We start from the raw sequence: 72089 nt of genomic DNA, 5'->3' as shown, positions 1-72089 counted from the left end.
ATCAGAACATATATGTACAAGAATTTAAAGTGCTATGAGATCAGGTATGAACCACCTGAAAGATAAAAGGGGGAAATAAAGGAGGTAAATATTATATATGTGTGTGCATATATATATATGTATATATATATGTACACACACTGTACACATACGTATATGTGTATGTGTGTGTATGTGTATGTACAGTTGGTAAGCTGATATACATTAATAGGGGGATGGAAAAAACACTTTCACATCACCTACTATGTGCCAGGCACTGTACTAGATGCTTTTTACAAATATTATCTTACTTTATCCTCACAATAACCCTGAGATAGGTACTACTATTATCCCCATTTTTACACTTGAGGAAACTGAGGCAGGCAGAGATTAAGTGACTTGCCCTGGGATCCCACAACCAGTTAAGTGTCTGAGGCAGAATTCAAACTCAAATCTTCCTGACTCAAGGCTTGGCACATTATCCACTGTACCATTGGCTGCAATCATGTCAGAACAAGAAAGAACAATTAGGAAGTTCATTAATTATGTTTCCATTTAATCTCCTAAAGTAAATTTTTTGGATCAAATAAGGTCATGTCCCTGATTTATAGGTGCTAGAATTTGAAAATCTGCCTTGACCCTGGGTGACTGGTATAAAATATTATAAGTGAACAACTCAAACATATTTCCATTTATTTGTCATCACTGAGGATCGTAATAAAGGCAAACACCCTCTACTTAGATCAAAACAATTAAATGCTATGTCATATACTGGTTTCCAAATCATTCTGCCCTGCTGAGTGTGTTAGCCAGTGTTCCATCTTTAACTGTGACAAATACGCATTAGAGTTAAAGACCAAACTCTGGATAATGTTCCCACTAGCAAGTTACTCTTTAAATGAACCAGAGTTCAGTTATTAGCCATGACTCACACATGCATGTGCACACGTGCACACAATCCGCATTTAAGCAAAGGTCATCCCATGATTTAATCAATAGCAATGTTGCTGGAATTAATTTAGGATGGACAGTATTTGGCTGATCCAGTGAAATTCCTAAGGGTTTGCCTATTTCATATCAGATTTCAGCTTTATTCAATACAACTGTTTTTACGTTGCATTTTTTTGATTAATAATGCTAAAAGGATTTCAGTGTTTCAAATTTTGTACACAAACCTAATGGGTAAAATCTTCTGTAAACGTCTTCTAAGCTCTTGGCAAACTTTCCTCAGGAGCAAATATTAACTCCAGATAGTGTTTATTAGCTTTTATAAAATAATCACTGTAATAGCGGCATGTAATTGCTGGAGGTAAAAGCATATCTAGGCCAAGAATTAATCAAGCTTGAGTTCCCTAATAAAAGCAGGTCGGGAACAATTTATTTCTTGCCCAACTTATATTTAAAATAATAACATGATTTTATTGTGATTTTGCTTCATATTCCAACAGTGATTTCATGCACAATCTCTTAGCTTATGCTATTGGCCTATGGGGGATGGGTAACTGAATACTGAGTTAGGAGAGAGATAAGGTTACAGTAATTCAGCTTCTGAGAATAATTTCTGCAATCATGAACAATTGCATTCATAACTAAAAAGGGGATAATGACTATAGATAGAAGACAGTCAGTCATAAAGAATTGTGTGCTACTTGCCCAACCAAATAATAATAGTAGTAAAAATAATACATTAAAAAGGCAAGTCTTTAGGTAGCAATAGGGCAACAGAGGAGAGCAAGAGATATCCTATGGAAGTCTGAAAGATGTGCCTTCTAACATTGTTCAATGGCAATGGGCCTTGGATATTGAAAGGAACACGAGACAATGTCAGGAAGTAGAGAACAATAGGTCTAATATCATTCGAGTTCAAGTCCCGGTTCTTCCAGTTCTTCCTGGTTATCTGACTGTGGGAACACAATTTTAATGTTATAGGCCTCAGTTTATCTATCTGTAAAATGAGAAATTTGGATTGACTGAATTTTTAGACTCCTCTCAGTTCTAAGTCTATAATCTTATAATTTAGGAAACAGATCTAAAATAGTATTATCTTTCTGGGACTTGGTTTCCTTATTTATAAAATTAGGTATTTATATGAAATAACTTCTAAGTCTCTTCTAACAGTAAGTCCTATGAAATCAAAACAAATTGGTATGAAAGGTGCATTACTAAGGAAAGGCTTGAAACTTCTGAAGCAAAAGCTTTGGAGTCTAAGAGGCCTAGGGACAAATAACCTTGCAAGCAGAACTGGAGTTGAAAGAAGAGTACTTTTTTTACCATGAAGGCAAAATCTACCCCCTTTTAAATGCCATCCTCTTAGATTTGGACAAGTATTCTTGCCTCTAAGATCTTTGGATCTAATATAATATAATATATATAATATAAAATAGATTTTTCTTTATATAATCCAGTTTATTTCTGTATAAAATCATTACTTTACACAAAGAGAATCCATCCTCTTACATCTTCCCCCCAAGGAATGGTTCCATTGTGCCTCCCCCCTCCCCATCCAGGGCAGACTAATGTCCCATTCCAGAAGAGGTCCTTCCTTTGTGCCCTGTGGGGTATAGCTCAATCCTAGGACAGTAGTATCTGGCAGGTAGAGTTCTGAGTATCTTAGCCCATTAGGCTGAAAAAGGCTAGGGGCTAAGGGAAGGGGAGGGAGGTCTGGTCGCCTCACACTGGGCAGGAGTGAATTTTGCATAGTCCCATTGGGGCAATAGGGAATACATGATTTCACTGTGACCAGCAGAAGCCTGGGAGCCCAAGGATATAGGAAGGGCCAGGACATTCAAGCTAGAGGATTTCTTCTTTTATACAATGTAGTAGCCAAACCTACCAGCTTTTTGTCATCTACGAATCTAACATCAATGACCTCATCCAAATCATCAATAAAAATGTCAACTATCCTAAGTCTAGAGACTCTCCATTATGCTTCCATCTCTGGTTGCTGAATTTCCCCTCCTAAAATTATCTTCTCAAAATACAATACTACTCACACCACACTTCTACTGTTGTGCATTACAACTTCTGTATGGTAAAAGTAATTTTCGCCTTCCCCTTCCTATTCGGTTTAAAACTCTTTGGATTACATTTACAAGATAACAAACAATACATTTCTGTCAATCATTGCTAAACATATTCCTTCCCTGCATGGAAGTTCATATGTATGAACTCCATCACACCTATGTTTTAAACTATGATTCAGAAATACAAATCCCATTCTCAGATACTGCTTTCTTAACCTGAGGTTCATGTCCCATTATCAGTCTTCCTGTTTTAGCTCTTACCTTTAATGAAGTCATAATGAAATTACTGTCTGTACCCCTAAGTTCTCCAGGTTCTTGCCTAAAATATAATTATCTTTCATAATTCCTAAATTTCTTCTAGCAAGGAACTGGCCAAATGGAAAAGGAGATAGGAAAATCCACTGAAGAAAACAATTCCTTTAAAAAAAAAGCACAATTGACCAAATGGAAAAGGAAGTACAAAATCTGAAGAAAACAACTCCTTAAAAGTTAGAATTGGGCAGTGGAAGCTAATGACCCTATGGCTATATGAATAACCATGTAGATGTAGGTAGTGGTCATCTGGTTTGATATGTCTTGGGTTCTCCATCACCTCCTAGAGGCATGCCCTGGAAAGGTAGGCAAGCTCCTTGTTCTTGATGTTAAACCAAGACAGGACTGGCTCACCACCTTTCTCCCTTTACCAATAACCCACTTCTGTCTGCCTCCTTGAGGACCACCTACAATTAGTGGGTGTGACCTGGATGAGGATCTAGGGAACTGAAAAGCAGTCTAATAATTAGAAAGAGCACCAGGAGAGAGTGGTGTCGCAAAAACCTGGGGAGAAAAGGATAATAAATAGTGTCAAAGGCAGCAGAGACAACAAGAAGAATGAAGACTGAGAAGATGACATTGTATCTGACAATTATGAGATCATTGGTAACTTTGGAGAGAATAAGTTTTGATGGAATGAATTCAGAAGTCAGATTGTAGGAAGTTAAGAAGAGAGTGAGAGGAAAGGAACTGTAGACATCTATAGAAGACGGATTTCTCAAGAAAATACAAAGAGCAGAAGAGACATATGAAGTTATTGGATATAGAAGGATCAGGAAAGGGATTTTTGAGGATGGGGAGACATCAGTATGTTTGTAGGCAGTAGGGAAGGGGGTAGAAAGTAGGGAGGGAGAGATTGAAGAAAAGTGAGAGATGACAAAAAGGACAATCTGTTAGAGATCAGATGGAATAATATTCCTTGTGCAGGTAAAAGGGTTAACCTTGGTGAGGAGGAGGTCCATTTTTTCTCATAAGACTGGGAAGAAGGAGATAGTGGCAGAAGGCATCTGAGTGATAGAAGAAAAGAAAGAGGGGAGAAGAGGAAGTTTAGGTCAAATATCTTCAATTTTTTAAAATAAAATGTGAGGCAAGGTCTTTAGTTTAGAGGGTGGGATGATGGGAGTCATGGAAAGTTTGAGGAAGGATGAAATTTTTTTTTTAATTTTTAAATTTTTATTTTTTATTTTTAATGTTTTACAATCACTACCATAAAACTTAGATTTTCCCCCCCTACCTACTTCCAACTATCCCCCTCCCTCCCCAAGACGGCATACAATTCTGTATAGGATCTACACATATGTTCTTATTGAATACATATTCACTATAGTCATGCTGTGCAGACGAACTAAAATAAATGGGAGAAATCATATAACAAACCAAAACATAATACACACACACACACACACACACACACACACACACACACACACATGCACACACACAAACATGATCTGCTACATTCTGCAATTGAATTCCATAGTTCTTTCTCTGAGTGTGGAAGGCATTTTGCCTTAGACCTGTGGGAATTTTTTTTTTATGTCCTTGCATTGCTATGAAGATCCAAGTCTACCAAAAAAACTCTCGCACACTGTGGTCATTGCTGTGCACAAAGTTCTCCTGGTTCTGCTCCTTTCACTGAGCATCAGATCATCTAAGTCTTTCCAGGAAACTCTGAAGTCTTCTGGTTCATCATTTCTTATGGTGCAATAGTACTCCATTACATTCATATACCATAATTTATTCAGCCATTCTCCAATTGATGGGCATCCCCTTGATTTCCAGTTTGGGGCAACTACAAAGGATGAAAAGTTTGAAAGAGCCAGGGTGAAGAGTGGGATAGTGAGCTGCTATGTGCGAGAGTGAGGGGCTTGTTGTCTTCCTCATTATTATGTAACCTCCTTGAGAGTAGATATTTTATTTTTGTATTTGTATGCCCAGAACCTAGCAGAGTGACAGGCACACAGAAGGTGCTTAATATATTATTGTTTATTTATTAACTGATTGTCATGGCATTATTTGAGATCTGGTATTGCAAAGCCTTTGTATTTTTTAACATTAGTTCCCTTGAGATTCTTGACCTTTTCTTTCTCCAGATCTATGATTTTTGTCTAGGTGTATAAAGTAAATTTCTTTTATTGTTTTATTGTTATGCTAAAATATCTCTCTTTAACTTAGGTGGTATTGTAATTTTCTTATATTAGCATGTAATCTGTCAAAAGCTTTTTAAACAAATTTATATGATTATGTGATTTTTATTGTTTGGTTATTAATATGGCACATTATTTTTATAGTCTTTGTGAAATTGAAGCAACCCTGCATTGCTGATATAAATGCAACTTAGTCATAGTACACAATATTTTGATTATTGTATTAGCTACTTTCTGTTATATTTAATATTTTTGACTTGATATTCATTAGAGACATTAGTCTACATGTCTGTTTCTCTTCTCTCTCTTTGGGGTTTTGGTATAAGGACCAGATTTATCTCATATCATTTGTTGGTATCACTATGTTTTTGCAAAATATTTCGTAAAATTTAAGTTAATTATTCTTTGAATATTTGAGAGAATTCACTTGTAAATCAACCTCATTCCAAGGCTTTTCTATGGGAGTTCCTTCATAATTTGTTCATTTTTTTTCAGAAATTTTATGCTTTAAATTCTTTCTGTTTTGATAATATGGTCATTTTTTATTTTTATAATTATTCTTCCATTTAATTTATCATTTTGCTGGCATTTTGTGGTTCATTCATTACAGTTGTTTCTGACTCTTTGTGATCCCATTCAGGGTTTTCTTGGCAAAGATATAGAGTGGTTTGCCATTTCTTCTGCAACTCATTTTACACATAAGGAAACTGTGCCTTGCTCAAGGTCATAGAGCTAGTAAGTATCTGAGTCCAGATTTGAACTCAGGAAGATGAGTCTTCCTGACTCCAGGATGGGCACTCTACTTTACTACCTAGTTACCAGCATGCAATTAGAAAATATGGAATGATTCCATTTGTTTTCTCTTCATTTGTTGCAAATTCTTTTTCAAATGTCATATGGATTTTTTTTCTGTTTTTACATCTGATTTACATTTATTCTACTTCATTACTTTAAAAAATTATCCTAATTTCATTTATCCCTTCAATAGTTTTTTTGTTTGTTTATTTTCAATTTTATCTTTTCTTTCACTTTCAGACTTTCTACTTTTGTGTTGCATTGGGTATTTTTAATTTGTTACTCTCATAGTTATTTTGTTATTGTTTTTCACATCTAATTTATTGATGTTTTTTTCTCTCTTTTAATGAAAATGTTTAGAAATATAATCCATTTTCAATGTAGTAAACTGGGAAAGAATTTTTAGGGATAATCTCAGGGATAAAGGCCTTGTTTATAGAATATATAGAGAACCGAGTCAAATATACAACAACCCAAGTCATTCCTCAATTGATAAATGGTCAAAGGATATGAACAGGCAGAAGAAATTAAAGATACCTATAAGCATATGAAAAAATGCTCTAAATCACTTTTGATTAGAGAGATGCAAATCAAAACAACTCTGAGGTACCACATCACACCTATCAGATTGGCAAACATGACAAAACGGGAAGATGATAAATGTTGGAGAGGATGTGGAAGAGTTGGAACACTAATTCATTGTTGGTGGAACTGTGACAAATCTGAAGATCAATTTGGAACTATGACCAAAGGGCTACAAAAAATGTGCATACCCTTTGACCTAGCAATACCGCTTCTAGGACTGTATCCCCAAGAGATCATAAAAATGGGAAAGGGTCCCACATGCACAAAAATATTTATAGGAGCACTCTTTGTAGTTGCCAAAAACTGGAAATGAAAGGGATGCCCATCAATTGGGGAATAGCTGAATAAATTATGGTATATGAATGTAATGGAATACTATTGTGCCATAAGAAATGATGAACAGGAAGACTTCAGAGAGGCCTAGAAGGATTTATATGATCTGATGCTCAGTGAAAGGAGCAGAACCAGGAGAACTTTGTGCACAGCAATGACCACATTGTGAGAGAGTTTTTTCTGGTAGACTTGGAACTTCATAACAATGCAAGAACTTAAAAAAAAATTCCCACTGGTGTTGTAAGGCAAAATGCCTTCCACACTCAGAGAAAGAACTATGGAATTCAATTGCAGAATGTAGCAGATCATGTGTGTGTGTGTGTGTGTGTGTGTGTGTGTGTATGTATGTATGTGTGTGTGGTGTGTGTGTGTGCGTGTATTATGTTTTGATTTGTTATATGATTTCTTCCATTTATTTTAGTTCATCTACACAGCATGACTATAGTGAAAATGTATTGAATTGGAAAGTATATGTGGATCCTATATAGAATTGTATGCCATGTGGAGGAGGGAGAGGGGTGCTGGGAGGTAGGTAGGGGGGAAAAATCTAAGTTTTGTGGTAGTGATTGTAGAACATTAAAAATTTAAAAAATAAAAAATAAATTAAAAAAGGAATCAACATGAATTTAAATTAAATAAAATTAGTTTAAAAACAAAACAAACAAACAAACAAAAAAAGAAATATAATCCATTTTCCTAAGGATTGCTTTGGCTGCATCCCAAAAGTTTTGATATGATTCATTATATTCATTTTTTCATGAAATTATGTATTTTTGCTGTGACTTTCCTTTGACACACTAATTCTTTCATATTAAATTATTTAGTATCCACTTAAGTTTTCAGCATTTAAAAAAGTTTCCTTTAATGATTAGAATTTTTATTGCATTTGATTAGTAAAGGATGAATTTTATAAATTTACTTCTCTGAATATTTATGATTTTTTAAATGCTCCAGCAATATGGCTAACTTCTGTAAACATTCCATGCACTGCAGAGAAATATGTATATCCCTTTCTATTCCCATTCAGTAATTTCCAAAGATCTGTTATATCTGAAATTTTCTAAAATTTAATTTAGGCATTCTATTCTCTTTTTACCATGCTCAGAACCCAACCTTTTGTTCTTATGTTTCATTTATCTTTTTTTTTTAAATCACCCATTACGTTTTGTTCTTGTCAACTGAACTTTATTTCGCTTGTGATTTCCCCTCTCATATTCTTCTCTCCCTTTTATAACATTCAACTCTCCCTGTTCCTACTTGCATTCCTGTAAAGTTTCTAAACTAAGCTCTTTGTGTGTTAAATTCTCCTTTATCTGTTTCAGATAAATGTGATATCATAAGATGTCAACTCTCCAACCCTTCGTTCATGTTTACAGACTTCTTATCCATTTCATGGATATGAAAGTTCCTTTTCCCTCATTTTTCTCTAATGTATTCCTTTCCCTCTCCATTTCCTTTTCTCTCTTAAAACCAATAAAACATACATATACACACATGTCCTGTATTTCTTTTCTGTTTTTTATATATTTATATTTTATTTTTCCCCAATTATATGTAAAAACAAGTTTTAACATTCATTTTTTGAAATTTTGAATTTTCCCTATATTTATCTCAGCTCTCTCCATGACACTTGAAAACATCATAATTCCCAAAGGGCATTTATTTCTTCTCCCCTCTAAGAATATAAGCATTTTGTCATAATTTAACCATTTCCAAATGCTCGTATGTGTTTACCATTCTAGGTTTCTCTTGACTCCTTTGTTTTCATTTCAAATGTTCTTCACACTTTTGGAATTTCATAAAAGAATGTTTGAAATTCCTCACTCAAATTAAATGCCCATTAGCTTTCCTCCTCCTTTAGGATTATATTCAGTTTTGTAAGATAAGTAATTCTGATTTACAAGGCTTTTTCCTCTTGCCTTTTCCAATATTATGTTCCAATATTTTCTCTCATTATAAGTAGTTGCTTCCAAGTTTTGTCTAATCTTGATTGTAGTTCCTTAGTATTTCAAATCTTTATTTCTGGCTTCTTGCAATATTTTTACTTTTATGTGGAAGTTGTGGAATTTGGGCTATCATTTTTCCTGGGTGTTTTCAGCTGGAGCTTTCATTCAGGAAAGGATCATGGGATATATTCTATTTTCACTTTGCCTTCTGCTTTCTACTAAGTATTTGAATTGTCTGAATGGTGCCTGCATGTAAGTGCTAAATCAATGCTTTTTCACAATTTTTTTGAAATATGGCGTTCAGACATCTTTGGTCATACTTTTCAGGGAATTTAATGATTCTTATAATCTATCTCTCTAATATGTTTTCTATATTAAGTAGTTTTGATAGTAGATACATCACATTTTCTTCTGTTTCTTCAGTCTTGACTTTGTTCTATTATTTCTTGTTATCTTGTGGAGTCACTGATGTTTTTTTTTTCCATCCTATATTTTTCAGAGTGTCCAATATTTGGGTAAGATTTTTAACATTTTATTCTAAGTTATTTATTTTCTCCTCCATTCTTTTCCTCCTAAACATTTATTTCATTAAAAAAAAATTCCCTGTATTTCTTCCATTCACTCTTGTAGTCCTCATGGACAATTCATATGTTTTTAACCTTGGGCTCTGTTTATTCTTATTGTGGGGTTAGTTTCTTCTATATTTACCTCTTGGGCTTCTTTTGAATCATAATGCTTTAAAATTGTGATTGGTGTTTTCATTGGTTTGTCAATTTACTAGGGTTATACCCTTCTGACATTCTTGCATGGGTTGAATAGTCCTTGTAGTGCCCTGTCCATTTTTAGTCTGGATGTTTCTGCTACTACTGGTTTGGGAGAGGGTGCCTGGTACAAGACTCTACCTTCTACTTCAGTCTTTGATTCTATATCAGCCTTTTGCTGGTCCACTCCAAATTCTGGTCTTAGGGGATCTTTTTTCCTCCTTCCTTATGCATGATACTTGGTCTGAAATTGGTTATTATGTCTTCTATGGCCATGGTCCTCCATGGGATGTTAGAATTAACTTTGGTCTTGGGCTTACTGAATACTACTCCCAATGTTGGCATCCTGTCACTGAGTTGGCCCTAACTCCCCACACTGGTTCTCAGTCCTCTGAAGAGTGACTAACCAGGCACTGTCTTTTGCACAGTGTCCTATCTGGTTGGATTCTGCCTTCTTCTTCTTTTGTGACAAACCAGGGTATTAATATCTGGCTTCATGTGACTGATTGTCAGAGTTGGCACTGATTTGCTACACTCTTGCTCAAATAACTCAATGACTTCAGGTCTGTTTGTAGGTACTCCCACTGGTTTTCTTGACCAACACTTCCTCCTTATTTATATGAACTGATAGTGGCTGACTTCAAGCCCTGTTTTGGAAGTTTGTGATGGCTTCTCTCCTCTACCTAGCTAGCTTCAAGCCAGGTTATTGAAACCCTTTCTTCCAAGGCTCTCATGTTTACCAGACTTCTACAGTACATTTGTGTGATTCTGGTCTTGACAAAGAGACTTAGTTACGACTCCTTTCAAATTTCTTTATCATTGATCTTTCTGAAGTCATTTTCATATATTTACTAGAGTTTATATAGGAGATCTAGGCCATCTTAAGTGAAAGTCTCTTGCTAGTCCTCTTCCTTATCTTTGTGTGTTCTCAATTAGAAGTTATTTCTTTCTTTTGTGGTGACCCTAATGGAATCAAGGTGATTATGTAGATCACTCATCTCATACTATTGGTAGAATAGGATCCAAATTGCTAAGCTGTCCCTGCCTCACATCATGGCTCCTCCCAATGCTCCTAAGAGTTCACAATCAGGCCCCATTCCAGTGACCTATTGATTCTGTCTCCTTGCTTTTCTCTGATGGGCTAGAATCAGTATTTAGCTTCAAGCACCCAATTACTTGAACTGAGTTGTTAGGTCATTTTCATGGTCTGACTTTGGGCCTATTAATGAGAGTTTGTGCTGGTTCCATGGCCTCCGTTTATCTGAGCTGGTACTAGTTTACAACTCTCTTGGTTTAGGTGCTAAGTAGCTTCAGGATTATTTATGGAATTTTGGACTCTTCCTGCTACCACAAGCTTTAGGAATGGTTACCCCAATGCTCTCCATGGTCTGTGTCCTTCCTGAGTTTGGCTTGGTACCCTTAGTTGAACATTTTTGCCCATTCACCCTTTTCTGGTGATCTTGTGGGATATTTCTGACCTAGAGAAAGGAGCCTGATTTTTTTCTTCTCTTCAGATGCCTTTGTCCTTGCTCTTTCTAAGGCCAGTTTCAGATATTTGTTAGAATTTGTGTGAAATAGCTAGGTTTTACCCTAACTTTGAACAGTGCTATAAAACTAAAAGTCTCTGGTGCTCTTTCCTCTGTCACACTAAATTGCCCAAGATCACACATTGTGGTGGTATGGAAGCACAGTCTCCCCATCTTACGCTACCCCATCCACAGACCTGTCTAGTGCCAAGGAAAGTAAGACATTATTCTTCTCAAGCTCCCTACCCTTTTGACATTCTTTTGTAAGGTCTCTGGAAATGGTAAAGATCTTTTAGCATCCTACTATATAATAAAGTACCTTCATTTTCAGAACATTCAACCATTGAGTATGAATTATGTAAAGTCTTACATCACTCACTTGAAACTGTTGCTCAGCCAGGATTCTCAAAAGAATGAAAGCTTCAGAATCTAAAGTAGGTCAATTATTTTACATCCTTCTAAAAGGGAGTATGAGGGGTACACCTTGGACCTAAGTAGCTTCCTCCTGTGTTAAATTAAGGAGCTAGATCAATAGTGTGAAACTAAAATAGAAAAAAAAATGTCCAATGATCAGTACATAAGATTCCCTACAAGCTGTATATTGACTTAGTTTTTATTGTCCAGTCATTTCAATCATGTCTAACTCTTTATGATCCCATTTAGGATTTTCTTGGCAAAAATACTGGAGTGGCTTGAATTTTCTTTCTCCAGTTCATTTTATAGCTGATGTAAAGGCAAATAGAGTTAACTGACTTGCCTGAGGTCATACAGCTACTAAGTATCTTAGGTTGGATTTGACTTCCTGATTCCTGTGTTTTATCCACTGCCCAACCTGACTTAACTTTATATATCTACATTTCATTGTATTTTCATTTATTTTGTTAAATATTTCCAAATCATTTCAAGCCATATTCATATGTGTCTCATTTATGACATCTCTGGCCTGGGCCAAAGAAGCAGCAAGTACAGTAGAAACAGCCTCATATTAGGAGTCAAGAGATCCAGGTTCTAGTCTCATGTTTTTTGTACATCAGTTTTGTGACAATAGGTAAATCGCTTCTCCTTTCTGGTCCTCACTTTCTTCATCTGTAAAATGAAGAGGTTAAATGAGATGATTTTTAAGATCCCTTTTAGTTCTAACATTCTTTAAGCTTTTAAATGAGACAGCCAACCTCTAAGGTCAATCCAAAATCCAACTTTCTATAACTTAATGTTACACATTAAAAAGAGCAAGAAGAAATATGGTTCACTCAATTTGGAGCAGGGCCTTGGAATCAGGAAGACTTCAGTTCAAGTCTTACTTTTGATACATACTGAGTATATGACTTTGTATACTTCATCTTGTTATTCACTTGTTTCCGTTGTTTCAAACTCTTTGTGACCCCATTCAGGGCTTTCTTGGCAAAGATACTGGAGTGGTTTGCCATTTTTCTCTCCAGCCCATTTTATAGCTGAGGAAACTGAGACATGGTTAAGTGATTTGTCGAGGGTCACACGCTAGCGTCAGAGGCCACATTCAAACTCAGGTCTTCCAGATCCAGGCCCAACACTCTATCCACTTCGCCACCAGGCTTTGTACCGTGTACAGCATAAAAACTGCTAAATGCACTAGACCCATCTCTATCACACAAAGTTGTTCGGTAGGTATTTATATTCAATGGTGGAGGGAGTTTCCTTATAGGAAAATCCCAAAACTAATGAAGTCCCAGCCTACCTGATCTCTCCCCCCAAAAAATTAAAAGGAAACTGGATATGAGTCCAAAGAATCTCAGTCCAAATCCCACTTGTGCTACTTAGCCTTTTGTAGGTGTCTGTGACTTAGCTATAAAATGAAAAGATTCATTCAACTGCATGACCTGTAAAGTCCCCTCTAACTCTAAGTCCTATGATATTGTGGTTCTATTATATCAGCTGGTTTCCAGCATTAGCAATATGCAGTGATTATTAGGGGATTTACTTTAATGAATAAATAAGTAGGAAGGTTAATTAGCATGTCAATTGCCTTATTTAAATAGGTGCTTCTAAAGTTCTTGAACAGTTTGCTCTTTTAAATTTCCTAAACTAATTTGGCCACAGAACACTTTTGACTTAGAATATAATGATGAAACCATTCAGTGGCCATCTAAGGAAAATGAGTGGGACAGAAATAAACCTGGAAAAAAATGAGGAAGAAGACTGGAGAAACTTTATTATAAAATATAAGAATTTAATTGTATTTATCTGATGGAAATTTTGTGGCAGGTAACAACTGCCACATACCCTCATAACTTCACTTCTCATATTTTTCAAGAAAAAAATGATGCCAGCATGAATTTTCTCTCTCCGGAACAAACTCTGTCACTTAATAACTATATGATTTTGGTTGTATTATTTGCTTTTTCTGGACCTCAGTTTCCTTATCTGTAAAGAAGAGAATTGAAGTAGATGATTTCAAAGATCTCTTCTAACTCTAAATCTATAATCCTTTTCATTCATCAGTTTCCATGAAACAGTTTGGGAAAACCTGTGTTAAGTAGTTTAAACATTTTCCTATAATCTTTTGCTATAGTAACAAAAAAGGTTTATAAACAAATTAAATGGCCTAGCTACCATCTGATTTATGAAATATCTCAATTAATGGACCCAAATTCATGAGATTAAGTTGTACCTGAACACAAAAACAAACCAATACTTTAGTGGAAGCAGATTTTAGACCCTGCTCTGCCAATAACTTACCATGTTACCTTGGATAAATCACTTTATTCTCAACCTCAGTTTCCTTATCTGTAAAATGTAGAAACATTGACTATAAACTCAAAAGTATTGCTTAACTTCTTTAGATTGAGATTCTTTTTTATAAAATGTGGGCATTTCTTTCACTGGCATAGGTGGGTGCTTTTCTTTCAACACACCTTAGTTCTACGTTACTTAAATTACCTGCCTCCTCTGCTTCTACCCATGAGCTACTGAATGAAACTTTCTTATCTCACTGTCATGCTGTCTGGAGATTTTATAGATTTATGTAATCCAACCTCAACTGGGCCCTCGCTCAAGCAAGGCAGCCCTATTATTTCTCCCTAATTGATTATCAATACTCTCAATAAAATATATTCTCTCTCTTTAATCCTCCACCTCTCTCCAGACTCTCAGACCTCCCCCTTTATTTCTATCTCTCAGCTGAGGACCCTGCCTCTTACTTTACTGAGAAAATTAAAGACATTTGATGGAACTTTCTCCCAGTCTCTTCATTTAAAAATGTCTTGACTTCATCTCCCACTTGCTCCTCTTTTCTCTCTGAACAAAAGGAGTTCCGTTTCCTCACCAAAACCAACCCCTCTGTGTATGCACTTGCTCTCATCCCCTGCCATCTTCTTCAAAAGATTACATCCTCAATTTTGCTCTCTTTCTTCAGTCTTCAAGCTCTTCCTATCTACTGGTTCCTTCATGACTGACTTCAAACATTCACCGCCCTGAGGCATCCTAAATTCACCCTCTTCGCAACTGAACTCACCAGCTTTCCACCAAAACTTCTCTGCTAAACTTCTTTATTTCAATAGACAGCTCCACCATCTTTCCAATGTGCTAGGTTTCTAACAGTAATGTCATTCTCATGTCATCACTCTTCCTCACTGCACATATACAATGAGCTGCTAAATCTTGCTGTTTCTATCTTTAAAATACCACTCTTATTTAATCCCTTCTCTCCACTCACACAGCTACCACCTTAGATCAGATCTTCCTGGTTTCTTGCCTGGGTTGTTATAACAGCCTCCTAATTGGTCTCCCTATCACATTTCTTTCCACACTCCATAGTAATAATCCTTGATCACATATCTAACCATCTGACTTCCATGCTCCAGCAATTCCAGTCACTTCCTATTGTTTCTTGGATAAAATATAAACTCTATCAATTTTTAAGCCTTTCATAACCTGGAGCCAACCTCCTCTTTTGAGACTCATTGGATATTACTTCCTCTCACAAAATCTGCAATCCAACCAAACTGGCTTTTGCTGCTATCTACCACATCTGTACCCACATGCCTGCATATCCCCCATGCCTGGAATACACTATTTCTGTGTATTAGAGTTTGTCTGTTCCTTTAAGAAATAGTTCAAGCACCATCTTCTACATGAAACCTTTTCTGATCTCCAGCTATTAGGGGTCTCCCAATCTGTCTGATATTTAATTACTTCATACAAATTTGTATTTATTCACTTTATATTTAAGAAGAATGTGGGGGAGGGGGGCACATGTATTGTCTCCCCTTTAGACTATAAGCTATAGAAAGGCAGTTTTTCCTTCTTTTTTGTATATACGCTATTTAGCGTAGTGGCTGGAACATAGTCAAGTGCTCAGTGAATAGACTGATACTGCTTGGGTGATGTTTTATAATGTCACCTAGAGAACATATAAATACATGAAAGACTTAGGATTTTTTGATGGGGGGAATTCCCTCTATCAGTGTTGGTGGAAAATGAACTTAGAAGGTGATGAAGACTAATTACACAACTTGGTGCAAGTTTTAGAAGTGAGATTTGAACTCACGTCTTCCTGACTCCAAAGCTAAAATTTTATTTATTACACCACACTTTTGTCTCCACTCAGAGTTACTTTTCCCCCTTTGGTCTAAACCTGTGATTTTATTGGTGTAATGAACTCCCAGTGATGACTACCTCTGCCAATGCAAATTAGTATCTGTTCTGTAAATTACAGTCTTTCAGAGTGGCTTAACACTGTGAGTTTTGAATGATTTCCCCAAGTTTATAGGACAAGTATATGTCAGAGGCATTATCTGAACACTGGCCTTCCTGATGTCAATTCTCTTTCTAGCCACTACAAAATACTGCCTTTCCTGTCAGAGAATATTGGTGCTAAGAAGATGGTGCTTTTTTTAATTTGTGTTTTTTTTCAAGGAGAAGACTCTTCCTCCTGCCAATTCTGGACCCAGCTTTTTGTCTATCTTCTGTACCAATACAAGATAATGGCAATATGGTACAATAGGCAAAGCCCTGGCATGGAGTCAGAAGTATGATTGTTAATCCAGCCCGTGCCACTAACCAGTTACTTAGACTTGGGTAAATCTCTTTCTGTCTTTGAACTCTAGTTTCCTCCTCTGAAAACCATAAAAAAAAAAAAATATTAGGAAGTATAAAATAAGTTAAGAAGTTTCTATCCTACTCCTGAACTTTACAACTTGTTTTCTACCCTTGACTCCAAGCACTATTATGTTTTTTCAGCATGTGTTTGGAAACATAATAAAAGGAAGGCCTAATTAAGCATCTCAGAGCTTCTTCAGAGTTCCTACTCAAGAGCTCCCCTAAATGAAGATGGCCCTGCCAGGGGCCAAATCATTACTTCGGCTTCTACCTCATTAAAATTACATAAGAGGTGTGGAGGGCAGGGAGATGGAGGCCATGGAGAGCTTTTATGTTCCCTGTTTAGTATTGGTGCCAGAAGTTACTGAAAAGTGTTATCATCACAGAGGCCTGGGGCAACTCGTGCTTAGCTACTTCTTATCCCTGGAGGGAAAACTTGTCTTCTTCTCTTCTCCATTAGTGTTTGATCTCATTCCTCAGGGATATGAGATCTAAAAGATGATAGCCAGGTCACCTTCCCAGGGGCACTTCCTTCCTCCTCATTTGGACTGTGTTGGAAAAAGAAGGAGGGGCAACTGGCCCCTGAGTAGGTCTGTTTCCAGCTGGGATAGATCTGCTTTCTCAAAGGCAGAGCAGAAAATGGAAACAAAAAATTCCTTTGTTTTACCCTCATATTAACTCCTTTAAAATCTCTGTTCCCATGTTTTGAAAGTTCACATTATAAAAGTATGTAGAATTAGAAAGAACCTTAGACATCTTCGAATTCATCACTACTATTCACCACAAATACACACATACACACACACACATCCTTCATGTATCTCAACGTTAGTATCATAGCTCATATAATTTCAGAAATAAAACGTGCAAGGATTGGTTTTTAAATCTGTGTTCTAGATTTGAATAGTAGTATTAGTAGTAGTAGCAGTAGTAGTAGTAGTAGTAGTAGTAGTAGTAGTAGTAGTAGTAGTAGTAGAAGAAGATGAAGAAGAAGAAAAAGACAAAAAGAAGCAACAGCTAGCATTTATAGAGTTTTAAGTTTTCCAAAGCTCTTTATAAATATAGTCATATTTCATCTACACAACACTTCTGGGAGACATGTCCCATTATTTTCATTCCCATTTTGCAGATGAGAAAACTAAAGAAAAAGCATTTAAGTATCTTTCTCCAGCTAGTATACCTCTCTATAGCTAGATGTGGGCTTAAGCCTTCCTGACTCCAGATCCAGTGTTCTCTGTGCTTTGCCAACTAGTGCCTGTAATATGAACATCATGATTTCTCTTCAACGTAAATTAAAATGTGAAGAGATATCCTTTATAGGATTTCAAGCTCAAAGGAAACTTTCAGATTACCCATAATGAGCTCCTCATATTACAGAGGGGAAACTGAAGGCCCACATTAGTGAAGTGTCTTCCTCAAGGACTCATACATAGTAAGTGGCAGAGACAGAGTGAATTCCAAAAGTTTTCACTTCATATTCAGTGGTCTTACCATTGTGTCAAAGACCTTTGGTTTGATGTCGGTTGTTAAAACCTATGTATTTTATAAACTATTCCAAGGGCTCCCATATTTTTTCTAGTTCTAAAATTCTTCTGAGTGTTTACTGATTTGAAAACACATGGTGGCTTGCATGTACCTAAATTCATCATTTTGGTTTGTTTTTTTTTTCCTGGTTTGTTGATTTGTTTTTTTCTCCATTATATATTGTAGTTATATATCAATCTACTTGAGGTTTCACAATGTAAGGGAAAGCATAGAGGAGCAGGAGTCAGGGGACTTATGTTTTAGCCCTAGCTCTAACAATGATTTGCTGTGTGACCTGGAGCAGCCCATTTCACCTATGTCATCCTTAGTACTGTCATTTACAAACCGAAGGAGCAGTTGAATCTCATCTGCAAATTGGGGGAACATTGGCTCTATGGTCTTGAACACCTCACTTCACTATGCTGGGTCTTTATGTTTTCTTCTGTGGAATGAGGGTGTATGACCTTGAAAATGTCACCACATTTCTCTGGACCTCATTCTCATCATTTATTAAATAAAGCAGAAATTTCAATTCACATTTCTATAGATATAAGAATTATAAAACTCTTTTCTTACAACAACCCTTCAAGGCAGGTGAATGCATTATTGTGTCCATTTAAAGATGGAATAACAGAAGCTCTGATTAGTTGAAAGATAGTGAACCAAATGACCTCCATTAGTCAGCCCCAATTCTGTAGTTCTATGATCTCTGATCTAATCAAATAATCTGTACTCATGTCCCCATATTAATAATTCATTGTAAACATTTGGTTCAGGTACAATGAGTGCAAGGAAACAAAAGTGTGGACAAACCATGGCATCAGACCATAGCTGCATATAATTTCTTATTATTAGGCTTTCAAAAAAATTTTTTTAAAGGAACAGTCAATTTTGAAATCACCTTTTGGAAGATTCAAGTGACTTCTTAGACTATTAATAAAAAATTAATTTTAAAATCAAATTTACTTTACAAATCTCTTTATTCTCATGTATTTCATCATGGCCAAGGAGAGAAACAGAACCATGGAATATGTGTTTTTCATACTGGAAGAGTGCCTAGAAGTTATCGAATTATAAAACCCTATGATTCCCCAAACCTTTTTGAAACCAAAGCTTTTTTAAAAGTACTTCCTTAATGTTCTTCTCAAAGCATCTAATCTCTATCATGCTCCTTACCTATTAAATTAGTGGTGCTTTTCATCTCTTCAACATCAACTTTAGACACAGGCTGGAAGACATAAATGCAAAACTATTTCCTAGGGTACAATTTATTTGGTGTCAAGAAAATAGTAAATCATCACACAGCAGAATTTAGAGTAAGTGTATGATTCATATGCACAAAGTTGTAATTTTTAATTGACACCATTCTGTTGGCAGCCTAAACCATAGACAAGTTTCTCTGTTCTCAGTGCTGCTTAGAAATTGCCTTAGAAGGAAAGGATAAAAACCTACAGTGCTTAGCACTTGCTGGGATAATATTACTGGACCACAAAACTTCCCAACTTAGTGCTTAGAGACATGAATACAGACTTAGAAATTATAGGGCATATTAACAATTTATACCAACTCCACTCCCACAAAGAATATATCTTTCTATTTTACTCATTATTTTTATGACCAGAGACTTTGCACTGGTTCCTCTCTATGCATTGAAAGCTTTCATTTCTTACTTCCAGCTCATAGTTGAGGCAGCAAGGTAGTACTGCGGATAGGATGATAGACTTGATGCTAGGAACACCCCAATCCTGCCTCAGTTACTATCTGACAGGGACAAGTCACTCAATCTCTCTCAGAAATAGTTTCCTCATCTGTAAAATGGGGATGATAATAGCACATGTCCACAGTTATTGTGAAGATCAAATGAGACACCATGTGTCAAGAGTTTTATAAGATTTAAGGTACAAATGCTATATTACTATTATTTAATAGTAGTGGTGGTGCTGTGCTGGTAGTAGTAGTACTTTTCCTGGCTTACTTCAGACTCTAGCTGAAATCTCATCATTTATAGGAGGTATTTCCCAATATCTGGTACTTTCCCTTTGCGGTTACCTCCATTTGCTTTCTATGTAGCTTTTATATACCCAGTTATTTACATATCATTTCCTCTATTATTATGTGAGCTCACTGAGAGGAAAGATCCTGATTTATTCTCTTTGTATCCCCAGTGCTAAGCATAGTGCCTGGCACATAGTAAGTGCTCAATAAATTTTTGTTATTATATTAAGTTATGCCCTCTTTCTCCACTTGAAGTTCTAAGTTGCCCAGGTGAACAATTCAGTAGTACCATACAGAAAGATGATTCTTACATATTTTGAAACATAAAGAATCTTGATTTCAATCAAGTACTCCCTCCACCAGAAACCCCTCCATGATGAGTTGCTTCTCCACCACCACCACCACCTCCTAGTGACCACGCTCTGGTAACAAGTCTCTCTAAACTTCTCAAAAGACAGATATATAGCCCCTCATCACCTGCCTTGTACTTGAAGCCTTTCTAGCTTAGGAAAGTCTGCCAGAACTTGTCCTCTGCTGACCAAGCCTCATACACCTGCCATGATGAACTGAAAAAGAATATGAGTGGATAAAATATTTCTTGTAAAATGACAAAATTATCTGGCAAAGCAGACTTGCAGATACCATTGAGGATCACTTGAGAAAGTAGCACTGAGTTCTGAAAAATCATACTGAGAAGGTAAATAAAGAATCTCTTTTTACAGGGGGTGTGGAGAGTAGTGGAGGGGAATTGAGAAAGCAGCTTTCATTGTTTTCGTTGCCTGCAGAGGAGTGGCCTCTTATCACTAGTTCTAGTAGCTCAATAAAGTCTAAGTAACAACCTTATGCTTAAATTTCCATGAACAGAAAGATTATGTTCTGCATTTCTGGACTTACACAGCTTCTTATGTGTTATAGTTATTAAAGCCTTAGAGAATCATGGCATTTAAACTAATATTTCTAAGATGGGACTTTCCTATCAACCCTGACCCTCCTTAAAAGTTTCCTTTTTCTTTCAAGAATATTACTATTGTTTCAGTCATCCACCTTTGTAACTAAAGTAGTATCTGAAGTTTTCTCTCCCATCCCAAAAAATCAAATCTTATTTGACCAAAATGTATTAAAGCTAACCTTGTGCCAGGCACAATTCTAAGTGCCAAGGATGCAAAGAAAGATAGAAAGAGTTCGTGCCTTTAAAACACTTATATTCTAATGGGTGATACAATATGTAATTAACTAAGTTCATAAAGGATATATAACACATATGTAACAGCAGAAACCACTCCTGAGAATATTAGCCCACAGATTAAATGTCTGAAAGTCACCCACTTGAACTTGCAGGAGCCAAGATGGCAGAGTAAAATGTAAGTGCTCTCACCCTCCCCTTGTTGACCTTGAAAAACCCAGAGAATATTTCCCCAGGAAAAATCCTGGAATGGTGGAATCAGCAGAAAGGGCATAACAGTCTCTCAGCTCAGGAGGCCAGGGAGATTGATGAGAAGAGTTTCTCTTTCTATGGCTGACCAGAGGCATCCCAGTAAGCCTCAAGTCAGCAGACCAGGAGGAGATTCTGAGCCCAAGGAGGAGGGAGATCATAAATGCCAACACCAGTACCCCAGGCATGCCTTAGCACAGCCAAGGGAATTGGGTAAATACCAGCACAGATGAGGGTTCACCAGCTGCTGAACCTGCCTGTACTCTAGCTCAGTCCTTGGGGAGAAGTAGACCTCCCACTGTGAGTCCACCCATCCCCCATACCTCACTCTGTGAGCTAAAGTGAAACCTCAGGGAAAATCTGAAAGACTTCACCTGGACTTGGACTTGGCATACTGCAGTCAGCACAATACCAGGTAAGCTATAGCATTATATAACATCTAGCTGAAAGAACCAAAGGCCACAACACACAAAGCCAGTAATCATGCCTCAAGTTCTCGGCACAAGAAACGTGTGACAGCTTCCTGTGCCCCAGAAGCAGAGATCCACTTTAAAAGTAAGAAAAAAGGCAATCAGCATGAGCAAGAAGCAAATCAAAAAAGCAAAGACGTTAGAATCTTACTATGGGGACAGAGAAGACCAAAATATAAATTCAGAAGAGGACATCGCTGACAATCTACCCATATCTGAAACCTTAAAAGGGAATGTGAATTGGTCTCAAGCCCAAAAGGCATTCTTGGAAGAGTTCAAGAAGGAGTTTAAAAGTCAAATTAGAGAGGAGAAAAATTGGGCAATGATTTTAAAAATAAAATTGACAAAATATAAAAAAAGAATTCACTGAAGAGAACAACTATTTAAAAAGTAAAATTGGCCAAATGGATAAGGAAGCACAAAACCTAACTGGGAAAACTGGAGAAATAGAAAGGGAAGTACAAAAGCTAACAGAAAAAAAAAATTTTAAAAATTAGAATTGTGCAAGCAGAAGCTAATGACTCTATAAGATATCAAGAATCAAACAAAATCTAAATAATGAACAACAGAAGAAAATGTAAAATATCTCATTGGAAAAACAATTGACCTGGAAAATAAATGCAGGAGAGAAAAGTCTAAGAATGATTGGTCTACCAGAAAGCCACAATGAAAAAAGAGCCTGGACAATATCTTCAAAGATATCATCCAGAAAAATTGCTTTGAGGTTCTAGATCCTGAAGGCAAAACAGTCATCAAAAGAATCTACTGATCGCTTCCTGAAAGAGATCCTAAATTGAAAACAACAAAGGCATATCATTCACAATTTCCAGAACTATCAGGTTAAAGAGAAAATACTGCAAGCAGCCAGAAAGAAACAATTCAACTACTGAGGAACTATGGTCAGGATCACACAGAACCTTACAGCTTCTACATTAAAAGATCAGAGGGAGTGAAAGATGATATTCTGTAAGATAAAGAAGCTTGATCTACAACCCAGGATCAATTACCCAGCAAAACTGAGCATAAGCTTTTAGGCAAGAAGATGGACATTCAATGAAATAAGGAATTTTGAGAACTTCCTTATGAGATGGCCAGAGCTCAACAGAAAAATTTGATCTTCAAATACAAGACTCAAGAGAGGCTTCCAAATGTAAATAGGGAAAAAAAAGAAAAGAATTGTTATTCAATAAGGGCAAACTGTTTACATCCAAATATGAGAGAATGATACTTGTTAATCTTTAGGGATGTTTATGTATCATGACATTTAAAAGAGCTATATGTGGATAGAAGGAGTGGGTATAAATTAACTGATGTGATGATAAAAAAAATGTAATTCAAGGATACAAAGTGATTATAGCAGGAGAGAAAAAGAAGAGGCAGAAAAAGGTAAATTACACCACAGGAAGAGACACAAAAACATAGGAGAGGGAAAGAAGGAAGAGAGATGAGTGTTTTCGAGCTTGACTGTCATCAGATTTGGTTCAAGGAGGGAACAACATACTGAGTTAAGTAAAGAAATCTAACTTGCCCCACAGGCAGTAGGAGGGGAAAGGGGAAAGAAAAGGGAGGGGGTTAAAAGGAAGGGAAGAAGTAGTAAGAGAAAAGGGAAATAAAAGGAAAGGATGCTGATAGAAGGGAGGGAAGATTGATGGAGGCAGTGCTCAAAAGTAAAACTCTTTTGAGGAGAGGAAGGGAGAAGGGAGAAAAAAGACACAAATGGGGGAGGAAGTAGGATGGAGAGAAAGACATGGATAGTAATCATAACTCTGAATATGAGTGAACTCTCCCATAAAACATAGATGGATAGCAGAATGGATTAAAAACCATGATCCTACAATATGTTGTTTACAAGAAACATATTCAGAACAGGGGGATATACACAGGGTAAAAGTAAAAGGTTGGAGCAGAATATATTATGCTTCAGCTGATGTAAAAAAAGCAGTGTAGCAATCCTAATCTCAGACAAAGCAAAAGCAAAAATAGATCTAATCAAAAGACACAAGGAAGGAAACTATATCCTGCTAAAAGGTTCCATAGACAATGAAATAATATCATTACTAAACATATCTGCACCAAGTGGTATAGCATCCAGATTCTTAGAGGAGAAGTTAAGGGAGTTACAGAAAGAAACTGACAGCAAAACTATACTAGTAGGGATCCTCAAACTCCCCTTCTCTGAACTTGATAAATCTAACCTCAAAATAAACAAGAAAGAAGTTATCATCCAGAATAGAATGATAGACATATATCTCTAGAGAAAATTGAATGGAGATAGAAAGGAATATGCCTTTTTCTCAGCAGCACATGGCACACACAAAAACTAACCATGTACCTGGGCATTATAAACCCCACAATCCAGTGCAGAAAGGCAGAGATAGTCAATGCATCCTTTTCAGATCATAATGCAATGAAAATTATATGTAATAAAGGGGCATGGAAAGAGACTAAAAATTAATTGGAAACTAGATAATCTAATTCTAAAGAATGAGTAGGTCAAACAACAGATCATAGAAACAATCAATAACTTCATTCAAGAGAATGGCAATAATGAGACAACCTATCAAAACTTATGGGATGCAGGAAAAGCAGTTCTTAGAGGAAATTTTATATCATTGAATACATGCATAAATAAAATAAAGAAGAGATCACGGGTTGGGCATGCAACAGAAAAAACTAGAAAAAGAATGAACTGAAAATTCCCAATTAAATACAAAAGTAGAAATAATGAAAACCAAAGAAGAGATTAATATAAAATTGAAATTAAGAAAACTATTGAACTAATAAATAAAACTAAGAGTTAGTCTTATGTAAAAAAATAAAATTGATAAATCTTTGGTCAATTTGATTAAAAAAAGAAAAGATAGAGAACCAAATTACCAATATCAAAAATGGAAAAGGTGAACTCACCTCCAATGAAGAGGAAATTAAAACAATAATTAGAAATTACTTTGCCCAACTTTATGTCCATAAATTTGACAATTTAAGAGAAATGGATGAATATTTTTAAAAAATGTAAATTGCCCAAATTAACTGAAGAGGAAATAAAATATTTAAATAGCCCTACCTTAGAAAAAGAAAATGAAAAAACCATCGATGAACTCCCTAGGAAAAAATCTCTATGCCAGATGGATTTACAAGCAAATACTATCAAAGCTTTAAAAAAAACAGTTAATTCCAATACTATATGGACTATTTGGAAAAATTACCAGAGTCCTACCAAATTCTTTTTATGATACAAATATGGTTCTGATACCTACACCAGGAAGAGACAAAATAGAGAAAGAAAATTAACCAACTGACCATTCCCCCATCCCTCTCTTCCCTTGGGCCTCCCTATTGCTTGAATATTGAAGAATATTATAGAAATTTAGTTGATAAAACAATAGCAGGGTTTGCAAAGATTGACTCCTACTCTGAAAGTTCTATTTTGGGCAGAGCCAAGATGACTGAGTAGAAAGACAGATCTGCTCCAGCTCTGCCCTCAATAGCCTATAAAATACCTGTAAAAATGATTCTAAACAAATTCTAGAGCAGTGGAAGCCAAAAAACAACAGAGTGAAAGAGAATTCCAGCCAAAGACAGCCTGAAAGGCTGACAGAAAAGGTCTATCACACTGGGCTCAGAGTGGAGCACAGCCCAGCATTAGCCATGCAGCACAGCACAGACAGGACTGCAACAGGCTTCAGGGCATGGCATCACTGATAGCAGAGGTGGAGTCAGATTTCTCAACCCACAAATGCCAAAGGCAGCTTCAAAGGTCAGTAAGAATGCTCTTTCCCCTAGGTGAGAAGGGAGGGGGGTCTGGCCCCAGGGCAACAAACCACTGTGGCAGCAATATCCATTTTTGGAACCCATGGCCTAAAGACCCTGAGGGAATTGAGCAGCCCATCTAGGTCTCAGGTATGAATGGCAGTCCTGGGGTGAGGAGTAGCATTGGCGTGGTGGAGCTGGTAGAGGCTCTGGAGAGGGAACCTACTGGCAGATCTTGACCAGAAAAGAGTGCTTGTGGTTGCTCCCAGACAAGAACACAGGCAAGGAGAAGAGTAAGCTCCTCATCCTTGATTGTTCCAACTTGGAGAACTTACAGATCCCTAGAGTATATTCTCCACTTGACAAAGAACTAAAAAGTCAAGTAACTGGTTGGGGAAATGCCCAACAAAGGGAAAAAATAAGACTATAGAAGGTTACTTTCTTGGTGAAAAGGTATTTTCTTCCATCCTTTCAGAAGAGAAAGAACAAAGCATACCATCAAAGGAAGACATAAAAGTCAAGGCCTCTACGATCAAAACCTCCAAGAAAATATGCAATGCCCTCAGGCCATGGAAGAGCTCAAAAACTATTTTGAAAATCAAGTAAGAGAGGTGAAGAAAAATTTGGGAAGAGAAATGAGAGAGATGAAAGAAAATCATGAAAAGCAAGTCAACAGCTTGCTAAAGGAGAAGCAAAAAAAAAAAATGCTGAAGAAAATAACACCTTTAAAACTAGACTAACCCAAATGGCAAAAGAGGTCCAAAAAACCAATGAGGAAAAGAATGCTTTAAAAAGCAGAATTAGACAAATGGAAAAGGAGGTTCAAAAGTTCACTGAAGAAAATAGTTCTTTAAAAATTAGAATGGAACAGATGAAAGCTAATGCCTTTACGAGAAACCAAGAAATTATAAAACAAAACCTAAAGAATGAAAAAATAGAAGACAATGTGAAATATCTCACTGGAAAAACAACTGATCTGGAAAATAGATCCAGGAGAGATAATTTAAAAAGTATTGGTCTGCCTGAAAACCATGACCAAAAAAAAGCCTAGACATCATCTTCCAAGAAATTGTCAAGGAAAACTGCCTTGATATTCTTGAACAAGAGGGTAAAATAGAAATGGAAAGAATTCACCAATGACTTCCTTAAAGAGATCCCCAAAGGAAAACTTCTAGGAATATTGTAGCCAAATTCCAGATTTCCCAGGTCAAGGAGAAAATATTACAATAGCCAGAAAGAGACAACTCAAGTATTGTGGAAATACAATCAGAATAACACAGGATTTAACAGCTTCTATACTAAGGGATGGAAGGGCTTAGAATATGACATTCAGGAGGTCAAAGGACATAGAATTAAAACCAAGAATCAGCTACTCAGCAAAACTGAGTATAATACTTCAGGGGGATAAATGGAATTTCAATGAAATAGAGGACTTCCAAGCATTCTTGTTGAAAAGATCAGAGTTGAATAGAAAATTTGACTTTCAAATACAAGAATAAAGAGAAACATGAAATGATAAACAGGAAAGAGAAGCCTTAAGGACTCAATAAAATTGAACTGTTTACATTCCTACATGGAAACACGTTATTTGTAACTCATGAGACCTTTTTCAGTTTTAGGGTAGTTAGAGGGAATATATACATGTGTAGATGTGTATAGGTATGTATGTGTATATAATATGTGTGTAGGCATGTATATGTACATAGGTATGTCTGTGAATATATATATTATGTAAATTATATATACGTATATATATATATATATATATATACACATATATATATACACACACACAAAGTGTAAACATCACTTTTATACACTGGAAACCTAAAAATTTATTGATTCACTTTATTGCAATATTTACTTTATTGTGGTGGTCTGGAACTGAACCCACAATATCTCCAAGGTGTGCCTGTATCAAAATATTTATAATAGCTCTTTTTGGGGTGGCAAAGACTTGAAAACTGAAGGGTTGTTCAATTGGAGAATGGCTGAACAAACTGTGGCTGATGATTATGATGGAATACTGTTGTATAAGAAATGGTAATGGGGAATGTTTTCAAAAATAAACACACAAGACCTATATGAACTGATGCAAAGTGTGGTGAAAAGAACTAGGAGATCATTGTGCATAGTAACAGTAAAGTTGTAATGATGATCAACTGTGAAAGACTTAGCTATTTTGATCAATACCTTGATCCAAGATAATTCTAATTTTTTTGGTAGACTAGCAAAAATAAGACCCATTCCTCATTTTATCTCACTTTCAGTCAAATAAGACAATGGATTATAAGTGTTTTGCAGACTTTAAAGCACTATTTTAATGCAATCTATCATTTTCATTCTATCTATAAATCTTCTATTGTTATTTTCACAATTCCTAATACAAAGCTCACCTTAATAGAAAAGTTTGTGACTTGTCTATAGTCCCATAGGCACCAGAATTCAAACTTAGCACTTCCAGCTACAAATATAGCACACTCTCTACTTTGCCCTAAGTGTTATCTATATAAAACTCGCCTGTCCCATTTTTACAGACCAGTGATATCATTACAGTGCATAAACTGAATCTATCTACTGGACTCAAATATTACATAATAATAATAATATATAAATTGTGATGGAATATTACTGCACTATAAGAAATGATGAGCTCAATGACTTTAGAAAAACATGGATAGATTTGCATGAAATAATGAAGTTAAGTGATCAGAAACAGGAGAACATCATAAACGGTAACAATATATTTTTAAGGACAACTTTGAGTGAATAGGTTATTTTGGCTATTATAAATATTCAAATTAACTACAAAGGAGCTATAAAGGAAGATGTTATTTGCATCTAGAGAGAGAATTGATAAATAGAAGTATGTATAGAATACACATGTGTGTGTACATATATATGCAAGTGTGTGTGTGTCTATATGTGTATATGGTAGCCACCTCTTGGGTACAGGGAGTAAAAAAAAGAAATTTAAAAGATAGCTTTATTATATATTTAAAAGGAATAGCAAGTTGTATGTAATAGATTTGTAGTTTCATGTGCAATCATCTTTTTTATTATGTTATGGAAATGCTTGTTTTATTCCATCAATTAAAAAATCAAATAAAAATTAAAATAATAACCAAAACCAATTTTATAGAACTCTAAAATATACAAAGCATTTTCATCATCTAAACCCTTTTAAATGGGGATAGTGCAAGTATTGTCAACCCTTTTTCACAAAGAGTAAACTCAAGTTTCAGATAGTAACTTGCCAAGGTCATAGAATTAGTCAGTTTCTGAATCCTAATTCTACCTTAGCTCTCCTGGGTAAAAAATCAGCATTCTCTCTACTTCTTTTAACTTCTCCTTCAGCCAACTTTCCATATAGCCTAAGATCAAGTTATGCCAACCAGTATTTTTTTTTAAATCCCAAGTCAGATCTCTTCTGTATCCCATCCCCACATCAACCCCTGCTCTCACAATTATGTTTGTGATTTCATCATACTTTTGGGAGGAAAAGACCATTGATATTATGAAGTCCTTCTACTAGACCCCTGTGGAGAAAATTCAGCCAGATTGGGCTGACTCCAATTCCAAGTCTCAGGCAGAGATGATGTATGGCCTCCCAACTTGATCTTCTCTAATGTAATATTTCCTTCATTCTTTTCGGGGATAGTAGGAGGGAAAATAAACATTAATGTAGGATTTTCCTCTACTTAACTCCAACTTACCTCAAAGAGGGAAGGATAGTATATTTAAAATTATTTATTGACCAATGGAAATTTATTGACATCTAGAAATAGTAACACTCTCAGACAACTCATTGAAGAAGGAAAAAAATGATCTCTAGAACTCATGGTGTAGTGGGAAAGGTTGTTAGGACAACGTAGACACAGACAATACCAATCTCAATTCTGCCTCCAGTGCTTCCTGAATGACCTTGGGAAAGTTATTTCCTATGTTAAGCCTTTAACGTCTTCTCTGTAAAATAGAAAAGTTGAACCAGGTGACGTCTGAGGTCTGTTCGGCTTAAAATCATATGAAAGAGGAAGCATAAAAACAACAGTGAACTTGAAGATCTAGATTTGAATCCCAGATCTGCCACATTCTTACTTGTTTAACCACGGGGCAGAGGGTCTTATAAGAGTTCATGTTTGTTTTGCATCAAATGAAAGACTTGGTTTCTAAGGTTCATTTCAATTCTAACATTTTCTGAGGAGACTAAGATGACACTATGGTACCCAGAAGCCTTAAATCACTTTGATTCACTCCATCTAGTAGGTCATTATAGATGATTTGGGACTAGTTTGTAACTAACTTTTTGCATTCTCCCCATCTCTTTTTCCTTCCCCAGTGCCAAACCCTACTTCCCCACCCCCGATACACATTGTCTCTTCTATTTGTCTGACTTTCTTTGTGTCCCTCTGTCTCTCCCTCTCTCTGTCTATAATTGTCTGTATCTGTTTACATCAGTATCTATCTATTTCTGCATCTGTCTCTGTCTCTGTCCCTCTCTCTCCATCTCTCTGTCTCTGTTTTCATCAGTCTCTTTCTCTTGGTCTCTCTGTTTCTCTCTCTCTTTCTCTGTTTCTTTGACTCTCTGTCTCTCTCTGTCTCTGTCTCTGTATCTGTCTCTCTCTCCATCTCTGTCTGTGTGTATCTCTCTGTCTTTGAATCTCTCATTGTTTTTGGCTTTCAGATACAACATTTCTTGGCCGTTAAACTTCTTTTTCTTCACTTCCCTAAATATGTAGATGTTGAAATGAGTAAAAAGGAGTTGGAAAAAATACAGCACAATTTAAATGTGTCCTATTAAAAAAAAGTCCAAAAAGCCCACATCTCTCTGTGATGTTACAAGCAGCAGCTCCACTATCATCAGAGGATAAATCAATTTGTAGCAGCTGTGAACTGCTATTTAAGTCCAGGGCATGGGGCCAGAGTCATGTTAACGAAAAGACATTTTGTGTTCCAAGTCCCCAGCTCTCCATTCAGAGGCTCATGGGGTTTCAAATCTTCCTTTCTGCCCACAACCCAGAGAGACTAGATTCTGTGTTTCCTGATTTAAAGGTCTTCATTTGATTTCCAGGTCATTAGCAGAAGACATTCAGCTGTTAATTTCCCCATTTTACCCTCTGTAATTTTTTCAAAGGTATACTACCAAAGGAAGACAAATATCTCACTCATCTTGTGCAACTTGCCATAATTTTGATTCGTACTTTAACATGGCACTCAGGATGAGAGACTTGTCCTGTGATTTCCTGTACCAACTTCCCCATACACACCACCACCTCTAGCCTCATACCCTGAATGAGAAGATAATGAAACAGGTTTAAAGTATTTTTAAAGGCCAACATTGCCTCTGTAGTTTTACTATTTTCTTTCTTTGAGGATTTGTGTTACTAATAATATCCTGAATACAGGAAGTGGCACAAAAGAAATCATCAGCAAGGACATAGGATCATAGAATTTTTAATTCAAAGAAGCCTTTTAGATCATCTAGTCCAACTCCTCCACTTCAAAGATGAGGTAAGTAAGGGCCAGAAAGTTTCACTGACTTGTCAGAGACAGGCAGAACATAGAAGAATATGAAACTGAACTCAGACCTTCTGATGTCAAAGCCAGTATTCTTTCTAAGACATCATGATATTTTTGCTGGGAAGAAATGGTTAGTGAATTATGAAACAATATTGAAAGATAATGGATGAATTTGAGTCCTGCATGGATGGGTATGTAGGATTCCGTAAATCAACTAACAAGCATATATCAAATCCCTTCAATGTACTAGGCTCTGGGTTAGGCTGTGGAAATACAAAACAAAAGCATCTCTGCTTCCCATGATATTTTGTTCTTATAGAGGTAAATAAAATAATACACAGAATAAAATTGTAGCAACTGAGAGTAAGGAAGAACTATGAGTTTGAAGAAGTGTAAAATATTAAACACCAGAGGAAGAACTCAAGTGGATCAATGATATCCATTTGGAAAGTTTCAGAGGAACCTGGGTACATATTTTATAAGATGAGAACATGTGTTGGAGTTATGAACTGTACCACTGAAGGGAAGTGTCCCACCATTGACGTACAGAATAAAGCAAAAGTGTGAAAAACAAAGGGCAACCTAAAGGAATTTAGCTCCAAAAACCTACCCATCTTTGCTGGACAGCTCCTTCACTGCATAGCTTATTCTTGATGGCATTACAACCAATATTTCAATCAATATATTATCAAGCAAGTTATTCATGGTATAGTAGAAATACCACCATATTTGGAGCCAAAGAACCTGGGTTTGAGTACAGGTTCTACCTCTGTAGGAATTCAGACAACTCGGTGGAGCCTAATTTCTTTATATAAAAGAAGAGGAAGTTATATTGGATGACCATTAAGTCTCCCTTTAACTAAACCAAAGATTTCTACTGGTTGGTAAATCTAGAGATTGCCTCATGGGCTTATCATGACATGGCATTCCTTCAGCTCATCCTCTTATGATCTCATGAAATATCATCATTCTCAGCACTTTCCAAATAGTTGATGTTCTTGGATTAAGTGTCCAAGAATGAATGTAATGCCGCTTAGGTAGTCTTACTAGTAATTGTATTGTGGAACTATCAGCTTTTCCAGTTTCAATACTAACCTCTCAATGCACTAACATTAGATTTTGGGATGCTTGTATAGTATTTTCATACTCTGATGAGTTTAAAATCCACTTGATCTCCAGATCCTCTTCAGATGAAATATCATTGAATTATGTCTCCCCTCATTTATTCTTTCAAAGTGGATTTTTTAAACCCATACATGATTTTACCTTTATCCCCATTAAATTTTAATTTATTAGATTCAATTTACCCTTCTAGTCTGTCAAAATCTTTTTGGATCCTGACTTTGTCACCCCTTATATTTGCTATTGCTCCCCACAACACACACACACACACACACACACACACACACACACACACCCTGAGAGAAAGTGTGTGTTTTGTGCCATCTGTAAATGTTTTAGAAATGACACATTTGCCTTCATTCATCTCACTAATAGGTATGGTAAATGTCATGGGACCAACAACCAATGGATTAAAAAAACCAATCCCTGGGAGACTCTATTATAGATATTCCAAGATGGCATTAACCTATTAATTATTTTCCTTTGTCATTCCAACAATTCTAAATCCACCTTACTATACTATAACCTAGCCCATATCTCTACATATTTTCCACAACGATAGTGTAAAAGACTTTGTTTAATGTCTTGTTTAAATCAAGTTAAACTGATTTATAACAGTCCTATCAAAGAAGGAAAAAAATCTGAAATTAGGTGCTTTTTTTTGTTTTATCATCTCAGTACTTTCTGAATACTACATTCTTTTCTAAATGCTCACTGTCTCTTTAATATCACATTCTAGAATTTTGGCAAGAACCAACGTCAAGGTCACCAGCTTATAGCAAATTCTACCCTCCTACTCCTTTTCTCTTGAAAGTTGGGACTTGGTTTGCTCTTTTTCAGTCCTTCAGCATTGTAGCTGGCATCAGTCTGATGCAGCCAATGAATCGTTGTATTTAACACACAAAAAAAAAGAAAAGAAAAGAAACAAAAGTACATGACATGGATGAGAGGACACAAGGGGAGAATGTCCACAAGGTGTGCATATGTACTACTAATCACCCCTGAGGAATCAGAACCACTAGAGAGAAACCATATAAAGGAGAATATGTAAGAGCTGGAAAGAACCTTATCATCCACCTTTCCTTCATTTGTGAGAAGTGGAAAATGAAGTCTAGAAGGTAACTTTTTCATAGACTGTTAAAGTATATAGAAATCTTATAGAACATTTGAGATAGAAGTAACTTTAGAATACAGAACAGAGATTATAAGACATGGAAAAAATTTTGGAACAGAAAACACTAATACTCAAAGGGACTTAAACACCTTAGTGTGAACCCCAAATTTTATAGAGGAGGAATGAAATTAAAGAAAAAAGAATATATAAATTGAAAGTCAGTGACATTTTTCCAAAAAGGAACAGGTTAAGCATCCCAGGGGTTTTCATTTTGCCAGGGTGAAGGAGCAGACCAAATTTCATCATGCTTCAAGTCTCCTGCCATCTCTATATTCACTAGGTCTTTGTGGATTTTACAGTTTTCTTACACTTAAAAGTCAGCCTTTTCCAAATATATGCAAGTTCACTGTGTGCAATGAATGGAATAAAAGAAAATTGAATCCTTTGCCTGAAAATTTCCTTTTATTGGTAATAAGAATGACACTGCTTGGCTGGATATGCACTGGTTGAAAACATTTTGCCTCAGATTTGCTGTAAAGATTTCAACACCAACTGCATAATCTATCAGAGATGGGAAATATAAGGAAGCTTTTTGTAAATCAGCCAGCATTTGAGAGTTGGAAAGAACTTTGATTAAACAAAGAGAAATGCTGCAATGTTTCCTGAGTCTTCAACTGTAATGTCTGTTGGTTTTTCTTTTTTTTAGATGCATTCAGTAGGGCCTTGATCTGTCTCTTCGCATGCTGCCTTTCCAACTAAGTTGTTCTGACCATGACCTTAGAAAGATAGCCACAGCTATGACTAATCGCTTTCATTTCATATTGATTGTCAGAACCTCTGATAAAGTTCTCAGAAACGGAAAATGAAATAGCTGTACCTACAAGGTTTCCACAGCACTTAAAGGCAAGCCTCCATGATCACCTGAATTTATAGTCAACTTTCTAGATGTTCTTGGTGGAGGAAAGATACAGTGTGTGTAGCATAATAACAACAATAAAAATGTCCTGTGGGATTAACAATTTTCTTGGTCCAGCCAAAGGTCCATGTGTGCACGAAAATTGGAATCAACTTAGTGAATTTATTTCATGAGTAGTTAGAGGAAAAACATAATAATTCATTTTTCCAGCTGTAAACTTAATCTATAATCTGGTTACACCACTCCAGTATGGTGGAAAGGACTAAAATTCAAAATGGCAGATAATTATTCCTGACTGACTAATGAAAATCAGGTCAAGCTAGAAATAAGTACCAAGTCTCATTTTTAAAGTTATCCTATTTTTTTTCTAAAATAATATATTGAGGGGGTGGAGCCAAGATGGAGTAAAAGCAATGATTCGCTTGAACTCCCCCCCAAACCCTTCCAAATACCTGTAAAAAAATTACTGTAACCAAATTCTAGAGCAGCAGAACCCACAAAAAGACAGAGGGAAACAAATTTCCATCCCAAGTCAACCTAGATTATTGATGTGAAAGGCCTGTTGCTCCAGGCTGGAAGAGGAGCACAGTCTATCATGGACCATGCAGGCACAGACTGGATCCCAACAAATACAGAACAGGCTTCAGGGAACTGAATCACTGGCAGTTTGGGTGGTTTCCAGACTTCCCAATCCACAAACACCAGAGACAACTTAGAAGGTCAGCGGGAAAGGTCTGTTGGACCAGGGTGAGAGATATTTACAGAGCAGCCCTAGACCCAGGTCAGCCTCAGAGGCAGTTCAGCCCTGGGGTGTCAGCTACAGCACCAGCAGTGGCTGCTTCCAGAGTTCTCAGCCTATAGAGGGAAAAGGAATAGAACAACTGATCAGAAGGAGATTACAGGGATCTCTCAGATGGCACTGAGACAGGACTCTGTTGCTTTGTCCATACTCGAATCAGGGTCATGGTCCTGGGTGGCAGTCCTGGGTGGCAGTCTTGGGGAAAGGAGGGGCACTCCATATCAGAGCTTGTGGCAAAAGTGGATAGGGAAACCTCCTCACAGTTCCAGGGCAGAAATGAGTGCTTGTAGTCACTCACTGACAGAAGCATAGGCCAGGAGAGGAGTAACACCTCTCCTATCAAATCATCTTGGCAGAACTGAAAATTTACAGATTCTTAGAAATATCTCTGAAAACAGCTTGGGCCCCCCCCCCCAAAACCCCCAAGGCTTGGAATAGTATGCCCTCCACACTGAAAGCAGAACCCTACCTTAAAAAAGAGTTAAAAAATGGGGTGGAGCAAAGATGGCGGAGTAGAAAGATGCACATACACTACCTCTGAACCCACTGCCCATAAAATATCTGTAAAAAAAGAACCACCCGTGAATTCTGGAGCAGCAAAAGCCACAGAACAACAGAGCAGATGAGATTTCTGCTCCAGAGAGCCTGAAAACCTCTCACAAAAGGCCCCTTGCACCCTGGACCCGGAGCAGAGCCCTCCCTTGGTGGTGCAGCATGGAAAGGAGTGGATCCAAGCAGGCTTCAGGGACAGAATCTCCAGCGGCCACGCGGGTCCCTCACCCACAGGTGACAAGGGTCAGTGAGAGGGTCTCTTCGGCGGGTCAAAGAGAAGTCATAAGGGACTTACTAAAGTTGAATTGTTGACATTCCTACATGGAAAGACAATATTTGCAACTCTTGAAACTATTCAGTATCTGGGTACTGGGTGGGATTACACACACACACATGCACATGCACACGCACACACACATAGAGACAGAGTCCACAGAGTGAATTGAAGAGGATGGGATCATATCTTAAAAAAAATGAAATCAAGCTGTGAGAGAGAAATATATTGGGAGGAGAAAGGGAGAAATGGAATGGGGCAAATTATCTCTCATAAAAGAGGCAAGCAAAAGACTTATTAGTGGAGGGATAAAGAGGGGAGGTGAGCGAAAAACATGAAGTTTACTCTCATCACATTCCACTAAAGGAAGGAATAAAATGCACACTCATTTTCATATGAAAACCTATCTTACCATACAGGAAGGTGGGGGATAAGGGGATAAGCAGGGTGGGGGGGATGATGGAAGGGAGGGCATGGGGAGGAGGGAGCAATTTGAGGTCAACACTCATGGGGAGGGACAGGATCAAAAGAGAGAACAGAAGTAATAAGGGACAGGATAGAATGGAGGGAAATATAATTAGTTCTTACACAACACTACTATTATGGAAGTCACTTGCAAAACTATACAGATTTGGCCTATATTGAATTGCTTGCCTTCCAAAGGGAAGGGGTGGGAAGGGAGGGAGGAAGAGAAGTTGGAACTCAAAGTTTTAGGAACAACTATTGAGTACTGTTCTTGCTACTAGGAAATAAGAAATACAGGTAAAGGGGTATAGGATGGAGACAAGGGCAGAGAGGGATGATAGAAGAGAAAGCAGATTGGCAGACAGGGGCAATTAGAACGCTCAGTGTTTTGGGGTGAGGGGAGGGGACAAAAGGGGAGAAAATTTGGAATCCAAAATTTTGTGAAAATGAATGTTAAAAGTTAAATAAATAAATAAATAAATAAATAAATAAGGGGGGGAAAGAGTTAAAAAGTGAAGTAAAAAGTGAAGCCAATGCTAGGGAAATGAGCAAACAGTGGAAAAAGCTCAGACTATAGAATCTTATTTTGATGACAAGGAAAATCAAAACATACAATTAGAAGAAAACAACAAAGTTAAAGCTCTTACATCCAAAGCCTCCAAGAAAAATATGAATTGGTTTCAGGCTATGGAAGAGCTCAAAAAGGATTTGGTAAATCAAGTAAGAAGCAGAGCCAACATGACAGAGCAAAAGTAGGGACTTCCTTGAGCTTTCCCCCAAACCCCTCCAAATACCTGTAAAAATGACTCTAAACAAATTCTGGAGCTGCTGAACCCACAAAATAACAGAGTGAAACAAATTTCTAGCCCAAGACAACCTGGAAGATCAACAGGAAAGGTCTGTTGCACCAGGCTGGGAGAAGAGCAGAGTCCACCTTGGGCCACACAGCACAGACTGAGCCCTAGCAATTCCTGGAGTAGGCCTCAGAGACTGAATCACTGGAAGCTGTGATGATTTGCAGACTTCTCAACCCACAAATTCCAAAGATAACTTAGAAGTTCAGTAGGAAAGGTCCATCAGACATGGATGAGAGAGGAGCATAGTTCAAGTTCAGCATGGTAGTGGTGGTAGTGGCAGCTTCAGTGGCTGCTTCTAGAGCTGTCATACCACAGATGGTGGGAGGATCGAGCAACTGATACGAGGGAGATTGCAGGAATCTTTTTACTGGTACTAAGGCAGGATTCTCTTTGTTTAACCTTCTTTGGATCTGGTTTTCAGTACTGGGTGGCAGTCCTGTAGCAAGGAAAAGCACTGTTATGGCAGAGCTTGTGGCAGAAGTGGAGAGGGAATCCCACTCACAGTTCCAAGGCAGAAAAGAGTGTTTGTGGTCACCCATAGACCAGAACACAGACCAGGAAAGGAGTAAAAACCTCTCCTTTGATCAAACAAACTTGGAAGAACTAAAAATTTACAGGTCCCTAGAAATATCTTTGAAAACAGGTGCACAAAACCTGTGAGGCTTAGGATGGTGCACTCTCCACTCTGGAAGCAGACTTCAGTCTTAACAAAGAACTCAAAAGTTAAGTAAATAGCTGGGGAAATGAATAAAAACCAGAAAAACAATCAGACTATAGAATCTTACTTTGGTGACAAGAAAGATGAAAACATTCAGCCAGAAGACAACAAAGTCAAAGCTCCTGTATCCAAAGCCTCTAAGAAAAATATGAATTGGCCTCAGACCATGGTCAAAACTCAAAAAGGGATTTTGAAAATCAAGTAAGAGAAGTAGAGGAAAAGTTGCGTAGAGAAGTGAGAATGATACAAGAAAATCATGAAAAACAAGTCAATAGCTTGCTAAAGAAGACTCCAAAATACTGAAGAAAATAACATCTTAAAAATAGACTAACCCAATGGCAAAAGATGCCTAAAAAGCCAATGAGGAGAAGAATACTGTAAAAAACAGAATTGGTCAAATGGAAAAGGAGGTCCAAAAGTTCAATGAAGAAAATTCTTCCTTAAAAATTAGAATGGAGCAAATGGAAGCTAATTACTTTATGAGAAATCATGAAATAATAAAACAGAACCAAAAGAATGAAACAATAGAAGACAATGTGAAATATGTCATTGGAAAAACAACTGACCTGGAAAATAGATCCAGGAGAGATAATTTCAAAATTATTGGACTATCTGAAAGTCATGATCAAAACAAGAGCCTAGACATCATCTTTCAAGAAATTATAAATAAAAATTTTCCTGATATTCTAGAACTTGAGGGTAAAATAGAAATTGAAAGAATCTACAAATCACCCCCTTAAAGAGATCCCAAAAGGAAAACTCCTGGGAATATTATAGCCAAATTTCAGAGCTTCCAGGTCAAGCATAAAATACTGCAAGCAGTCAGAAACAATTCAATTACTGTCAAAACACAATCAGGATAACACAAGACTTAGCAGCTTCTACAGTAAGGGATTGGAGGGCTTGGTATATGATATTCTGGAGATCAAAGGAACTAGGATTAAAACCAAGTCTCTTACCCAGCAAAATTGAGTATAATATACTTCAAAAGGGCAAATGGACATTCAATGAAAGAGAGGACTTTCAAACATTCTTGATGAAAGGACGAGAGCTGAATAGAAAACATGACTTTCAAATACAAGAATCAAGAGAAGTGTGAAAAGGTAAACAGGAAAGAGTAATCATAAAGGACTTAATAAAGTTTAACTATTTTCATTCCTACATGGAAATATGATAATTGTAACTCATGAGACCTTTCTCATTGCCAATGCATTTGGAGAGAATATGTATAGACAGAGGGCACAGGGTGAGTTTACTATGAAGGGTTTATATCTAGAAAAATAAAATTAAGAGATGAGAGAGGAATGTACTGGGACAAAGAGAAAGGAAAAGGTAGAATGGGGTAAATTATCTCAGATAAAAGAAGCAAGAAAAAAGTTTTAAAGTGGAAGGGAAGAAGTAGAAGGTGAGAGGGAATGAGTAAACCTTACTCTCATTAGGTTTGGCTTAAGGAGGGAATAAGATACACACTCAATTGGGTATAGAAATCTATACCCTACTACCCTACAGGAAAGTAGATGGGAGAGGGATAAGAGGGAGAGGAGTTAATCAGAAGCAAACACTTTTGAGGAAGGATAAGGTCAAAGGAGAAAAGAGAATAAGTGGGGGGGGATAGGATGGAGGGAAATACAATTAGTCTTTCACAACATGACTATTATGGAAGTATTTTGCAATACTACACCTGTATAACCTATATCAAATTGTTTGCCCTTCCATTGAATGTGGGTGGGGAGAGAGGAAGGGAGAGGATTTGGAACTCAAAGTTTTTTTTAAAAGAATGTTAAAAATTCTATTTACATACAACTGATAAATAAGATACTCAGGCAATGGGGTATAGAAATCTATCTTACCCTATAGGAAAATAGAAGGGGAAGGGACAGCAGATTGGGGGAGGGGGTAATCAAAATACACACTGTAATGGGATGGGAGGATAGGAGAAATGGGGAGAAAATTTGTAACTCAAAATCTTATGGAAGTGAATGTTGAAAAAATTGAAAACATAAATTGAAATGGGAAAAAAATAAAGTAATATATCAAAGTGAACAAAATAAATTTATCCTAATTACAGCCAGAAAGGACCTTACACATTATCTATCCCAAGCCTTTTATTTTATAGATAAGGAAACTGAAACTTAGAAGTTTAGTGATTTACTCAAGATCAATTGGGTAGGAAGACTAAATACTAGGTTTCAAACCTAGCTGCTCAGATTGCAAATATAAAATTTTTCTCCACATTTTGTATGCATTAAGGTAGAGATTTTCTCCATTTTTTTCTTCCTTTAATAATGTTATTGATTCCTTATTGCATCATCTTCATTTCCTGGCATATACCTTCTCCCTCTCCATAAAGCTTACAAAAAACATCATAATGAAAAATAAATGTGAAGAGGAAGAAAAGCAATTCAGAAAAAATAAACCAACACATTAATTCCATCTGGCAATATGCAATGATTGGTACCTATGGTCCTCCTTATCTGAAAAGATTGTCTTTTCTTTTCTATGAGTTCTGAACAACCCCTCTAGGTTTTCTTTTGATATCCCTAGCAAATAAATTTAAATAGTTGCTATAGAACCCAAAGATTTAAAAAATCTTTGCTGTGAGTTGACTCCTCTGTAAAACACTTGCTCTAAAACCTCATCATAATGTGGAGGTGACCCTGTATTCTCCATACTTGTGTGCCAGGAGAATGCAAGCTTTGGCAAGAATATCTTATCAAGCTGGAGAAACTGTAAGTGTAGGCCTGGTAACAATCTGGGTAGCTTTTGTCCAAAGATCAGATTCATCAGATGGCCACAGAGGGATGGATGTTGAGACTTCAGCATCTCTCGAAGGTCATGTATTAAGTCTTAGAAGGCTTGTCTGCAAAGGGAGTACCTAAAACAACATCTCAGATCTTTGAATTACTGTTGCCATATCAATGAATTCCCTAGAAGTATGGGAAGTACAAACACTTTGGAGATATGTTGGATGACAATATTTTGAAACTCCCCCCTCATTTGCAGCAGCAGAACTAAACACTATTCCAGAAATTACAACAATATGAAGATGACACAATTTCATTAGTGGAGGAACTCTCTCAACAACTGGGAATCACTTCTCATCTATAATTTATATTCTTATAGATTGTCCTGAAATTTAAAGAGGTTAAAGTGTTACCAGTGGTCACTTCCTGATAATTAACTTCACTAAACTTAGATTGTTCCTCAGACAACAGACATAGACTCCACTACTGGGGCCATGTATGATACCTTTTCAGCTTGGTAAAAACATGTCAGATATTATAACCTGTCAGAAGCAGAACTTCGAAGAACTTAGGTTTACCTTCATGTCTCAAAAACTAACTAAGTAGGATATTAGTGGAGAAATTGCGATCATGAATATAAAATATCAATTTTTTCTCAGTCTCAGTTCTTAAGATATCAGAATAAATTATCTCAGAATTTTCAAAGCTATTGCTTTTTTTCTATTAGATTACAAGCCTTTAAGGATGAAAAAGTACCAAAGAGTCATCCATAAGACCACAATAATTTATATTTGTGGGAAAGTAATTGGAAATAAAAGAAAGTCTCTTATTTGGAATGTTGTGAGAGAAGCTAAGATGAAAATGCTCCATTAGAGCAAAAAGTAGAACTCACATGAATGAACGGATTCATGAATAAATGAATCTTTGGATTCATTCTGATTCCATTAGTCCATTACACATAATAGGCACTTAATAAATGTTGGGTAAGTTTGAATTTCAAATTTTTATCATTCTTCTCTAGCTGTAATATTTGTCCTAGATCTACCTGGAGTGAAGCCAAGAAGGGATTAGAGTTGAGAGTCTCCCACAGTGCTAGAGGAAGTCTCAAGGTACAATAAGAATTAGGTAATTTGAGAAGGGCTCAAAATGGATAATCATAAAGTCTCAATTTGTAGGAACCAGAAACAAAAGGCAAATCATTTGAAGTAACAGTGTCATTACAGAAGCAATAAGTCCAAGACAAACAGGGATCTTTGGCAAGAGACTTGTCCAGGGGGATGAAAATGTGTATGTTGTCTAAGAGGCATCAATGAAATTTAAGGAACAGAATATAATTAGAGGTGAGGCTTGAGCTCAAAGAAATGAGGTGTCCAATACAAGCTCAACTTGAGTAAAGAGACTTCACACATAATTTGTCACTTTCAATGGGGTAAGCATACCTGCATGCTTTTGAGTTGGGGCAGGTGATATTAACCCCACTCCAATTCTTTTCAATGAGCTTCAGCTGTGGACAGCTCCCAGTAGGAACTGAATTTCCTCCATGGAAAACAGGTGGGTCTCTACCCATATGGTGAATCCCTCAGGGAATCTAGTCTCCACTTATTTTGCCTTCAGACTTTCATAAAGCATTTTAATAGCCTGTGCCATGGTTGCTATTTATAGGAGGTTCAAAGTGGATGGGATTATAAAATACCTTGATATTCTTTGAGACTTGATGTCCTGTATGATGATTAGTTGTGTCAATAAAAATAGCTATTATTGTTTCAAACAAGATAAAACACATTGTAATTTAGGGACCATGGATCTATGTCAACACTCCTAACTCAGGTGGAAGATACATTTATAGCTTTTCTGTGATTTCTTCTCTTTTCAACTTGCCAATATCATTAAGAAACACTGTTTCTTGGTCAAGTCATGCCATTCCCTTCTTCCTATCTACTTATATCTTGGGAATGGGAGTATCAACCAAGTTTTCCACCCTATAATTATCACCTGAAACGTAGAAGACTTGAAGAAACAGAAAAGAAAGAAGAGTTGGAACAGATATTAGGAATTTTCCATTGCAAATTATCTTCCCTAACCGGCTGTCTGGGAACCACTCCAACCTGATGTTAGGTTCTCTTTGATAACGTGGTGTTTCTAAGCAACATTCCTAGGCAGGCCTATGCAGATGAGTGGTCAGCTAGCACTCTTTGACTTCAACAAATGCATTTCTTTTGTTAAATACAGATCCAAAGTGATATTTGTTTAATACATATATATGTGTGTATATATTTCCAGGAGACTTTTAAGAGATATAACCAAAAAAGGATGTAAATTCAGAATATTTCTTTGTACTATTTGCTATGTATCCTACATCTTTGAGCAAACACAGTAATAAACTATTATTTCCCTTTAAACAGATGGGTAGTCACTTAATACGCAATAAAGACGTCAAATGTTTACTTCTCATTTTCAATAGTACGCAAAACACTGCTTAAATGTGACAGCAATGGTGATTCACTCCATTCTTTCACTGGGCTCTATGTAAGAAAATGCTTAGCTATTTCTCACATTACTCCTTTTATTCATTCTATGTTCCAGCTAAATGTGATTATGAGCTATCCCCAGAAGCTGGAATTTTATTTCCTGTTTCCATAAATTACTCTAGCCTGCCCTATATGCCCAGAACATTCTCCCTTCCCACCTTGATTTTTCAAGATCTTTATCTTCAAGGATCATCTCTGTCACCATCTAATCCATGAAGCTTTATCCGATACTCCCTAAATGAATGAGTTATCTTCTTCAAATATTCCAAATATCCCAAGGGTATTCTGTCTTTTCTCCCATTATAATACTTTCTTGTTATTTTTTGTTGAATACACAATGCGCATTCCCTTCTACATCTATAAAATATGAAGTCATTGGGAGGGGGAGAAAAAGGTGAGACAGAAACAAACAGAATGAAAAAGTTAGAAGCTTTCTTGATATATTATGTACACATAAGTTTTTCCCCAGTTCCTAACAGAGTGCCTTTCACAGAGAAAGTACTTAATAAGTATGAATCAAGTTAAACTACATTGAAATGAATTGAAGTTAATTGAGTTGAACTGAGACAACCCCTCGTATGTGAAGTTTAAATCCATTAAACATTTTAGTATTTACCTTGATACCTTTTGGATAAGACTCACTCAAGATCCACAGTACATAAAGGAGTAGTAGGAGGCAACTCCCTAAAACTCCATTTTCAATGGATCAGGAAACTGAGGGGCTAGAAACTGTCATCTAAATATAAGTGGAAGGAACTAAGGATGTTTAGTCTGAAAGAGTGAAAACTTAGGGACAAATTATCACCATCGTAGAGTATTTTATGGGCTTTACCATGAAATGATTAAACTTTTTCTGCAAGAGTCAGAAAGTCAGGTAGTTGTCCTGAGACAATCTTTTCTTTGGAAAGAATTTCTTCATTGTAGTAAAACAAATAGTGATATCTAGACAGAGATATAGAGTTGTGTTTCCTATTCTTGAAATACTCTTCTTCTGTCTCTCCACTCTTATAATTTCTATTTATACTTTAAAGGCTAATTCATATGGAACCTCATTCCAAAAGATTTTCTTGATCAGTAATGACCTTCCCCCACAGACCTCACATAGTGCTTTGTTTTTATAACTCTCTAATGAACTTTTTGGTAACATTATCTGTAATAGCTCTGTGTTTGTGTCTTGAGAGGGAGCACAGAGTAGTAGTTAGAATTCTAGGGTTGGAGTCAGGGATTTGAGAACTGCTTTTGATATTTGGGAGCTCCCTCACCTTTGGAAAGTCATTTAACTTTTCTGGGCCTCAGTTTCCTCATCTGTAAAATGAGAAGTTTGGACTCTGAGGTTCCTTTCAACCCTAGGGGCAGTTTGGTGACACAGTGCATAGAGCCCCAAGCCTGGAATCAGGAAGACCTGCATTCAAGTCTGGCCTCAGATTCTTATTGTGTCACCCTAGGTAAGTCATTTAAGTTCTGCCTGCTTCAGTTTCTTCATTTGTAAAATGGGGGTAATAGCAGCACTTAGTTTCCAGGGTTGTTGTAAAGATCCAATGAGATAATAATCACCAAGGATTTAATACAGTACTTGGCACATAGTGATTACTACATAAATTTTAGCTGTTACTGCTACTACTACCATTATTATTATTAAATATGCATTTCAGTCATCTTATACCTTCCTTTAGACTCCTTTAGTCTAAAGAAAATGCCTTGTTTATAATTCTATCACCTCCAAATATTCTGCACATTATATGTTTTTAAGAAATTTGTGCTTCATATTCCTACATTATTCTATAATGTGCTACTTTGTGTTATAATGTATTGCATTGTATACATACATATAAATATATATACATGTATATATAAAATATATATATACATATATATGTATATATATATATTATATATATATACATATATATATATAACAGGGCTCCCTATCCCTACCCTATTCTGATATAATGGACTGAGGCGCTCCTAACTGGGCCACATACTCTAGCCCCTTCGCAAAAATCATGCATGAGTAATGCTTCCTGATTGGTCATTGTACCTTGCATGTATCCTTTATAAAAGGACCAGACCATGAGACCCATCAAAAAGGGCAGAATACTGGCTCATCAGAGCCATTTCGAAGAACTACAATCAAGTGGCTTCTCTTTCACACTCCATCCCACCCCACATTTCAGAAGGGGAAAATGATACATAGGCTCTAACAAATAAATCTGACTGTTCTACTCAAGAAGCAGACTGGGGAAACACAGGAAGAAGTAAGATTATTAGTGTAAACTCTCTACTAACCCATTTTTCAGACTCACCATTCAAATACATTGGTGCTGGAGACTACTAATCAAAATTTTGCCTTTCAGGGAAACATTAGATCATGCTGATATAGTAATACATACTATGGGATCCAACAACCTCTCATTAAAGTTCTGCTCAATGAAACTCCCACTGGAGTAGAGGAAAACTAGTGGCTTGTTAGTAATGTTCTGATATTTTTTCATAAATCTTTTCTCTTTATCCCCACTGTGGACCAAGTTTGTAAATAAATATTCTCTCCTTTCTGATTCTGTCTGTCTCTTTCTATATCTCTACCTGTCTGTCTTTGTTTCTCTGTATTTTTCTGTCTGTGTTTCTGTCTGCCTCTGTCTCTCTATTTCTGTATCTATTTGAGCATCTGTATGTTTCTTATTTTCTATCACTATCTCTCCCTCTGTCTGCATCCATCTCTGCCTCTCTCTCTCTCTCTCTCTCTCTCTCTCTCTCTCTCTCTCTCTCTCTCTCTCTCTCTCTCTCTCTCTCTCTCTCTCCTTAATCAATTGATCACAAAAATAACCCAGCACCCTAATGTTTCAATAGTCTGGCTATGAGGGGAAGAAACAGCCATATCCAGCTGCAGCCCACCTAGCTGGGTCTGAACGCAACTCTTCCTTCTATTGGCACAATTCACCAAAAACTTTCAGACATTCTGCCCTCTTCACAATTCCAGTGTTAACTCTGACCCTAAACCTATGCCTCTGAGGTTTTCTTTTTTTCCTCACAGTACTTAAAAACAAACATCTCAAGCAAGAAAAGTGATATTTTGTTCACTCATCATAGGGACACCATAAAGGTATGTTTAACTGAATTATTTTAATTGCTAGAAAACCTTAAGTATGGTATAGAGATTGTGCAAGTAAGGCTAGGGAGAAAAAGAAATTAATTGGATCTGACTCAAGAGAATGAATCCCAGCCCTTATTGTCTATTTACTTGTATGACTTTGAACAAATCACTCCACCTCACTAGGTTTCAGTTTCTTCATGTCCAAAATGAGGAGGGTTGGATTAGATGATCTCTAAAATACTTTCTGTGAGAGAACTCAATATTGTTTCATTAAATGTAAGCACTCTGCATAGTTCATATGCATTTAACTTAAAATATCATCACAAGTGGGGTGGCCCATGTCCATTCTCCCTACTCTTGAGGAGCGGCTGAGGCTGGTGGATCGCTTGAGTTCAGAAGTTCTGAGTTGCAATGGGCTAAAAGCTGCCAGATGTCTACACTAAGTTGAACACCAAGATGGCTAGCTCCAGGGATCAGGGAGTTACCAGGATGCCTAAGGAGGTGTAAACTAGGTCAGAAAGAGAGGTCACCTCTGTAGTGCTGGCAAGAAGTGAAATTGCTGTTGAACTTTCAGCATGAGCAAGATAGGAAGACCCAGTCTCAAAAGAGGGATAGAGACAGATAGACAGATAAACAGACAGAAATAGAGAGACAGGGGAAAACCACACATTTTTGTAGCTATATTTAGTTTTCATCTCATTTGATGTTCAAAACAACTCTGTCATACACACTGAATACTTATCATTGTCCCCATTCAACAGATGGGGATAATTAAGATCCAGAAAGTCTAATGACCTAAGGTCACAAAACTTAGTGAGAGAATTGGGCCTAGAATTCAGTTATTTTGTCAATCAATCAAATATCTAAAAAAACATTTATTAAAGACCTGCTATGTATTAGGTACTATGTTAGGTGCTGAGAATAAAAACAAAAGGGATGAAAATGAAATACTCCCTGACATCAAGGAACTTATGTTCTGAGGAAGCAGGGTTGGGAGGGTGGAGACTATGTTCCTTCACTACAAGAAGCTTCTGTGTTTTCTAAACCTGCTTTGCTTCCCAGAATATTTCTATTTATCTCATGATATTACAGACTTTTCAGAAAAAGCAGATGTGAATCAGCACATATACTGTGCAAGACGGCACCTCCAGGCTCCTTCATGACCCCAAAAGGATTAGGGTCCCATTGGATCCAGTATTATTCTGCAAGAAGCAAATGATAATTTCTTGAACAACTTTCTATTCACCTTATTTTACCAGCTAAAGTTATATTGTATTCAAACTACACAGCTCTTCTCCATCTCTTCTCAAAATTCATAAGTCTTCCTTGATCTCTCCCCTTCCCATGAAAGGGAATTCTCATGCCTCTGAAATCCACAGCATTTTGTTTATTGTGTTCTTTTGATATTTGTCCTATTCTACCTATATTACTTATGCAAATATATGTCTTTATCCCTTCTCTGGCTAAATAGTAAGCACTTCCTGGGGGATGGACCACTGTTTTAACCACCTTTGCATACATCCAAGAACCTAGCACAACGCCAAAAACATATTAGATGATCAGTAAAGATTTTCTTGAATCCTTAATTTTTGAGGCACAATTTGACTTGGTCATTTCATTACTGATAAATATGAAAAAGATTTTCAATAAATTCCAGCATCTTCAATGGCTGTGCTTAATAAAATTTTGAATGAATTGATTAATGAATTTAGACACATTTAGACATATTTTCAATCAGAATTGTATATTTTTCCCATGGGCCCCTGGAATTGGCTGAAAATATCATAGGATCATAGATTTAGAGTAGAAATGAAGCTAGAAGACCATCTAATCTCCCTTTTCTCCTTTTATAGATGAGGAAACTGAAAAACAGAGGAAGTGAAATGACTTGAACTACATCATACAGATAGTGTATATCAGAGGTAGGATAGGAACACAGTCGTCCTGACCCCAGAGGCAGTTCCCTTTCCATTGAACCATACTGTCTCTTAATCACTTCCTTGTCTAAAAAATAATCCTCTCCCTGAAAAGAGCTTTAAAGAATATGTATTTATCTTTATTGGCTAGAAATATCTTAGTGCTCTCCCCTGGATATAATATGAATAGACCGAATTGGTCTACATCTGATAAATTGTGTGGTTCATATGTGATTGTGGTCTCCTTTGGGAATCACTGTAAATGAAGAAGGAAAATGAAAGTGTAATCCTCCACAGGGAAGCCTGGATTCAACCAACAGATTTCACCACATTCAAGTCTGTGGAGAGTTGGTCTTCTAAGAAAGGCTGATTTCAGGCCTAGTTGCACACACAAATAAAAGGCTCAGCTTGGCTTGGGCTATTTAACAATCTAGTTAGGTCTTTCCCCACACATACAAATTACATGATCCTAGCAAATGGAGGAAGAATGAGTAGGGAGTATTTGAAAACTCTCTGTAGACATTACATAATCCAGGAATCTGATGACACCCTGCTTTCTGAAAGTCAGAATGCTCATTGTTCTTATCAAGGCCTTCAAGTCTTTTGCTTTGAGTTAGGGAGCCAAATGTCTCTTCTTCCTATTTTAATTCTGCCCCTATGGAATAAGATTTAAGCAGTAATCACACCACAAGAAAATCACAGAAAGTCAGGGTCACTTTAGGTTCTCTCAGCTTTTTCTTTTAGCAAACCAAACAGTGCTGGCATCTTTAAAGAAAAAAATGGAATGTGATTGGTTGTTATTTCTGCTTTCCAACATTGTCTCTGTTATTTTAACCCTGTTCTTTTTTCTTTCCTTTCCCCCCCTCCCCACCTTCCCAAATTTAACCCATGCAAAATACTTTGGAAGCTCTGCAAGAATTCTCTAGCATGTTAGGCTCTGACTTCCCATGGAAACTTGGATCCTGTCTGCTTAGGGTAGAACCAAAGAGCAATGGTCCTTGATTGCCAGTACTGTGGAATAGTAGAAAAGACTCTGACTGACATCAGAGAATCTGGCTTAGACTCATGATTATGGTGCCTACTATCTTGCCAGCACTTTGGGCATTGTTTCCCTATCTATAATATGAGGAAGTTGAACTATGTGATTCCTATGATCCCTCTGAACTTTCAATCCTATAGGCCCATGAACTGGGGATTCTATGACCCTTTACAGCAGTCCTCATTTTCCAAAGAGCAGGAGACAAATGGGAGATTAGAAGCTCGCTGTCAGAAAATTGTAGCAAGTTCTGCCTTCTGTTGAAGCTCTAGAACAAGGACTCGTGATACCACAAAAGAGTATCATACAGGTAATGTGCCATGCCAGCCTGCCCAAACTCTAACCTTGGTTACTATCCATCCATCACAACCAAAAGACCACTGCTACAGCTTTCTTTCTTCCCCCTTCTCTACAGCAGCAGCCCTTGCCTCCAATTGGGCAGTGGGCATAGCATTTGTTGTGAAGAAATACCACTGCTCTGTCTCTTACAGGGGTGTCTCAATGAATGCCACAACCTAATCTGCACTGTGCTTCGATATTTGAAGATGTTACTAGTGCCTGATTAAAAACAATGTCGATATTCAATGATTGCAAGCTCTGTTGTTTTATGGGAGCTTCTATATAATTCTTTCCTGGGACCTATCTCCCAGATCCTAATATCAAACACATTTTCATTATTACAATAAATATCCTAACCCCCCAAAAATTCTATAATGCAAGTGAAACATAAGCTCTGACTACTCAAAGAATGATCTAGCTAAGTGAAGGGAGGCTGATCTTCACCAGGAAATCCCCCAAGTGATAACTTTTTGGAGGCTACATTAATTCATAAAGCCATCTTCTGAGATACTGAAGGATTTGCCCAGGTTTGATGATATATTCAGAAGGACCAAATCACAACTTCTTAAAGCATTAAAATGTAAATGCTAATGAATGAGGGCTTAGCTCCAAAGATGCAGCATGTTGGTGAATATGGGCTATCTTCATTGTGGGTCCCTTGGAATGTTTCATTTCCTTCCTGGATCCCAAAATGTCATAGGTATTAAGAAACAATATGAAAAGAAAGATAAGTTTCCAATATCTGCAGCCTTCTAGTCATCCATCTATTTTTTTTCCCCAGCAACTCATCATGCCCTGAAGTTGATTCTAAAGTCAATGAGAGTCAAGCGAAAGCCCCAGAACATCCTATAAAGCTAGAAACGTGCCCAGAATAGACTCAGCAATGGACTATGCATCTGTTGTTCAAGGAGCAGCCTGGCTTAGCTTAAAGAGACCCATCACCAGAAGGCTTGCCACTAGGTGCTGAAGCTTTTGGCCATAGCATCTCAGGAAACCATCTGTCAAGGTGAAAAGGAGCTGTGATCTACATTTGTAGAAGGAATATTCACATCCATTCACGTCTTCTTGACATACTGTCCTATTTATTCAGAATTCTACCTAGATGCTAGTTAGCTAATTAAATATCCCTTTCTGCTTTTGAATATATTCACTGGAAAAGGGGCTCCCTTTACCTATATTATAATGCATCTTGAATTTCTTAGAAACCCTAATCTTTCCTCTTTAGTTTCCTGGAATCTTTGCATCTTTAATATTTTTTTTCTAATTAGAAGGCTTCCTAAACAACATCACAGGACCTAGAATGAGAAGGCTTTTCAGAGCTTCAGCCCAATCCTATCATTGGGTAGATGAAGGAGTAAGGCTCAGACAACATAAGTAACTTGCTCAACGTCACACAACAATCCAGTGCCTGGATTCAAACTCTGTGTCCAAAGCTGGCTACAGACCCTTTCTCTCTATACCATGCCCTCCCAAGAACAGCGTAGCATCTAATGTCTTATGTCCTCAGTTGGCAGTACCAGAATATGACCAATATCTCTTCCTTGATATACCAGAAAGCATAATCCCACCACCACCATCATCATCTTTGAAATGATGTCAGCTTTCCCCAAAAAACTCTCTCCCATTTCAGGACTTATTCTGAATTGTCCAGAAAGGGGGTAGGGGGAGGTACGATTCACACTTCCAGCAAAAGATGCCTTTCTGAGGGGGTACTGGATATTAATGGGGCTATACTGTGGTCCCATATATTGTAATAAGCGCTGCTGTAATTTGTTTACCCACACTAGACAGTAACTAACATTCAGATAAATGAAGTTGGCGCCTACAAGATTTATGATATACTTCTGTGCTTAGCAATGTTTAATCAGGGAGTTAAAATATTACAGTGTAAAATCCTTTACAAGCATGTACAAACAGAGAACTACCATTAGAGGCTTGGCAGACACACTCGGTGTCAAATAGTACCTCCAGACGCTCTCAAAACACAAAAAGAAATATTCAGAAGGAGCCACTAACTGGCAAACTTATTGAAGAAAAAAACATCAGAACCTTTAAAAGAAAACATTTTTTTAAGGAATTTTTGCTTTTGAAGTGACAGTGGGATAGGCAGGGACAAGTGGACCTGTCTGCGGCCCCCATCAGGCAGCAAGAAGTGAGGAGGAGGTAAATTTGGGTCAGCAAAGGTGGTGGAGGCCTGTCACCGAGCTTAGTGTGTTTGGATAAGGCAGGCTAGCATGTGGGGGAATCAGCGTGAAGCATCACACCTGGAGGAAAAGACTACGAGCTCCAGCCCCAGTGCCATAAGCCTGGCTCCACAAAGTCTAGCCAACATCTGGAATAGATATCAAGAGACAGAGAGCAGCCCTGACTGGCGCTCCCCTCTACCTTTGTACTTCTCACTGCAAATTGCAAAGCAAAACAGACATCAAGGATATATTTATATAACTGTCTTCAAGCTGCATTTTCTACTCCCATCTGCTGCACATGATAAGTTTCAAGTGTTTTCTAATAAAAAAAAAGGGGGGGGAGGAATTGTGTGTGTGTGTGTGTCTGTGTGTGTGTGTACACACATGCTTTGGGAGCTCCTTATTTGGTAAAGAGCCTGACCTTTTTTGTTTTCCATTTTAAAGGAACAGCGAACATTTATGGCCCCACGATCTGACAATGCTTTAAGATTTCCAGATATTCAGGTTGTTCAACTTATTTACCAACCTGAAATTGACCAAGTCCAAGAAAGGGAGGAGGCATTTCTAGCATCTTTACATCTTTGTTTTCCACTCTCCCCCCCCAATCCTTTTCAGGATGGAGGTGGGGTGGGAGCACTGGTAAGGTTTCTGGGAAGAGAGCAAGGGCACATATTTTTGTTGTTAAGTATTTGGAAAGACGAGAGAGAAGTATAGGCATGAGATGGTGGGGTGAGATAGTTGGAGAAAACTGCAGCACAAAAGAGAAATGCAAAGTGGTAAATCCAAAATAATTGTGTTTTATTTTTCTACATTTGGTAATGTGGGTCAATACAAATCAATTTTTGCTGATCCTTTTCTGAGGAAATGTGAAGCCACAGCTACTAGGTTTTCTAGAATTTTGGAAAGTTCACTTACCAGCCAGTATCAAAAATCAATTGCTTTTTGGGAAGGAATGAAAGAATGAAGCTAGGGAAGATCAGGGACAGGATTCAGTCTATTTGTTTTTACCATAAGACTGTATGAAACAAAATACAAAATTATAGCAATTATCTGGATAATTTAGGCCAAAAGTATTCGTGACAAAAACAATTTTTTTTTCTGGTCAGTATTATCTAAACTATTCCTCATTTCTCCCCTACACCCTGCACATTTTTCATTTTAATATTATGTAGAGAGGAGAGTTCAAATCATGAAGTAAATGGCAAGGAGAGGATAAAATTTCTAATAGGCTATCCTTTTACTGACCATCCCCAAGTCCTTGTATGAAGGGGTGTGTCCCTTCATTGCCAAACTCAACCTTTGGCACTTCAGAAGTACCAACTGATGATAATGTTGGTGGCAGCAGCAACAGCAGAAGTAGTAGTAGTAGTAGTAGTAGTAGTAGTAGTAGTAGTAGTAGTAGTAGTAGTAGTAGTAATATATTTGAAGGGTGCCATTTTATAGGCAAAGTATTGAGGAAGAAGTTTGTTTTTTTTGAGGAGGGGGGCCTTGCCTATCTTCTGTAGTTAGGTTATGTTATTCCTAGATTGTGGGGCAGCTAGCACAGTGGATAGAATGCTTGATCTAGGTGATATATTATCCTGAGTTCAAATCTGGCCTCAGGTACTGACTAGCTGTGTGACCCCTGTGCAAGTCACTTAACTCTGCCTCAGTTTCCTCATCAGTAAAATGATCTAAAGAAAGAAATGGCAAACACCTTTACTATCTCTGCCAAGAAAATCCCAAATGGGGCAGCAGAGAGTTGGACTTAACTGAAAAGTGACTGAACTGGTGGTCCTCTGTCCCTGGCCAAATCTTTAAATTGACCATCTGTTTCTTTGAATAAACCTAAATGGTTTGGGAATAAGATTCATAAGAAAGACTGAAGAAAATAGAATGTGGAGGGAGGGAATGTTGTAAGTATGCTGACTTTGAAGTCATAAGATGTGGGTTTTAATCTTGGCTTTGCTATTTAACTACCTGGGTGAATGTAAATAAGTCACTTAACCTCTCTGTGACTCACTCTCCTTATCTGTAAAATAAGGTGGCTGAGCTAGATGGTCTCTAAGGTTCCTTCCATCTCTACAGCCCTATTTCAGTACTTTTGAATATTCAAATCATTACTGAACCATTAGTACACTGATTCATACAATGAATGTTCTAGCTTGGAAATTATCCATTAACACAAATTTTTTAAAAATTTGTTTGGTCCAGACTTGTGATATCATTGTTGTACTGAGCTCCCAGTAAGAATTCTCCCTCAACCAACAGATACCCAAGTATTTTGCAATTTAGGGTCTTAGAGATTCCTCCTTGATCATTTAAAGGTTAAGTGACTTGCCCTAGGTACTACAGTCATTATGTGACTGAAACCTGATTCAAGGCTTCAATTCTATTCATTATACTATGCTACTTCTCAATACACTATTATACATAATAATTTACTGTATTATTGTAGCATGAGAGGCAACAGAGCACCTAAAAAATGGCTCTCCTATAAGTCGTCATACTTCCCATACATATTAGTTATATGACCATAGACAAATCACCTCTCAGATATATAGACAATATAAGGTATAAAATGACAACAAATCGCTTTTCTACCACAGAGGAAATTGGTAAAGGGAATTTCCACACTGGGAATTCTGACGATCTAGAACTGATAATGTTGTTGTTGTTGATTTGTTTTGGGGTTTTTCTTCATATCCTACTAAAGTTAATTATACCGTTTGTTTGTTTGCTTGTTTTTTTGCCAGTACATGGGGATGTGATATGAGGAACACTTGATCTGACATCAGAGTACTACTATCAAAACCCCCACCCCACAAAAATCATCGAGGATCCTAATATAGCACATGCCTAACTTCTCTTTGAATTTCAGAGTTGAATGTTTATAAATGAATCCTCCCCCTTACCATTTAGCATAAAATATAATCTAAAAGTCATACACAGTCTGAAAAATCAGTTAAACTTCTCTTTCTTCATTAACATTAACATGATTTAAATGGAAAATATACATATATGAGAATTTAAAACAGTGTAGGATAAGCTGCTAAACACAATCACCTTTGTATGGGACAGAATAAAATTATTTGAGAGCTACCATTTTTCAATCAATATATTAACCAGCTTTATTTTTCAAGTTGGAAGGGATATTTTATGGACAGCAGTTCCCCCTACTTTATATTTTCTAACAAAAAAAGAAAAATCTCCCCAAAGTAAAGAAAACATAACACAATTTGGCCATGAACTTTGGTTGTTGCTAACGGACAAATTTTCCTCTTCTGCTTAATTCCCAAAATAGAGCTGTGAGGAGTTTGGAATTTCATCTAAGCTGTGTTTGCCTGAAGAGGTCAGCATCAGGCCTACTGACATTCTAACAAAGAGAAGAATAGTCGGATTATAACCTCAGTTATCCCCAGAGACTCATGGAAAATTACAACACAGATATGAGTATTGAATCTTTTTTTTCTATCTTTCATGGGGTCCCCTGGAGCCAATCTCAGCATCTAAACAAGAAGGAAAGAAGCAGAAAGGAAGAAGAGGGAAAAAATAAAGCTCATAGGCCAACGGAAGAGGTGGCTAATAGCACATGACAGACTCCAAGCTCCAGAAAGAGACAATTTCACAGTGGACTCAAAACAAAGGAACTTTTATCTTAAAAGGCAATTTGTTTCCTCTGAGGCAAAAATGCAAAGAGCTTACCATATTGGCAAACTCTCTACAACAAAATCTCATAAGGGATGAGGATTCATGTGTGCTTTTGTGATTCTCTGGAGTAGTACAGGCAGGCCCAGATTTCCTGGTGTTCTTGGGGTACAATTCTGGCTTCAGCCATAGAATTTAGAGCCAGAAGAAACCTTGAAGACCTTCATTTTTTCAGAAAAGGCAACTGAGATCCAAAGAGGTCCACAGTAAAATAAATAGCAAATCCTTTGAAACCAGGTGCTTTCACTCCACATCCACATGTTCTTGTCCCTAGACCAGTTGTAATATTAATTCTGTGCCACCCAGTAATTGTCCTCAGCAAAAAACTATTTGGCTATTTCTCAATATCCTTCTATTTGATCATTATGAGTCTTTGACTTTTTTAATCATATATACTGAATGCAAACAATCTGAACAAATGAAAATATAATATACTCTTGAAGATACTAAAGAACAGAAATATGTTACCTCTTCTCTCTGGAAACTCTTCTGTGTATACCACCTGACTTATTCTCATAGTGATTTAAACTAATTTCATCATATTCAAATGATTATTATCTAAATTATTTATTTAGAGGTGGGACCTCAGAGGCCTTCTAGTCCAACCACACCCTCAGTTTACAAGTGATGAAAGTAGAGCCTGGGAAGATTAAGAACTTGCTTCATCTAACACAGTTAGTTAGCCTCAGATGGGATCTGAAGAGAAGCCCTCTGGCTCCAGAGCCTGGGCTCCTTCCCCTGGACTCACTGCCTCCAAAAGTCAAGGAACAATAGGGCATTCTCTTCACTATAATAACATAGGTGTGTAAACAAAATTCTGCCTCCCCAAATAAGGAAAAAGCAACATGATATTGTGCAGAAGATGCTAGCCTTGGATTGAGTTGTGACATGGATTTGAATCTGAGCTCTACCACTCCTGGTTCAGTGACCTACTTCATCTTTCCCATCTGAGCTTCAGTCATCATTGTGGAGCTACCTACAGGAACAGAGATGCTGTGAGGAAGGTGCTTTGTAATCCCTAATGTGGGGTGGGGGGCAATGTCAGTTACTATCATGGAGATCTCTCTTCCTCCTGCTATGAAAAAGAATGTTCTCCTGACTTGTGCCTCTCTCTAAACTTGCTTTCAGGTGTCTGTACAGTGGAGAAGACAGGGAGTTGATTTTCTTTCTCTCAACTGAAGGAAAGGAGAGCTATAGCAGAGTGAGGAAGTGACCTAGGCCTGAAGTCTGGAAAGCCTGAGTTCAAATCTGGCCTGAGACACATACTAGTTGTGTGACCCTGGGCAAGTCACTTCACCCTGTTTGCCTCAGTTTCCTCATCTATAAAAAGAGTTGAAGAAGGAAATGACAAACTACCCCAGTACCTCAGCCAAGAAAACCCCACAAGGGGTCATGAAAAGTCCAATCAGACACAACAGAAATGACTAAGCAACAGAAGCCAAAAACAACAACAAGGAAGGTTAGCATGGAGATGCCTTTGTGGTGGGTGGTGGAGGCTAGGTAGCCAACCAGAACCAACAGGGAAAGTCTCTAGCTGCTTGTTATAGTCCTGGAATCTCAACTTTGCCCAGATTGAAATGGCATGTGGCTCCTGGCACAATGCAAGAGACATATGCCTTAGAAAAGATGAGCTGCCCTCTCCCCAGGCTGAGGCAGACCTGCTTGAACAGAACAAGGCTCCCTTGGTGTGAATGAAGCAAACAGATGAAGTAGAAAGCAAGTGTCTTTACAGGTGAGAAACCTTCTGTTATCTCCTAGACATCTTTCCTTGCAAGGAAAAAAAATCAATTTTCTTCACCTTTTTTTTCAAATTCCTTATTTTCTAATCATTTTTTCAATTCATGTTCTTGCTCCATAGATTTTATCTTTCACTGGTGATATAAAGTGTGTGAATACTGAATTTGGAGTCACAGAACCTGGGTTCAAGTTCTGGTTCTGCTCTTGACCATCTATATGATCTTAAGAAAGTCATTTCCCTCTCAAGGAGCCCCCTTTTGCCATCAACAAAGTGACAGGATTGCACTAGACCACCCCAAGGGTCCATTCTCAATCTCATGAGTATGGTACAGTGGAAAAGACATGGGCTCCAGGAACACAGGACCTGTGTTCAAAACCTCACTTCGCTGGCTCTGCGATCTGGGACAAATTATCAATGCTCTCTGGACTTTAGTTTCCTCCTCTCTAAAATGAACAAGTTGGAAAACATGAGATCTATGGTACCTTGTAACTCTAAACCTATGATCTCATGATGCTATGAGCTGTAGAAACTTCAACCCTCCTTATCAGAGTATTTGAAGGTTCCTCATATCATCCCCATTTACCAGAAAAAGAAAACTATTATTGCTATGAAATTTTCTTTTTTAAGTGGAAGGTAGAAACAACCTGAATGAGAGGAACTTTCTGTTTGAGGGTAGTTAATCAGAGAACAAAATAATAACCTTAGTCATAATGGATTAATTTTGTATTGTTTCTAAAGCAGCACAAGGACCTAAATTAGGTAGAGGTTGCACATTCTAGCTATGTACAAAGGAAGAGCTTCTTTCTGCAAATTGTAGGTATGCATAGTTTCAGAAACTCTAACAAAAATGAGCTTCTTCAAGTTTCTTGTTACTGGAGGAGAACACATTAGGGAGGCTATAGAAGGGGTTTCTGAATCAGAAGTTGAACTAACTGATGCCTAATACCACTCCCAATTCAAAATTCTATGATAATGCTCTAACATGGCATTCTTATGATGCTGAAAGTGGAGACTGAAAGCTAGGAACAAAGGACTGTAGTCTTTAGGGTGAAGTGGTTTCTTATCCATGATGATTTCAGTCTGAATAATTTTGTCTAATGTGGAGCATCACATTTTCTGAGAGAGAACATAAGGTATAATGTGGCTAGGACTCCTCTCCTGGCTCCATCCAGATCTGAGAGGTAAGCCCTTTGCCTTATCTAGCTGGGAACCAAGCCATTACATCACTTTCCGCAGTCTCCTCTCTATGTCCCCACAGGCCTTTCCAACACCCCTTTATGTGTTGTCTTCCCTCATAGGAATGTAAGTTCTTTCAAGAGCAAGAACTATCTTTTTTGCTTTATATGTGTCCCCAACACTTAGCACAGTTCTGGGGACATCATAAGTGATTCTGTCTGTCTATCCAAATATCTATAGCTAGCTATCTATGGCCCAGATGGGCCACCACATTTCTTAAAGGATATTGACAAGTAGCAGTGTGGACAGAGGAAGGCATACAAAACAATGAAGACACTAGGGACCATAGAATAGAGGGACTGAGACTATTTAACTTAGAGAAACCAGTACTTAAGATACAGCATCTTAGGTTTTAGAAAACTAATGAATGTTTTTGAATGAATAAATAATATGCTTTCTAGTCTAAAATATTTGAACAGTCATCATGTGGCTGAAGGATTATATTTATTCTTCTTGGACCAAGAGTACAGAGTAAGGAATAGTAGGTAGACAAACATGACCAACAATATAGTGGAGGAAATATTTCTACCAATTAGATCTGCCCCAAACCGAAATAGTCTGCTTCAAGAGATAATGAGCTCTCTGTTAACAGAGGCTGAAATTTAGAGATGTTATGGACAGTATTGAAACGATGGTTTGGAGTCAGTTTAGGTAACCAGCAAGGTCTCTTTCAGTTCCAAAATTCTAGGATTCTCTTTGCTACAAAAGCTATTTGTGATAGAATTAGCCCTTAAGTCATTAGACATTCCATACTGAAAGGGATTGTCTGCTGCTACTATATTAAAGTTTCTTTAGAATTTAGGAATGCCTAAAATACATTGAGTTGAGTTCAGTCTGTCCTCCCTCCACCTCCGAATTTTAACTGGTCTATGGCTCAAACATAGAATTCACTCCAACTGTCCATATGTCTCTCTGATAAAGTTTCCAGCTGAAATGTCATCCATACTGTACCTCTGAAAAAAGTTCTCCTTCCCAAAGAACAATCGCCTGTGCTGAAATAAAGTAATGTCATTCCTATGAAATCTATAAACTCAAAACAGGGACACAGAACGAGTGGTTGCCAATAACTTTAACTTCATTTATCTATATTTGGCAAAAATTGTGCTGCAGCTGGAGATGAAATGCTGAGCTAAATAACTGCAGAGACGTGAGCTCCAAAACAGCAATTACTAAGCTGTTCTGCCTTGTGTAAGATTTCACTTTTATTTATTATATTTAACGCAAGTCTCTCACCCCGTACAGTACAGAAAGGGATGTCTATTCAAGGAGTGCCTGATCAACATGAGCATTTCAACCTTGTGATTTTTACATGAAGGTGCATAAAGGGAGACCATATGTCTCCACTGATGCCAAATGAGCACGATCTGCATGGCAGCTCTGCCACTGGGTGCACCTCTCTATTGTCCCTAATTGCAAGAAACTACTTTCATTTTCAACTCAAACTTGGCTTCTCACATACTGTGCATAACTCTGATTTTCCTTCTTTTTTATCAGTTGAGATATTGATAATTATAATTGGCAGGCTGAGGAGAGGGGCTATAAATATCTCATCAGCTGCCACAGAGTAGAGAAGGGGGGAAAAAAGAGGTGGCAACCTACATCGCTGAAAGGGGATGATGGAGGAAGACGAATCCATGCCTCCATTGTCTACTCAACCAACATCTGTTTCTTATAGTGGGTGCTGATTTTCATAGAATCATAGAAATTAGAGATAGGAAAGACCTATTAGGTCATCTAGTACATCTCCCTGCCAGTAGGGGATTATTCCCTACAATACAGATTCCAGTTCTTTGTCTAGCATAAAGCTCTGGTATTAATGAATAGTTCCCCATCAGAGGCTTGCTTTAAGTGGGCTCAAGAGGTAGAAAGAGTTGAAAAATTATTTAAAAACCCAATCTTGTACAACAATAGCCTTTTATGTCTTGATAAGAGGTGGTAAGATATAATGTTTTCAATTTACATATTATAGGACAGACTTCACCAGGAATACTGAAACCCTATTCAAGAAAACATGGGTCTTTCAAATGATCTGAATAGGTTGGTCAGGCAGTTCTTAGGCATATTATTTCAGTAGAGCTTCCTGACCATGTCTTTCCTCATTGTTTCAAAAATTTGAGCCATCCAGAAACGAAGGTCTATTGCCAGTTGCTACCTCCCCATTTTCAGAGGAGGAAAAGGTTTTCAGTGGTGAACTAAGCTTACACTTGATTCATTAGACAGCTGACATTTCTCCCTCTGAAAGGAATTTTTCTTTCATGTTTGTGATACATGCTTTTGCTCTGTATAGCTTCACTCCTAAAGCCCAAATGTTTGGCCCTGAACTACCTATTTCCTCATCTATGTCTACCACTCCTAGGAATAAGATGTGTCCTTGACTTCACATTGCTTCTAATTTGAATGCATGGAAGTCTATCTTCATGTTGTGATGACGTGCTCTTTGCTTTTTTATTTTTTTTTTAATTTTTGATGGCCTATCTCCCAGCGTCAATAAGTATCTCTGAGTACTCTACTTCAGTCCTTCAGAATCATAGCAATAATTTCCTTCTTTTACTTTGTCATTTTAATCTCTTCTTCCTTTTCTCTATCTCCCTCCCTACTGAGTGAAAATGATTAGTTCAAACTCTTTTCAAAGATGTTCACCATATATTGCCAGTCAGATATGGGCCATTATCCACCAATGTAAAATCCAGATTTTCTCCATTTTGAAAGGTGTGGACAGAAATGGTCTGTAGGAAAAGATGTTTTTCAAGCCTCATAGGAGCTTGCTGGCCATTCAGAACATGAATTTAAAATTTTGCTCATTCTACCATGCCTCACCATCATTCCACACTGAGCGATTCAGTCATTTTAAAGTCTGAACTGTTGTATGACTGGCTGCCATATTTGGCAGGAGTTCCTAATGTAAAAAAAATGCCTTCCATATGATACTATGATCTTTCCATGATGGTATTGGAATGATACAACATCTCTCTGAAAAACATTTGTTACCAATATCTTAATTCATGCCTTGGTACTTAAAAAGTTCACACAGCTAGGTGGCTCAGTAGAGTGCTGGATACAGAGTGAAGAAAATCATCTTTGTGAGTTCAAATCTGTCCTCAGACACTTACTAGCCAAGTGGCCCAGGCAAGTAACTTAATCTTGTTTGCCTCAATTTCCTCATCTGTAAAATTAACTGGAGAAGGAAATGACAAGTCACTTTGGTTTCTCTGCAAAGAAAACTTCAGATGGGGTCACGAAGAATTAGACATGACTGAAACGACTGAGAAACAACAATTTCAAAAGTTCAGTGATTTCATCGCAATGAACTTGCCTCCATCCTATAGAATGCATATTGTTCATATCTTTCTGGATAGTCTCTGGGAATTGTCACCCAACAACTACCTTGTAGCAAGTCTCCTGGTGATGAGTCTTTCTGACTTTAGCCAGAGCTGGCCTTTTGACAAAAATCAAATAATCTATTTCTAGTTTCATTCTCAGAGCCTTCTGCACTCGCTAAGATTTTCTCAAACTTACAGTCCACTAGAATACCCACTAAGAATCTAAGTCACTTCTATCTCTTAGCATAAATAAACATGGAATTGGACTTTGTTGAGGAGCAAGACTTTAGTGAAAATATTATTATAGGAGTAAATGTGATACAGTAGAAAGAACTTTGCCCTTGAAGTCAGAGAACCTGGGTTCAATTACTTGCTTGCTGCTGACTGTGTGACCATGGACAAGTCATTTTCTGGACCTCACTCTCCTTATCTGTAAAATGACAGGATTGCACTAGATGATTTCCAAAGTAGCTCTTATTTTATATATGATGCTATAATCCCATGATCATAAATAGCATCCCATACATCAAATATTGTCTCTATGACAGATAAGGCTGATTAAACAATCATGGTACCTGTCTTTTAGCATCTTACATGTGTGTTCATCATTCGTTGCTGAAGAAGATCATGCCATCAGAGAAATAATGACATGACTTGTCCTTGACTTTGTTTTGAGTGAGGGAGGGCTGTGCAGGTCACCAGCCTCATTTCTCCTCCAGAGCCATCTGAATCCAGTGATCAGATATTCATCAGGATGACTGGAGATGACTCAGGATGAAGCAACTGGGGTTAAGTGACTTGCCCAAGGTCACACAGCTAGTGTCAAGTATCTGAGGTGAGATTTGAACTCAGGTCCTCCTAACTCCTGCACTGGTGTTCTATCCATTGCACCACCTAGCTGCCCCAGCTAGCATCTAACATAATAAAAAAATGAAGTAGGGATATGGAAACATAATATTTGCATAGTAAAACCCAATAATCATGTACATACTTAGTGGCATTGGATTTCATACTATATGTGGTATACATACATACATATATACATATATATATGTATATATATATTATCACTTCTAAAGTGGAGGGTTGAGACAGTAGAATCAACAAATAATTCCTATTGTGTAAGAGAAGACTCTGTGGAGTACTGCTATCAGACAGGTATTTCCTAAACATATTAAGTAGATAGAAGTAGCCACTTTTCCCTCTGGGCCTCAGTTTCTTTATCTGAAGAAAGAAAGGTTGGAATTAGATTATTTCCAAGGTACCTTACAGCTCTAAGATTCAAATACCTTTTAGACCTGGAATAGTTAAATTAATTCTAAAAACTTGCCAAAATGATATTTTATATTAGATAAAAAGAGGAACGCTGCTTTCTTCACTTGTCATTTCATCCATTTATTCATTCCACAAGTAATTATTGAACCCTTATGTAAAAGGCACTATCATAGTTACAAGAAAGACAGGAAAGGGTTCACAACTGAATTAGACCTTGCCCTCAAGGTGCTTACAATATGTTGAATTACTTTGTTCATATGTACATACTTTCTTTTGGCCAGGCAAGGATCATCCAGATTTAATTCAAAACTTACTAGAACCATCAGTATATTATTACCTCCTAGTGATTTTTCAATATTCATTCAATTAAGGATTTTTCCACTTTGGATGATGTGATCACTTTTGATGACCCTGCGTCCAGGTCTTATGCTCTATACATGTTAATATATCCCTCCTTGTCTCTGTTTGAATCTCCTTTGATATGCCATAAAGCATTTCAGATCTGCCTAGGGAACCTTTTTACTAATGCTAAACCTCTTCTAGTCAGACTATCTTGGGTGTCCTAGCCACTAGCCACTTTTTAGACAAAGATACTGGCTGTAAAGTTAGCCTGAACTTTTGTCACTATATGCCACCATCACGATTATCATATTCCCTTGAAAGCTTCTTTTTGTTCTATGCCTAACAACCCTACTTTCTTCAATGGCCCTTCTAGGACACAAAATCAGGACCTGTGGAAACCTGGGTACCCTTTTCTGCATGGTCTCTAAGGAACATGATAATTGGCCTAAAATATTTTAAGGGCTACCTGGAGGAAGTGGAATTAAACTCATTCTATTGGCCCTCAAAGAACAGAACTGGGAGTAGTGGGTAAAAATTGATGACAAAAAAAAATTGTAGTCAATATAAGGAAAACTTTCTAAGAATTAGAGCTATCCAAAACTGAATGGGCTGCCTTAGGAGATGGAGTTCCTTCTCACCCAATATCTTTAAACACAGTTTGTATGACCACTTCTCAGGTATGTGGTATGAAGGATTAATACAGAGGTATAATGAAGGGGTAGTTGACTTCTGTGGTCCCATCACCTATCACCTGTGGGATTCTAGGATCCAAATTCTGCTTTACTGCTTCAAATAATCCATCAATCTGTGCTTTGCTGGTGTAAAGGCGATGATGCAGTGCAGAAGAATGAGTATTGGATTTGGAATCAAAAGACCTCGGTTAGAATTCCAGTTTTTCCATTTATACTACATGTATGACCTTGAGTAAGTCAATTCCCTTCTCTGGGGCTGAGTTTCCTCCTCTGTAAAAATAAATTTGCTGTACTAGATGAACTTTAAATACTTCTCAGCCCTAAATCTATGATCCAAAGATCCCAAATAAATATTAGATACATATTGTACTCCTCCAATGGTGGTTGCCATATATGATTCATTGTGCATTATCTCCCACTGACTCTCCACTCCTCTTCATGTGAGACAGCACTACATTACTGTTTATCTCCTTTATATTAAAATGGGGTTCTCGCTTGCTGAGTAAGGAGGCTCACTGTTATCCTACTCCTCTGATCTCTAGATCCTCATAACTCACATTTTACTGTTTCTTTGTTTCTAATATTTTAAAATGCCATAGACTCCCATTATAGCATAGTTTGTTATTGCACCAATTCAAAGATGCCACAGAACAAATCACTCTCCCTCAAAATATGAGTCCATATGGTAAAAGCCTGGCATCTAAGATAGGTGTTAATCCTGTCCCTAAAACCATTAAAAAGTATTATAAAGAGGTTCCTCTGTGAACATTTCTCTCTGTTTTTCGCATAGAATATAACGAAGGAGATACGCCTATAATCAACCTGTTACCTTCCAGAAGGATTTCATATCCAACATCAATTTGGCACCATTGTTTTATCCACCTGGAAGGCCGTGTCCACAAACATTGGATTCTGGAAAGAGCCTCTCAGACTGTTAAACAATATTGCCAACTGGCTATCAATCTGCTCTCCCATTCCCACTATAGAAAATGCATTCTCCCTTCCTGATTTTTCAAAACTTTTCTTTGTCTCGCTCTACCCTGCATCTTTGTCCTCATTTCCCCATTCACTGTGCTTCAGAGTAACTCCCTTGTCTGATTTCTTTCAGTTTTGGAAGTAAATAGTACTGTCTTCTTGTCTGTTGCTCTCTTAATGAAGCACCCATTCTAGGCATGAAGACCATAGAGTTTTTCTACTAAGAGAGACTTCTGACATAATCTAATTAAACTTCCTCATTTTATAGATGTAAAAACTGATATTCCAAAGAAGGGAAAGGAATCTTGTTAGATTCTTATAATGTATCTGGACAGTTTAAGAATATTATCTTGGAGTGATGAAGACTCTGCTAATAGCTGCTATCATGAGGTCAGTACTGAGAATGGAGGCAAACATAATACTTTCCAGCTCCATGGCCTTGGCACCTTGGCAGATATTCTTGTGTTATGCTTGTTTTTGCTATCGTTATTGTTTAGTCATTCAGTTGTGTCTGATTCTTTGTGACCCCAGCAACCTTAGCATGCCAGTAATGTCTATGAAGTTTTCTTAGTAAAGATATCGGAGTTTCTTCTCCAGTGGATATAAGCAAACGGAGATTAAGCAACTTGCCTAAGGTCACACAACTAATAGGTGTCTGATGCTAGATTTGAACTTGGATCTTCCTGGCTCCAGCTCCAGCACTCTATCCACTGATCTCATCTGTAGAATGGCACCCTAACAACACAGAAGCAGTCGCCAAGGATTATCCCGAACAGCCTGGATGCAGTCAAGCAAGAAACACAGAAATAGCATGTTGCTAAGGCCCCCTTTCCACATCCAAGCTACAAGGAGGCTTGCCTGCCCATGCTGATCAAGGCAAATCCCTTCTCTTCTTCAGTCTCTTTTTCCAACAAAGCTAATGTGCAGTTAGTTCTTGGATAGAGTCTTCCAGTCCCCATGTGCTTACACCAGAGGTAAGTAAGCCTTGTGGTAGATGTGGGGATCAAGGGTTTCATCATCATCCTCATACTCCAGGTTGAGGATATTCATGATATCCACTGAACTATTGTTTTAGGTTGTTATTTTCACTACATGTAGTTATTTAACTTTTGTTGTATTTATACCATCTTCTGAATTAGATTTCAGAGTCATAGAGGGCAACTACCTCCTCATGCTCCTTATTAAATACAGAGTGCCTTGTGCAACGCTAGCCACATATTCAGTCAGAGGAATGTATTTGTAGGGGAAGGGGGGAGATGATTAGGGGATTCCTGATAAATTGAGCTCCTACTAACCCACTTGCTGAAAATATGGGGTCTAAGGGGAAGGTTACGGAGACAAAGATGTTTTAAGCCTTAAACAAAAGCTAAAGAGACTTTATTTTTCATTAGTTTTTTAGAAGGTGTAAAAAAGTTCCTCCATAAAAATTTCATAGAACTATATAAGGCAACTAGCAATTGTCTGACTGAAGGACAGCTGCCTCTCTGGTGACATTTAGAAAGTAAGTTATTAAGCTCTGCAGTCAGTCAAGGAGATGCTCCATTATTTGACAGGCAAGAACAGTCAATTATTAAAGAACCCAGCTCTTTAGAAGAAATCACTCTAGCCTTGCACTTCTATAGAACATCGGGAGGAAGGGATTTCTCATTCTCCCATCATTGATAATGGTATAGTGTAGCTGAATGGCACCCCTAATAGAAGAGGCCATTCCCCAAAGAAAGCAGGCCCAAAAATTCTAGCTGAGGAGTCAGCAGTTGTGCTGCAGAGAGGAGCAGGCCCAGGGAATCCAACTGAGTAATCTAACAAAGACATTGCACCAAGGAGGGAAAGGGGAGAGGGGTGGTTGAGAAAGGGAAGGTGTGTGAGATGAAACTATGAAAAGAGAAAGGATATTGGCACCCTGCAGCTTTAGAAACAGAGTTTTTTTGGCCATATGTTTGTGTGCCACACTAAAGGCAGCTAGATGGTGCAGCAGACAAAAAGCACTGGGCCTGGATTCAGGAAAACCTGAGTTCAAATTTGGCCTTAGCTGCTCAGCAGCTATGTGAACCTCTGCCTCATTTCCCTCAGTTGTAAAATAGAGATAGCACCTCCCTCCAACGGCTGTTGTGAGGATAAAATGAGATAAATCGAAAGTGCTTGGCACAATGCCTGGCACACAGTAGGCACTTCATAAATGCTGTTTCCCCTTCTCTACTAGTGTCCACTATGTGTGTAACCGCTCTTCACACTAATGGTCTATGTATTTTGAAGGGTTTAGACTAAGGGCCCCTAAGGTCTCCTCTAGCTTTAAATCTATGATTCCATGATGCTCCGTGAGAAAGGGCACCCTGGGTTCATTGAGGGAGAGAGGAAAATGTTTTGTTTTGTTTTGTGTTATGCTTCGGTTCATGACTTGCTCTTTCAGTAAATAGCTTTGCTTTGTGCTAACTGTGTTACCTGACCTCCATGAACACACTGGTAGGAATACGTGAGCCATGCTTTTAGGATTGCAGAGGTCTCATTTTACAACGGAAGAAACGGAATCCCAGCAAGTCTACGCTCACGCCTAGTCCATCGTTTTTGTTAATATATTTCTCTGATGACATTTCTTCTCTACTTTTCCATTATTCTTTGTTTTTAATGTAATATATATAATATTTCATATTTATGTAATATTTTACTTCTTTTGGAGGGATAGGAAAGGAGCATAGGATATTTGACCCTGTGACCAATTTATGTAAATTCCCAGGGTGAAATTCCCTTGATCAATATAAAGTGGAAATGCATCTATAGTGTTAGCAACTTGGGGGCACTGAGAGGTTTAATACTGTTACACAGATAGTAAATATTGGAGGGAGGATTTAACTCAAGTCTTCCTGACTCCAAGGCCTGTTCTGCATCTACTCTCTCACATATTGTGATGATACTAGTGGCAAGGATGATGATGACGAAGATGATGATGATGGCGGTGGTAGAGCTGGTGATAATGATGATTGTGGTGATGATGATGGTAATAAGCAGCGTTTCATAGTGGACAGAAAACTGGCCTTGAAGACAGGAAGTCCTGGGCTCAAGTCCTGACTACGATACATACTGACTTGACAACTGTAGGCAAGTCAGTTGTCCTCTTCTCGCTGCAAGTTATTTTCTAAGATTGTAAGTTCCAAGGGAATGTGTTCATCTTCATCACAATGGGAATTTCCTCACTTAGGAGTTGTTTATACTAATGAAACCATCAGGTCAATTTCTGTTTCTACCACCTATTAATATCTTCACTTTTTTCTTGTATCTTCAGCACTGAGCACAGTGTTTGGCACTTAGTAAGTGCTTAGTACATGCTTGTTTGTTTAATTGATTTTGGATAGCTCTAATTATTTCAAAAAAGGAACTACATCCTTGAGTCAAATCTATTTGTCTACCAGTACTTAGAAAGGGATCATGTTTAGCTCCACACATTCGACTTTCAGTGAAACAAATTTAAGCCCAGTCATTTGACCTTCAACAATTATAAGTTCCAAGTGAAAACTGTTCATGAACTTCCAGGAGACCCTGATTTTTCTCAATCTGCTGCAGATGGGAGATGAAGCAATTTTGCCTTCCTGGCTCTGACATCATTTCTCCCATCTAAAGCTTAATAAATCACATCCATCGCACACGTAAAACTTTTGCCTGTGTTGCAGCATCTCTTTCAAACGCAAACCAGCCACAGGACAGAAACAGGCTGTTTTCCCACTAAGTACCCCCTTTTCTGTTTTCCATTCTGGAAGCAAGTAAAAAAAAAAGATTGTTTCTTCCCTTTCTCCCTTATCACACAGCACAAACCCAGCCACTACCAGCCACACAGACCTCACAGGAAATGATATACATTCCTCAAATTCCTCCCAGGACAAATGGTTAATCCCAGAGTCTGACCTACAGTATATAAACACAAGACATGTGAGAACAACAGAAGAGATTGGGGGCCATCCACTGTTCCTACCAGCATTGTAAGAATTTCAGGGACCAAAGAAACAACCATAAAGATGCAAGCAATCATTGGCTTGACCATTGAGAAAACCTGGCAGTAGCCATAAGAGGTGGTCTGTGTTTTAACCTCCATGACTAAGCAAGACAAATGTCCACAATTCCTGCATTCAATATCTATCCCAATCATTCTGATAACTGGTTTTGCAATTATCAGACTGTCTCAAATTAGCTTAAGTAAGTTCTAAAAAGTGATTTTTTTAAGTCAAAAAATTTATTTATAGAATTTATTTTAGCACTTGGTTATTTTTACTTTTAGCACTTCACTGTATGATGTTGCCTACTTCCAAACTTCAGAGCACCTGCCATTTCATCAGTGTGGGTGCATCCTTTACCCAGCTGAGGACAACCCCTGGACCTCTTAGAGGACTATCTTTAAGAGTTGCTGTGGGTGAAACATGATGCTTCATCACTCCACGATGATGCTTGTGCTTAGTCTCTGTGAACTTTATCAAGGCTGGTGTTTGAACCCCAGGCTAACAGTGGGTCCCCTAGGTCATCCAGCTTATTAAGAGAGCCAGGAAAAGGCAGTAAATGAGAATAATGGGAGAGGGGAAAAAAAGAACAACTGCTACCAAATGAGTTTGCACTGACAGTAAGCTTTGAGGAACTATCAGATGAACACAACCCCAAATGTAACACATTAAAAACCAAACTCACTTTGCCATCCCAGCCTTAGCTCTTTCACTGAATCTTGATTTCTGCTAATCATGTCATCATTATTATCCCAGTCACCCAGACTCAATATGTGAAGTCATCTCAATTTCCTCATTTGTAAAATAAAAGTTAGAGTAGAAATCTAAGTTCCCTTGCAGCTCTAAATACATAATTTTATGATCGTAAATTTATTTCTCTCCCATACTACAATCCTCCCCCTGCCATATCCAATCACTAACCATGCCTTAATGATGGTTCCTCTTTGTGTTTCCTACCCCTGCTGCTTGCTCTCCTTTGCCACTGGCCCAGGACTATTTTAGATCTTTATTGTACAGAAAAGGATAATAATTTCTCATCTGTCTTCTAACCAATCAATAGCATTTATTGAGCACCTACTGTATGCCAGGTCCTATGCTACCATGGGGAAATACACATACATATAAAGAAAAACACTTTATTTTTCAAAGAACTTCCATTTTAACAGGAGAAACAAATATAAATCTCTAAGTCCATTTAGAAAAAGTGTAAAGAAAAGAAACACTAAATAGTTAGGATGAGAGGTTGCTGCCATTTGAGGAGATAAAGAATACTTTTCTGCAGAAGGTGGTACTTGAGGCATCTTAAAGAGACAGAAGGATTCTGTAAGGTGGAGCTAAAGAAGGAGATTGCATTCTAGGAATGAGAACAGTGGGGAGCCTAGCGGTGGAGTATTTTCTTTAAGGGACGTAGAGAGAGCCAGTGCAGCTGAATTGCAGAGTGCTAGAAGGTCAGTAGTATACAATGAGAATGGGAAGAGAGCAAGGGTCCCAGTCACAAAAAGCTTCTAACTGCTTATCCCCTAAAACCTATCGAATACTCCAGTGCCTTTGTTTACCTTCTAAAAATATGTCACTTCCCTGCATACAAACTCACAGTTGTCTATCAAATACAAGCTAAAGTCCAATACCAGTCCGCTAATGACCTTTTCCATACTTCCTTTCTGATATTGTGTTCTACTGTTCTTCCTGCTAAAGTCCCCACTAGGTCAAATTAGGGGGCAGAATACTCATCACGCCCTAAGGATGTCCTGAAAATCCTTCCCCTTTGGTACCTGGGTTCCTGCTATTTCCTGTACTTAGAATTCACTTCCCTCATCTCAACCCACAAGATCAAAAAAAAAAAAAATGCAAAGCCTTGCTCCAGAATATGATCAAAAATATCCAAATATTTCTCATTGTATAAGAGTAGCTAGCACTTATACAGCACTTTAAAGTTTACACCACATTTTACATATTCTATCTCATTTGATCCTCACAACAACCCTGTGAAGTAGGTCCTGTTATAATCCCCATTTTTCAAATGAAGAAAAGGAGGCTCAGAGACGTCAAACAATTTGTACAAGGTAGCACAGCTAGTCAGGAGAATGAGGCATCATTTGAACTCAGTCTTTCTTCTTGTCTCCAAGTTCAACACCATATCCACTAACTGTTGTCTGGGTGTGAAAAAAATAGAGCTTTTAGAATGTATTACTACTGAACTTTCAATTTTGTACAACTAGAGTTTGAATACAGAATAGAATCCCACTTTTTCCCCATTAAGTCCTCCTTGGCCACATCATCCAAAAGTGGTCTCTTTCCTTAGAAAACCCTCTAGTATGTATTATCCTTATCATCCAGCTTTTGCCCTAACTTAATCTATAAGTTTGGTGAGTCCTATGTGGGGATAATATAAAACATACTGGATTTAAAGTTAGGAGAGAAGGATGAAAATCCTGGCCCTGCTATTCACTACTTATATGACTTTGAGCAAGTCACAGCTAGCTGTACCTTGTTTTCCTAATTTATAAGATGGAATTGGGGTGTCGGGGAGGTGAGGAAGGGTGGGTTAAATTCCCTCTGAGATCCTTTCCTTCTATATCTCTACAATTCTAAGATACTATAACTTTGGGTAAATCACCTCCCTTCCTCTGGACCTCACTTTACTAATTTTTAAAATGAAGGGGGAGGGAAAGTCTACCTCTAACTTTCTCTCCTAGCTCTGTGTCCAACTCTCTGAACTTTCTCACAATGCCTCAGCTGTCTTTTTATTCTGGAAATTTCCTCAGACCATGTGACCTTCTCACCCCAGGGCATTCCTTCACCCTGAGACTGTCTTCTCTCTCCACTTTCAGGAAAGGCCCAGTTTGGACATTTTCTTTCGACTAGACCCCCCCATTTTCAGTTCCCCTTTTTGGGCTGTCTTCCCTCATTAGAATACAAGCTCCATGAGGGCAGGGACTTTATTTGCAATGTATCCCATTGTTTAGCACAATGTCTAACACACAGTAAATATTTTAATAAATGCTTATTGACT

The sequence above is a fragment of the Notamacropus eugenii genome, chromosome 1 (assembly GCF_028372415.1).
Source record: "Notamacropus eugenii isolate mMacEug1 chromosome 1, mMacEug1.pri_v2, whole genome shotgun sequence".
Classification (NCBI taxonomy): Eukaryota; Metazoa; Chordata; class Mammalia; order Diprotodontia; family Macropodidae; genus Notamacropus; species Notamacropus eugenii.
Note: the sequence above shows the minus strand (reverse complement) of the source record.